At 37.7% G+C, this 71,019-nt stretch overlaps 8 protein-coding genes and 1 long non-coding RNA gene across 15 annotated transcripts; 4 read left to right on the top strand and 5 right to left on the bottom strand.

Moving 5' to 3' along the window:
• The first annotated feature begins 1,937 nt into the window (after positions 1-1,937).
• Positions 1,938-3,745, top strand: LOC110720767. The gene is made up of 4 exons (XR_002511355.1): positions 1,938-2,107; positions 2,327-2,511; positions 2,628-2,741; positions 3,511-3,745. It is a non-coding gene; the product is annotated as an uncharacterized LOC110720767 (long non-coding RNA).
• Positions 3,746-29,717: 25,972 nt separating this feature from the next.
• LOC110721002 (protein LHCP TRANSLOCATION DEFECT-like) lies at positions 29,718-31,893 on the bottom strand. The gene is made up of 2 exons (XM_021900128.1): positions 31,551-31,893; positions 29,718-30,268 (listed from the first exon to the last, which is right to left on the bottom strand). The coding sequence occupies exons 1-2, from the start codon at positions 31,812-31,814 to the stop codon at positions 30,014-30,016; spliced, it is 519 nt and encodes a 172-aa protein (XP_021755820.1). The 5' UTR covers positions 31,815-31,893; the 3' UTR covers positions 29,718-30,013.
• Positions 31,894-35,609: 3,716 nt separating this feature from the next.
• Positions 35,610-36,116, top strand: LOC110720787. The gene has a single exon (XM_021899825.1). The coding sequence runs from the start codon at positions 35,610-35,612 to the stop codon at positions 36,114-36,116; it is 507 nt and encodes a 168-aa protein (XP_021755517.1).
• Positions 36,117-36,338: 222 nt separating this feature from the next.
• LOC110720786 lies at positions 36,339-38,055 on the top strand. Its single transcript, XM_021899824.1, has 2 exons — positions 36,339-37,239; positions 37,418-38,055. Exons 1-2 carry the CDS (start codon positions 36,339-36,341, stop codon positions 38,053-38,055), a joined length of 1,539 nt encoding a protein of 512 aa, XP_021755516.1.
• Positions 38,056-38,196: 141 nt separating this feature from the next.
• On the bottom strand, positions 38,197-38,875 carry LOC110721001. The gene is made up of 2 exons (XM_021900127.1): positions 38,515-38,875; positions 38,197-38,432 (listed from the first exon to the last, which is right to left on the bottom strand). The coding sequence occupies exons 1-2, from the start codon at positions 38,710-38,712 to the stop codon at positions 38,304-38,306; spliced, it is 327 nt and encodes a 108-aa protein (XP_021755819.1). The 5' UTR covers positions 38,713-38,875; the 3' UTR covers positions 38,197-38,303.
• A 284-nt stretch (positions 38,876-39,159) lies between these two features.
• On the bottom strand, positions 39,160-41,348 carry LOC110720785 (protein MAIN-LIKE 1-like). Its single transcript, XM_021899823.1, has 2 exons — positions 41,295-41,348; positions 39,160-40,242 (listed from the first exon to the last, which is right to left on the bottom strand). The coding sequence occupies exons 1-2, from the start codon at positions 41,346-41,348 to the stop codon at positions 39,160-39,162; spliced, it is 1,137 nt and encodes a 378-aa protein (XP_021755515.1).
• Positions 41,349-43,279: 1,931 nt separating this feature from the next.
• LOC110720784 lies at positions 43,280-44,898 on the top strand. The gene is made up of 2 exons (XM_021899821.1): positions 43,280-43,863; positions 44,043-44,898. The coding sequence occupies exons 1-2, from the start codon at positions 43,280-43,282 to the stop codon at positions 44,896-44,898; spliced, it is 1,440 nt and encodes a 479-aa protein (XP_021755513.1).
• Positions 44,899-49,662: 4,764 nt separating this feature from the next.
• On the bottom strand, positions 49,663-59,583 carry LOC110721000. 6 transcript variants are annotated; one of them, XR_002511381.1, is made up of 13 exons: positions 59,201-59,583; positions 54,178-54,800; positions 53,859-54,092; positions 53,506-53,754; positions 53,075-53,425; positions 52,703-52,972; positions 51,969-52,267; positions 51,676-51,876; positions 51,440-51,550; positions 51,273-51,342; positions 51,079-51,177; positions 50,843-50,990; positions 49,663-50,042 (listed from the first exon to the last, which is right to left on the bottom strand). XR_002511381.1 is itself a non-coding variant. In XM_021900125.1 (13 exons), the coding sequence occupies exons 2-12, from the start codon at positions 54,796-54,798 to the stop codon at positions 50,898-50,900; spliced, it is 2,598 nt and encodes an 865-aa protein (XP_021755817.1). In that variant the 5' UTR covers positions 54,799-54,800; positions 59,201-59,583; the 3' UTR covers positions 49,663-50,042; positions 50,863-50,897. The 6 variants fall into 6 exon arrangements, 4 of the variants coding, with proteins under 4 accessions (XP_021755817.1, XP_021755818.1, XP_021755816.1 ...); XM_021900125.1 differs by having other exon boundaries at positions 50,863-50,990; XR_002511382.1 differs by lacking the exon at positions 49,663-50,042 and adding an exon at positions 50,129-50,609.
• A 6,393-nt stretch (positions 59,584-65,976) lies between these two features.
• Positions 65,977-68,633, bottom strand: LOC110720999. Of its 2 annotated transcripts, none has more exons than XM_021900120.1 (2): positions 68,202-68,633; positions 65,977-67,248 (listed from the first exon to the last, which is right to left on the bottom strand). In XM_021900120.1, the coding sequence occupies exon 2, from the start codon at positions 67,148-67,150 to the stop codon at positions 66,566-66,568; it is 585 nt and encodes a 194-aa protein (XP_021755812.1). In that variant the 5' UTR covers positions 67,151-67,248; positions 68,202-68,633; the 3' UTR covers positions 65,977-66,565. The 2 variants fall into 2 exon arrangements, with proteins under 2 accessions (XP_021755812.1, XP_021755813.1); XM_021900121.1 differs by having other exon boundaries at positions 68,209-68,633.
• Positions 68,634-71,019: the final 2,386 nt, after the last annotated feature.

Raw genomic sequence — 71,019 nt, 5'->3', positions numbered from 1 at the left:
TATTTACAGTTACTAACAACTATTAACGGTAAAGTTGTACAATGAGGAACACCTAAAAAAAATTTAAAGTGGAACGACTAGGAAAAAAAAAACGTTAGATATGGTACAGTATTATTAATTGAAAAAGTAGTCCAACTCATTGGGCCTTAATTCTAATAGCTTAGCTTGATTAGAATATATAGATTGTTAATAGGTCTTGGGATTTCTAAAGGCTTGTTCGTTATTATCATTTTTTATTTTTATTTTTCTATTTTTTTTAAGAAACAAAAGGTGAAAAAACAAGAAAGTAGAAAAAGTAGATTTCACTGCACTTTTGTTGTCAGTTTTTTTAATAAGTAGATTAGTACCGATGCGATGTACGGTAATAATAATATTTTTTTCCCATAATTAATTTGTGATATAATATAAAAATGGGGTAACTCATGTGCAATAAATAAATGCATGCTTATAAAAAAGATGAAACAATAAGGCAAAAAATATTAAAACTACAGTTGAGAAGAAGATATATAATTATTTTTTATTAGTTGTGTTGAAAAAATAATATACATTTTATTACATTATGCATGTTATTCCCAATAAAACTAATGTTGTATGGCTTTTTATTAATAAATTAATTTAGTTCCAAAAAAAAAAACTATACAATGTATACATTAAATGTTAATATTGTATTTTTGGCTAAGTACATACTTCCAAAAAATAAGCTAAGTAGAATTATTTTTTTTAAAAAAAAAAACAACTTAAAATTGACATCATATATTGTATTGGCGGGAAATTTTTTAATGATAGCTTGACATATGTCTAAAATGATCGATGTAAACATTACATGTTTTAGTGATAGTTAATAGATTTTTTGAAGGAAAAAAAAAAGTTATAAGTTCAGAAATATTTAACAAAAAATTAACTCAATTATTATTATTTCATAAGATTTCAAATCAACACCCTGAATAGATATTATTTTTTTTCCCCATTGAACCCTATTATTGTATTTTTGGCTCCGTCATTTTATACTCTCCACCATATGTCAACCTTCTAAATTATAGCTTATTCTCCCTTTATTTTTTTTATTTTTTAATTTTTTTTAATAGATTATTCTTCCTTAATAAAAAGGTGTCAAAACCTTGTGTAACTATTTTAAGTAAAATTAAAAGAAATACAATTATCATAAAGATAATATATAACATTAGGAATAATATATTATTATAGTTGTATAATAATACAAATATTCCAAAAATAAAAAAAATTTACTAAAAAGGAGGGGGGGTTTTGGAGTGCTAAAACAACACCAGAAAGTGACACGTGTCATTCCTGGTGTTTGTTTTAGTATTATGTTATGTTATTGATTGTAATTTCAATAACTCAGACAAATTTTTTTATAAACTATATTTCATATATATAGTCTTGCCTTCAAAAGCCAAAAATAAAAAAACTGAAAATTACAAGGACATCAAAGGGGCCCTAAGTTGTTTTATTGTATTAGATTATAGAGTTAATGATGTGATTTCTAATACCATAATGCCAACTTTGTTTCCCATGTTTTACAGTTTTACTCGGTAACTTGGTAAGTTTAAATGCCACAAATTGATGTGAATCTAGATTCGTTCTTATGACTATCTTCATAGCCTTATGTAAATACCCTTTTGGTTTTACCTTACTTGTAAAGTATGAGTTTTACAAGTGGGCTTTTATTATTGTTTTTATTATAAATGGACTTACTTTTAGTTGTACTGGGCCTATAAATAGGTTCCAGTGTCAATAAATGAAGGCTGGTCTCCAGACCAGCCATATATTCATGCCCCCTCACCTAAACGACAACGTTTTATAGCATGAAACGTAAATAAGAGCTCACGTGACGTGACGTCACCAAGTATTGTGTTGTCAAATCAAGTATAAATACCTGATTTAAAAGAAAATAAACCCATTTTTCATTTTTTGAAACCACCATACCCATTTTTCTCTCTACTGTCTCTTTCTCTCTCTAGTTCATCTGAAACCTCCATAAACATTCTGAGAAAGCTTGGAGATCAAAAATTTCATGCGTAATCATGGATATTAGAGAAGAAATTGCTGATGCTACCGTAGGTTCTGGAAATCATCGTAAAAAAATAAGGTTATTTTCAATTTTTCTCTAATTTGAGCAACGAATGTCACTCTAAACTTGTAAATCTGTTCAATCAGTACATAGATTTTGTTTATTTATAATTTTCTCTCTCTAGCCGTCAATTTCAGTATTATAATTACATTTTTGGTTGTTTATTTTGATTTTTGTTCATTTTGAATTTTGTATAATTTTGGTTGATTTATTTGGATTTTTGTACATTTTGTCTAGGGGAACAAGAATTACATCATCAATGCCGGAATTAAGAAACAACAACAACAAGAGTTTAGCATCTGAGCTAACTAGCCTGATTTTCTAGTTGATTCAAAAAATAAAAACCCTAACTATTTTTTTTTTTTTGAATCTTTCAGAATGAGAAAAGCTAGTTCAGAGCAGGATATTGAAAGCAAAGATTCGTAAGTGCAATTTTAATTTTGTTGTTGATTTTAGAGTTTAATATTAGTAGTTATAGTGTTATTGACTAAATGTTCATTTTGTAAAAATTTAATGTTCATTTTGTGAAAACGAACAGAGATGATGAAGATGTTCCAATTGCCATCAAATTGGCTAGAAAAAAAAGACAAACGCGAAATCCTACTCTTATAATAGACCCAACACTTTTAAATGATATCAAAAGATCAGCCAAGTAAGACATAGTTTGCTCAATTTTGTTTATAATGATGTTCAATATCATAATCATTTGTTCATTTTAATTTCATAGTTTGGAACGCATAATTACTCTCAACTGATTTTAGTATTAAAAATGTTCATTTTAATATTAGAAAATGTTCATTATAGTATTAAAAAATGTTCATTTAAAGATGATGAAATGTTCATTTTAAGATGATAAAATGTTTAATGCTGAATTTAGTCATTTGTCAAAAATTTAATAGAGCGTGATGCTGAATTTACTTCTTTGTTCATTTTAATAGTTGAGGATGTTCATTTTGTTTGAAAGCATGCCCATTTACTGTTTAAAGGCATCACAATTATAAAAATGTTCAAAATCTGAAGAGTGAATGTTCATTACTGATAGTTAACTAAAGACTTAGGGGGATCATTTATTCATTTTCATAGTTGAGGATGTTTATTATTTTTTAAAAGCGTTTATCAAAACTAGAGGGGTGAATACTACAAGAGACTAATCAAATGAAGATCAAAATCAAATCTAAGAAAGCAAAATCAGAAAATGTTTTTGAGAAATGGTTTGTACCTTATGAAGCATATGGAACGTATACAACTAACCCTAAAAAACAATGGATTTGTGACTTGAAAAATGATGTAAGTGCTCTTTATGTTCATTTCTTTTAACCCAAGTGTTCATCTTTTCAAATCAAATGTTCATTTCTATAAATGTGATCCTATTTTTAAATTATTGTGTTAAATATTTTTCTTATATGTATTTTTTCAACTAGGTTGATCAATTGAGGAAGTTACGGGTCGTATATTGTGCACAACTGATGCTTTTTGAGGGAGCCAAGTACCACCAAATGAACAAAATGGCAGCAAAAAGAAGACAAAGAGAAAGTGATTAACTTCTAAATGTTCAAATGCAAAACAATATGTGTCTTTATGTAATATACAATATGATATTTCTTCAAAAGAGTATTTCAAATTATATTGAATGATGAATGTATATAAACATATGTTTCTGATATTTGATAATACATTTGTGTTTTTAATTCATTTCACATGTTTAAAATGTTCATTTTTATACTCTTATCAACTTTAAAGGCAATTACATTCAAACACATAAATAAAATTGTTCATTTTCTTTTATAAAATGTTCAATAGAATGTTTTGATATAAATTACAAATTTTTAATTGAAAAGTTGATTTCTAAAATGACAACTCATATAAATCAGAAAAGTTTATTCATTTATGTAGAATCTTAAAAAAAAAATTAAAAAAAAAATTAAAAAAAAAAATTAATGATAACATTATCAAATAATATCAAAAAATCACATAATATTAATTATCAATAACATTGTGCATAACATTAACATAAAATGTTCATTCATTTATAATAAAATCAAATATGTTCTTGACAAGTAAAATTGTATGCTTCAATGTATAGTATAGAATGATTCAATGTATAGATCTTGATGAATCTTGTATAGTATGCTTCAATGTTAGGAAAAAATCCCTGTAAAAAAAAAATGTTCAATAAGAAATAAAAATAAAAAAAAGAACAATGATAGCAAAATTATATACTTACTAAACTATTATTCATTGATCAAACATTGAAAGAATTTTGGTGAAATAAACATCTCTAACATCTCCAGCTTTAAAATGATTCAAACAAATAAAATGTATGTCAACGTATATAAATACTATATATGTGCATAACAAAAAGCAATAATGTTCAATTATATTCACCTTACTATTTTTATCATGAGATGGATCTTTTGACTGAGTGGGAATTGTATCACCAACCTTATAAATTATTAAATGACAATGGTCGAATAATGAAATGTTCAAAATAGAAAGATGAAATGTTCATAATGAAAACAATAATGTTCAACTATATTTACCTTACCATTCTATCATGAGATGGATCTTTTAACTAAGTAGGAATTGTATCACCAACCTTATAAAAAAATTAAATGTTAATAGTCGAAAAATGAAATGTTCATAATAAAAAGATGAAATGATCATAATGTAAAAATGTAATGTTCATATTTACCTTATCCTTCTGAATTTTGTTACCTTCAATTGACTGAGTAGTATCCTTGTTTAAAGCAACCAATCTTGATCCTTCAATGCTAGAATTTGAATAAATCAAACGAGCAGCATTATAATAAAGTCTTGTAAAATTCAAAAAAAATTGTTCAAATGATAATAACAAATCATAAACTAATTGTTCATACAATATAAGACATTGTTCAAATTTAGAAATCTATATATTCATTAATACCTCAGCAGATGTTTGAACATTAAACCTAACCATACACCATCCTTCCCAATAGAAAACTGAACAAATGTTGTACGACCTGTACGATCCACCAATTTTTCATACTTTCTAGTGTTCCGTTTCTTGTTGTCTTTAAACCCTTCATTTGAACACAATAACTTTATCATAGTCCATTTCCCTAGCGCGCCTACTATTTCTTGTCTTTGCCTTCCTAATACTAAAACCTTTTTAAAAAGCATACTCCTTGTATAAATCGTAAGCCCCTGCATCACCCTTAACAGTCTTCACCATTAATTCAGATTTGTCTGCCTCATAAACTATTACTAGATCTTTATTCACTGAAAATAGTAAATGTACATATTATAGTCATATAATGTTCATTTTAGAATCAGGTCATACTGTATCTAATTAAAAATGTTCATATCAAAATAATAAAATGTTCATTTATATTCAAAAAATATGAAAACGACAGAAAAAATAAGTGATTAATTCATTATTGAAATATTGTTCATAATCAACATAATAAATGTTCAATTAAAAACACTATAATATTATTATAAAACAAACAACGTATAACATGTACAATCACTGAAAATAGTATAACATGTACAAACACTATAATATTGATTTTGTTCAATCAAAACCAAAAACACATATAATAAATAGAAAATATAAATTCAAAGCTTAAATTATTCAATCCAAAGAAATCAAGCATTAAGCAATTATTAATTACGGAGTATATGAAATAATCAATTAGCAAAATAAACTCCATTGAATCAAAACAGCACAAAATTATTCAAAAAAAAAAAAAAACTCCATTGAATAAAAAAAGCACTAAATTATTCAATCAAAGCAATAAATAAACTTACATTCCTCTAATAATGAAGGAAGAATCCCAGATGAACAATTCGTAGCAAGCTCCATTGTTATTTACAAACAAAAGAATAAAAATCTTGAATACCTTGAATGTGTAGAGCAATTCAGCACCAAAAATAAAAAAAAAAATATATCAAAGATGAACAATGAGAAAGAAAATATTGTAAAATTGAGAAGAGAGAGAAAGTTTGAATTAAATGGAAACAAAATCTTTATATACTCAACAAAGGAAAGAAATATGGCTGGAAAATAAAATTGGAGATGTGAGCTAGAAAAAAAATGATGTCGTTTAGAGGAAGGAAAAGAAAATATGGCTAGGCTCGGCTCCCTACCACAAAACGCTGTCGTTTTGGCGAGGGTGCAACAAATGGTACTGGTTTCGAGACCAGGTAAAAATTTGCGTTCTAGTGTGTAAGGATTAATTGATGGGCTATTTAGTTCATTGATTGGTTCTTAGGTCTTTTATTTTACTAGGCTATATAGTTCCCTTTCTCTTAAGATAATGTTAACAGGTATAAATATATGCTTAGGGTTGTATTTTAGAAGAGGAGTCGATTTTAATAATATTATTATGAGTTATGAGTATGCTTGATCTATTTTGTGTTCTTGAGAGGATACTTAATTATTCCCATTGATTGCTTGCGAGCTTCAATATTATCTATTGTTATATTTTCTCGAGTCTACCTAGATCCATATAACAAAAGGATTTTAATGACACATTTACGGGGCATTTGGAATGTGGAAATGGGAGTTTGGGGATTAAAATGTAGGAATAGTATTGGGAATTAATTGATGGGAATACATGAAAATATGCGCAAAATACAAGTTGATCTTGTTGATCAATTTATTTTGTCAATCAACAGGGTAAAAGTGTCTTTTTCATCATTAAACTTGGGGCAAAAGTGTCTTTTCCATCATTAAACCTGGGTCAAAGTGGTAATAGCATATGTTTGGTAAGGGTAAAAGTGTCTTTTCCATCATTAAACCTGGGGCAAAATGGTAATAGCATGTGGCTACTGTTCACGTTATTTACAATTTTGCCATTTTGATTTGTTTTGTAAATTGATCAAGAAGATCAACTGGGGCGGCCTCGAAAATATGTCAATACCTTTGTTTGGATGGTGGGTGGGAATATATAAGAAATAAATAACAATTTTACAAAAATACCCTTACTAACATTTGTTTTCCATTCTTTTTATTAATGACAAAAATGTCATTTTGTACCTATTTTTATTCCATCCATTTATTACCTACCTTTCCTTGGTAATAAAATGGTGGGAATTCACCCCTAAATATTCCCATTCTTAAATCTCTTTTTATTCCCATTCCCATCAAACAAACAAAGTTTTTTCTTCAATTGAGATTAAAACTTCCAATCCCACCCTTAATTCCCACATACCAAACACCCCCTTAGGCATAAAAAGAGGAAGCCTTAAGCAATATCCGGTAGACACATACATATCATGACAATTTTGTAGATAATGTCGAATTGTCGACTTTAATAGGATCCATTTTTACTTTACGCTTATACGAAGGCCCCGTTCACTTCACCTTATTTTTGCCGAACTGAAATTATTTTTACTGAACTGAAATTATTTTTGCTGAACTTAAATTATTTTTACTGAACTGAAATTAATTTTACCGAACTGAACTTATTTTACTGATCTGAAATTATTTTTACTTATTTTCTACTATATTTCTTCTTTAAAGTTACTGATTTTTACTGAACTAAAATTATTTTTACTGAACTGAACTTATTTTTATTGAAATAAAATTATTTTTACTGAATATTATTATTTTAAGGTGAAGTGAACGGGGCCGAAGTACAATTAATCTTACACGTACTCGAACATAAATGTAGTTTTCCAAAGTAAGTAAATAATCCCATTCGATGATTTAATGATATTATAAAAACATTCTATTGTTACATTTATTTCTCCAAGTATATAGATATATTTACATGGTACATATCAATATGCGATTTATTAATAGTAGTGAGCTATATGATGAGACTATACATCTATAATGGACTAATGGTACATAAAAAATAATACTCCCTCCGTAATCGCACCATTTGAACTTTTTAACGATTCACACATCATCGTTGATCAACTTTTGTAGTGTTTCATAAGTAAGAAAAAACATGATTATGCAGGATTTTATTAGATCTGTTTTGATTTATATTTTTTAAATATCAAATTTTAAATTTTTTTAATAAACACATATTAAAAATAGGAAAAATTGACCAAAATAATTCGAACTTTACCTCATTTGCCCAAAAGAATCCAAACTTTAGATTATTTTTTAATAATCCGAACTTTGATGAGAATTTTCTTCTAATGGTCCCAAGTGACCTATAAGGCTATAACCGGTTGAATAGGTAATTTTTTTCAAGAAAAAAAATTTAACTTACACGTGTCACTACGTGATTGATCAAAAACACTAATTAACACTTAAAAAAAATATTAGTTACTAATCAACACTTAACTAGCTAATAAGTAAATATAACTAATTTTTTAAAACTAATTATATATAAAAAAAAATAAAAAAAATAAAAAAGAACCACCAACCACCCCTCCTGCCCCCACATGTCTAGCCCTCCGCCCTTGCCCCCACTCCTGGCCGCGCCCAGACCAACCTTGCCCCGGCAACCGCCCATAACCCCCATTGCGTCGCCCCAAAACCACCATAACCCCACCACGAAACCCCTCTCCCTCCACCACATAAAGCCTTCAACTGCTTCTCCCCCACCTTCAAAACCCTAGCGCTAGGGTTTCAAAGGTGAGGGAGGGGCGACTAGAGGCTTTAGGCGGTGGGGGGAGGGGTTTTTAGGGATTTTTCGGGTTAGGATGGGGGGTTTTGTGGTGGGGGTGTTGGTGGTTTAGGGGGCAGTGCAAGGTGTAGGGAAAGGGGAAGCGCCGACAAGGGAAGGGATTGGGTCTGGGCGCAACGACGAGGCGGGAGAGTTGGCCGGGGGTGGGGGCAGGGAGGTGGTTGGGCTGGTGGGGGAGGGGGTGCTAGGTTTTTTGGTTAATTATAATTATTTTTATTTTTTTGGCCAATTACACGCTGACACGTGTCAGCCAACCTGTTATAACAAGTTAAATGACCGGTTGAGACCATTAGAAGAAAATTCACCTTAAAGTTCGGATTATTAAAAAATAATTTAAAGTTGGGACTATTTTGGGAGAATGAGGCAAAGTTCGAATTATTCATATCAAGTTTTCCTTAGAAAAATTAATTTTCTAACTTTTGCATTAGTCAACAAGAAACTCCACATGGTGCAATTAAAATAACAAAGGAAGTACGAAGTATATATTTTTCTCACTCCTATTTGTTGGTTGACCATCTTTTCGCATCCACGTGGACCATTTTTTCTCTTCATGATTCTCTCCTTTACACTTATGACGTTCTTTCTAACAGTCCTTTTTCCATTGCGCTTTTCCTCCTCTTTTTTCTCATGCATCAAACTGGTGCCCCACCCTTTTATTTTATGCAATAAAATATTTAGGTGAAATGTTCAATATATCTAAACAAAGATAGTACGAAGCAATACCTTAAAAATGAGAGAGAATGAGGTAGAGAGAGAAAGAGAGAAAACCCTTCCTGAACCACCGTCACCCCCTGTTCCACCTTCCATCTCAACCTCCTTCAAAGTTGTTCTTCATAATTTCGATACCCTTCCACCCTATTTCTCAGCTACTTTTTGTTCCTCTAGCCAGCCACCCTCCTTTAACCTAGAATCTGAAGCTTTTGTTCCTCTCCCAGCTTCGGCTTTAGCCCCCTTGGCCTCTCCATGGTCATCCTCTGTTATTATCAAGTCCATAGGGAAATCCTTCGCAACGGATTTTTCTCATTCAGAAATTAGTGGTATTGTGGAATCTTCCTACTCTGTTATCAATTTCCAGCCTTGGTAAGGGTTTCTTTGTGGTTAAAATTCCACCAAACTTACTACCATCTGTCTTAAATTGAGGTCCTTGGTTTATCAATTCAATCTACCTCTCTATGCAACCATGGAAACTAGGGTTTAGGCCATCAGAAGCCTCTATATCTCTGGTTCCGGTGTGGGTTTTCCTACCAGAATTGCCAATGGAATTCTTTGTTCCATCCTTCTTGAAATCAGTTGGCAATTCCCTAGGCATCTTCCTTAAATTGGATCCAGGACTTGGGAAGAAGCATTTTAAAGTGGCACGAATGCTAGTATTAATTGATGTGGCGGCTACACCAAATTCGGTTGTCTCGATTGGTCACCTACAACAACCATTAATTTGGGAAAACATTCCTCTGTCTTGCCATAAATGTCATTCTTCTAGTCATGAAGCCTCTAAATGCAAGGATTTTCTCAAACCGGAGCCCCATCCTTCTCGGGTTGACCCGCAAAAGTCCATGCCTTATGATGAGGGTTGGACTAATGTCAACCGTAAAAAGCAGAAAAGTCAACTGGCCAAACCCAATTCAAATCCTTTGTTGAAAAATCCTTTTCACTTTCCCACCTAGCCAATTTTGAAACCAACAAAAATCTTGCTTCCTCTTACCCAGACAAAGATGACGTGTCACCTCCCCCTTCACACGATCTTGCTTTAATCCCTAGCCCTTCATTTCCATAGATCTCATCTCAGCCGCCCGTTCTCTCCCCTTTATCCAAACCTAATTTCACTTTCATTCCTTCTCAGATTTCATTGCCTCTCCTTCTCACCGCCACCACCTCTAATGGATCCCGATTCTCCCCCCTCAGCATGTTCATCGAACGTCCAACATCTCCTTCATCTTCAACAAGCCATAGCTCGGACCCTAACGAGTGCTTCCACTCCGGATCAGCCAATTTAGCCCTTTCAACATCCCCCTTTCAACCCACCATCCACGATAACCACCATTATGAAGGGCCCTTGCCCATCAGCTCTGTACTTCCGGAAGAAGCCGATTATGACTTGGGTGAAAGTGGATCCGAACGAGTAGACTTACTTTGTGCAGACTCCGAGGTGCGGGATCAAGGTGGAACCTTGGATCTTGCGAAAAGCTTACCTTCACCCGAGCTGATAAATCCACCATTCGACAACTTGTGCATGCTAAAGGAAGGAGACGAAGAGGTGTCTCCTCCTCACCTCCCTTCCATAGAAGATCTGCGAGGTTTCTCACCTCAGGTAGGCGCCTATGTGGATTAATGGATGAACACTCTGCCTCCATCATCTCAAGAACTACTTCCGCGTGGGGGGGGGGGACCTCTTGTACTTGACGAATCCAGTGCCCATCTTGCCTCAATTGAGAGAAATCTATATGTTGACCTCAACCCCAACAAAACTCCACTTCGAAATTCAAGCTCCAACTCTAGCCATTCTCAATGTACCGATTTGAGTCAAGCAATTGGAGATTCGAGGGATTGTGGACAAGGATCCAAACACCAGCGTCCACTTCTCGGAGATCTCAATCAGGCCCAAGGACATGAACTCCTATGTTTGGGAGATGGGCAAATTCTTAGCTCCGGATGAATTGACACCGTGGGCTGCTAAAAAGGAGCTTCACAGCTATCCCCCCTTTCTGCTGACCTAATGATTTTGGCTTGGAATGCTCGTGGTATAGCTCGAAAGAGCTTCCGCAAAAATGTAATGCACCTCATCCATACTCATAAACCTGACCTCCTTCTTTTGGCTGAGCTGCGCACCTCCACTTTCCACACAATTGGGGTCTTGAATGACCTACCTTTTGATAGCCACCATGTTCCTGAGACCATAGGCTTCTCTAGGGGCATAGCTCTTCTTTGGAACTCCAGCTCTGTGGAATTCACCTCCCTTCGTACTGATCCGCATTCTATTCGCGGAATAGCTAAGGTAAAACACCTTGATTCTATTTTCTTTTTTACTAGTGTGTATGCTAGCACTGAAAGTAAAATAAATCCATGTGGACTGATTTTCTTGATATTTTTGATACTATTGATTTGCCATGGGTAGTTATTGGGGACTTTAATGATATCTCATCCCCTTCTGAGAAAGTTAGGGGTAATCTTGCTTTTGTTGCTAGATGTAATAGATTTCTTCATGCTGTTAATGACTGTGGTCTAGTTGATGTGGCTTCACATGGGTATAGATTCACTTGGACTAACAAAAGAAAAGTTAGACCAATCATGAAAAGACTTGATAGAGGTCTAGTAAATTCTCTGTGGCTTCAACTGTGGCCTCAAACTAATGTACAAAACTTATACAGACACTTCTTTGATCACTGCCCTATTCTTCTATCTATCTTTTCTCCCCCTCCTCCAATCCCAGCAGGGCCTAAGCCCTTTAAATTTGAGCCTCTTTGGTATTGTGAACCAGCCTTTCTTGGTCTCATCTATCAAAATTGGCACCCCAATTCTTAACCCTTCTAGTCTAAATTGCTTGCATTATCCCACTCAATAACCTCTTGGGCAAAAGAGTTTTCAGGTAATCTCTTCCATAAAAAGACAAAGTTAATGGCTAGAATCAAGGGCATCCAACTCAGCCTTGAAGTATACCCCCATAACCAATACTTGTGGAATTTGGAAGATTCCCTTTCTGAAGAGTTAAACTCCATCCTTGATCAAGAGGAACTCTATTGGATGAGTAGAGCAAGAGAAAGCTGGCTTCAGGGAGGTGACAGAAACACCAAGTTCCTCTAGCTCTCTATAATCCTTAGAAGAGCTAGAAATAGAATATCCTCTCTTAATGATAGTGTGGGGAATACCATTTCTGATCTTGTCCAACTTCGGAACCATGTTCAAGCTCATTTTAAAGGGATTTTCTCCTCTTCTAAGCAAGCCATGAGGCTTCATTACCCTTCTGGAAGTATATCTCTAGCTTTTCCTCCCTCTATGAATGAGCTAAAGTTTGCTGTCTTCAAAATAGGTGCCTTGAAAGCACCTGGGTAGGATGGTTTCCATGCTTTGTTCCATCAGAAGCACTGGGAAACTATAAAGAATGACCTTTTTCTTCATATTTCTCAAATCTTCAATCAAGGGTGTGTGCCTGAGGAGATAAATAAAATTCTCATCACCCTCATTCCAAAATCTGAATCTCCCAAGACCATCAAGCAATTTAGGAAAATCAGTCTTTGCTCTACTTCTTACAAGGTTGTCACTAAAATAGGCTAAGGCCTATGCTTCATTCTATGATTTCCCCCAATCAGAATAACTTCCTCTCTGGCAAGGGCACTGAGGTAAATTACATTGTGGCCTCATAAATCCTCCATTCTATGAGAATAAGGAAAGGTAAGAAGGGCTTCTTTGCTATCAAAATAAACCTAGAAAAGGCCAATGACACTTTGGAATGAGATTTTATCCATCAACCTCTCTGTCATCATGGCCTGGATGTTATGTCTATCAAACTCATCATGAGCTATATCTCCTCCAACTCCTCTTCTGTGTTATTCAATGAGTAGCCGTCCCCCTTCTTTCCCTCCTCCAGGGGAATAAGGCAAGGGGATCCTATATTCCCCTACATTTTTATCATGTGCATGGAGTTGCTGTCAGAGATGATCTCTGAAGCTTGTTCTGATGCTTCCTAGTCCCCCTTCAAGCTTCCAAGATCCTCTCTTTCAATCTCCCACATCTTATTTGCTGATGATATCCTCTTATTTAGAGAAGCCTCCCTTCAAACAGCTTCTGTAGTTATGAATGTCCTGGACACCTTCCATCATCTAGCTGGATTGAAGATGAACCCCAGCAAAAGCAAGCTCTATTTCTCAAAGAACACCTCTCCTAAGCTAAGAGATCAAATCTTTCTCTTCTCTTCAATATCTCCCCCAGTTCTGATTTGGGTACCTATCTAGGCTTCCCTCTATGTGACAAAAAGCCCTGCTAAATCTGCCCTTTTTCCAGTTGTACAGAATTTTCAAAACAGGCTTGCTCAATGGAAAACTAAGTACCTATCCAAAGCTGGTAGACTTGTGTTGATCAAGTCAACCCTGAATTCCATCCCTCTCTACACCATGTAGTGTATCTCTATGCACAAGTCCATCCTTCATTCTCTTGATGCCATCACTAGAGATTTCTTCTGGGGAGCTAGCCTTGACCACAAGAAGCTTCCAATGGTGGCTTGGAAAAAAATCTATGGTCCTATCAAATTTGGGGGTCTTGGAGTGAGGTCTAATATGATCTCCAATGAAATAGCTATGGCCAAGCTATGTTGGAAGATGCACTCTTATGACAACCTTGCCTCTAAGGTTATATATCATAAGTATATTGCTAACAGGCCCACCTTTAAGCCCTTCAAAACTGGTTCTCATATTTGGCAAGACATGTAAAAGGTTGGAACCTTTTTTCTTCTTCTACTGCTTGGGTTGCTGGTCAAAACTCTCAGCTCTTCTTTTGGTATGATAAATGGTGTTCTCTTGACTCTCTTAGATAGCTCATCTATGTCCCTTTAACCCCCTCTGATGAATCTCTCACTGTTGGCCAAGTGACCAACCATGAGGGGTGAGACTTCTCTGCCATCTTTGCACATCTTCCCCCTGATATAAAGGAGAAGATTCAATCTATCAGAATCCTCCCTGATACTGAGGATAAACTTATTTGTTCTCATGCCAATGGGGAATCTTTTAATGCTTCCAGCATTTATTCTCAGGTCTGGCTGGAGTCTAATGGAGTTGACACTAGCTCAGCCTCTGATTTTTGGGAGGCAATTTGGACTGCTCCTATTCCTCCAAAACTTAAAAATTTCTTGTGGCAAGCAAGCCTTAATGCCCTCCCAACCAGGAAAGCTTTGGCTAGGAGAGGCATATCAACCCTTACTTCCTGCCCTTTTTGCCAGGTTGTGGATAAATCCCCAACCCAAGTCTTATGGGAATGCCCAAGAGTTGTTGAAGTTTGGCAGATACTAAGCCCCCTTGATACCAATTTTATACACTTCAAGGAGTGGATTAGAGTGCATTTGACTCATAATCATTCACATGATGGCATTCCTTGGTCCTTAGTCTTTGATGTGTCATGTTGGCTCATATGGAAGAGAAGGAATAGTTAGGTCTTTTCCCAAGTTAATACCCCCCTTCCCAACCTTGCCTAATCTATTAAGTGGTTATGTGTTGAATATTTCTATGCTCAACCTTGTACCCCTCCAGCTGATCCCTTTAACAAGTTGATTCATCCTCCTCACCCTTCAAAATTTGTCATCCTAGTTGATGCCTCCTTTAATCAGCACACCCATGGGGTGAGCATTGGGGGTATCTACTACACTTCTTCTAAGGAGTGGTCAAGGGGCTTCTTATTGAAGTCCAAGTCTGAAGATGCCAACTTTTCTGAGTTCCTAGCTATACTAGTTATTACTGCTTGGGCTAGTTATCATACTTGGAGTGATGTGAATATATGCTCTGACTTTAAAACTGTTGTTAGAAGTATTGTGGGTGCTCTTAAAATTAGAGACAAATATTTTAACATTGCAAGTGTTTGCAGGGAGTTTATAACAAGGATAGAGGAGCTGAATGTTCAGTGTCTCCCAAGAGGCCAGATGATTCAAGCACATCTATTGGCGTCCCAAGCTCGTCAGGCGCTTGGTGGGCATGAAGTGCTGTGGAAGCTAGCTGCTAACCTCTTCCCTGATAGCTCTAGTATTCAAACCCCGAATGTGGGTGTTATTAGTATGTTTTGTATGGATCCTATGTCTGTAAACTTTAACTGTGATGCACTCCTAGCTCCCCTAACTGCTTTTGCTACTAGTATTGTTGCTACTTTAAGCCTTGATGGGCCTTAATTAATATATTTACATATTTTAACCAAAAAAAAAAAGAGAAGAAATGTTCAATATTTCTTGGTACTTGTTGCAAAATTCATACCGGGTATGTATCTAGACAACTTCCACAAAAGAGTAGGAAAAAACTAAGAGCTAGTAATTAAGGATAGTTTGGTGGAATTAGATGCATGGACATGTGTAACCAATATGGGCATTTATGTAATTTTACATGCAGTCTACTTTGCAAATGTTGAAATGTGGCATATATAAAATGAGATAAAAGTACTTATTTAATTTTAAAAAGTAGTAAAAACACATACTGCAATATATTCAGTATTGGGAATAGCAATCATGTAAATTCATTATTATTTTTCTCCCTTCGTTTCATAATAATCGCAACACTTTGACCGGCACACATACCAATGCACAACTTTAACCATTAATATTTGTAATTATATATATAATATTAAGAAATATAAAAATTTAATATAATGAAAATATACTTAAAGACTAATCTAATAATATTTTACATAGCAAAATATTTTTTTTATATATTGGTAAAAAAATAAAGTCAAAGTAAGCATATGAATAGTGCAAAAGTTAAAGTGTTGCGATTATTACAAAACAGAGGGAATATTAGTTTTATTTCTCAATTTTAAAAAACCTCATTTGCAATTTCTTCCATTGTTTCAAAATTTCCGTTTTACATTGATTACTATGATTGATTAGGGGATTTTTCCAACCAATCACCATCTGACAAGTGGACCAACCAGGTTCCGTCATGTGTCCTTCACATGGGCCAATAGGAGCCTGCCACGTGTCAAGCAGTGAACCGGCCACCAAGGCCCAATTCTTGTGGAAGGCCCAGTCAGCCCTAGGTTTAACCTAAACCTAGAAATTGGCACGCTTCCCAAGGTTATAAATACCTTCATTAATCCTCATTAAAGGGGATCACGCACATTAAACACTCTCACCTAGAGAGACTCATTTACCTTTTTTCCGCATTAATTACTCCCTAAACAAGTACTAACTTGACCGTTGGAGGCGGAACTCCAATCACTCGGAGTATCCGTTTGTTTTGCAGGTACAGGCGTCCGGTTCCAGTCTCGGAATTGTAACTCTCCCGCGGGACATCAAAAACCCCGAAACATTTTGGCGCCGTTTGTGGGGAGAGTACTTTTGAGATATCAGCGTCCGTACCGACTCCAGAAGAGAGGCGTCCCCTGGACAACCCTCAAGTTCACTCAGATCATGATACCGAAGATGAGGTTGAAGTTGAAGCGCACACAGCCTCAGACGGGACCCTCACACCGAAAGGAGAGAACGGGTAGATCACCAAACTAGACTCAGTAATCCAGTCGGCACACCGCCTGATCAGCAACAGGCGGCAGAAGGGTCTGCTCCCATTACAAGAAACGAACTCATGACCTTCATGAGAGGGTTCAAGGGGGAGATCCAAGAGTTGATCAATAAGAAGACGCCTGCTCTCTCTAAGGAGCAGTCGGCTAAAAAACCTTCCCATTCAAGAATAAGGAAGCCTATTCAAGGACGAGAGGCGACCCCTCATCCTAACTCTAGGAAGTGGGAGCCGCCTGTGCTTGATATCACAAAGTACCGTTTTCCCACGCTAGGGAAGAGGAAGCCCGTTCTTCATATACAGGCGGACGGGTCAAAGAAAACATACTCAGACGCTCGGCTACTGCTGGAGCAGAAGAAGAACGACCGACTGTCAGAGTCGGCCTCCACTTCAGATTTCCAAGATAGTTTGCACAATACCTCTATGAGGTATACACAGTCAAATCACGAGAGTCAGAGAGACGGTACATCCCGTCGGTCTGGATTTCATAACGACCAGGTGGTACCAAACTTACCATTTGTACCGCAACAATATTTTCTGCAGCCGCCTCTGTTTGGAGGACAGGCGGCAAAAAATGTCCAGCCTTTGGACTGAACTACGGTTGCTAAGACTTGGAGAACAACCGTCTGCTTTCTCCAAGGAAATTACTGAAGCCGCTTAGCCGGCCAAAGTTAAAAATGTATTAGTAGGCGCCTATGACGACACTACTAACCCTGAAGACCATTTGATGGCGTTCACCAACCTAATGTATCTCCAAGGGTTGGATGATCCCACCTGGTGCAAGTGTTTCCCAGCGACTCTCAAAGGAATCGCACAACAATGGTTCGGCAACCTGCCGACTGGTTGTGTGAACAACTTCAGGACGCTTGCTTACTTATTCACCTCCAATTTTGCCATGAACATACCTGCAAAGAAGACGACTCTTGATTTAGGGACGATTCAGCAGGGCGAGAAGGAGGGGCTTCGTTCTTATATCAGGCGGTTCAACCTGATGAGGATACAGATTCAAGGGCTACCGGATGAGGTGGCCTATACTGACTTTTTCAGAGGTCTCAAGGACGGGTCGACCTTCAAGTTTGACCTGGTTCGAAAGAGGGTTGCGACTCTTCAAGAAGCCTTGATCGAAGCAGAAGCCTATATACAGGCGATTGATCTCTGTAGTACTGGTAAACAGTCGGACGGAAGGAGGTCCGACAAAAAAGAAGGCTAACCAAAGCAGTCGGCCAATAAAGATGATAAGAAGAGAAAAGAGGTATGGGCGGCCGATTCCTCAAAACAGCCGGCCCAGAAGAAGAAAAAAGAGTTCAAACCATACTCCTCAAAGTATGCGTTCAACAAGGATAGCCAAGCTATCCTCAAAGAAATCAAGGGACGGATCTCAATTGAGAAGCCGCCCCCCATGAAGGGTTCCGCGAGCAATCGGAACCAAGATAAATTCTGCAATTATCATGAAGATGTTGGTCATGAAACCAACGAATGCATCAGTCTCATGCGATACCTAGACCGCCTGGCTGAACAAGGCGACCTTGACTCCTATGTCAAGAAGTCTAAGGGGAATACTTCCTCAAAGAATAAGCAGTCGGCCAAAAAGAACCAACATGCCGACAGTTCTGATACAGATGATGCAGTCATCTACACAATTGTAGGCGGCTTCTCAGGAGGTGGCCCCACTATCAGGGGCAACAAAGACAACATCAGGCGGCTAGACATCAATTCCGTTCACCAAGAACAGCCCTACAAAAATTCATTCCCTGAAATTGTCATCACAGAAGAAGATTTAGGAGGTGTTAGGGGGCCGCATGACGACCCCATTGTTATTGAATGCAAAGTGGCCAACCAAAGAGTTGGCCGAATCCTCATAGATACCGGTAGTTCCTCCGACCTTATTAATATCAAGTGTCTGTCAAAGCTCAAATACAAGACTGATTGCATACATTCGGTATCCCACCCTCTAGTAGGGTTTGGAGGAGGAGTCGTCCACCCTATAGGGCGAGTGAATTTACCCATCCGCCTGGGTGAAAAGGGGGAGGGTCGCCACATGGTGGTCCGGTTCCTGGTAGTTGAGGAACTCTCGGCCTACAACATGATTCTGGGACAACCTACCCTAAATAATTCAAAAGCAGTCATTATCCCATCTCTCATGTTGCTCAAATTTGAGAAGGATGATGGAACAGTCGGCTCCCTAAGGGGAGATCAGAAGATGGCCCGAGAGTGCTACCTCTCGGATATCAAACCCACTGTCGTGGCCACTGGGTCAAGTGGTGAAAAAGCAGATCTTGACGTTGTCAAGGAGGATGCGCCTGCTCCAGAAGCAGGCGGCAAGAAAAGAAAGGCTGCCCAGTTGGGGGCCGCAAGAAAAGAAAAAAGATAGCAATCATTGACAGAGGAGCGGTCAGATGAATTCCGCCCTCAGCCGGCTGGTGAGCATACGGACCTGGTCCTGGACGACTCCCGCCCTGACCGGACAATCAAGGTTGGGACGACTGCTCTTAGAGTTCTGGGTGAAGATTTTCACCAACTTTTAAAAGAATACAAAGACATCTTTGCATTCGAAGTCCATGAAATGCCAGGCATCAGTCCTGACCTGGCGGTACATAAACTGGCCGTGGATCCGAAAATGAAGCCGGTAAGGCAGAAGAAGTGGAACCATGGCGAAGAGAGGAGTCAGGCGGCAGCCGCCGAAGTTAAGAAGCTTCTTGATGCAGGGTTCATTCGGCAATGTTACTTCCCAGACTGGGTTGCAAATGTTGTGCTTGTTAAAAAGACAAATGGTACCTGGCAAATGTGTGTGGACTATACGGACCTAAACAAGGCGTGCCCCAAGGACAGTTACCCTCTGCCCAAAATTGATAATCTGGTCGACTCAACAGCCGGCCATGCTTTGATGAGCTTTAAGGACGCCTACTCTGGCTTTCATTAAATTCCTTTGTGGAAGAAAGATCAGGAGAAGACGGCCTTCGTCACGGATCAAGGGTTATACTGCTACACGGTCATGCCGTTTGGTCTGAAGAATGCCCCGGCCACCTTCCAAAGAATGATAAATACTGTATTCTTTGACCAGATTGGGAGGAACGTCGAGGCATACATTGATGATATGATTGTTAAGTCTAAGCTTCAGATAAATCATCTGTCGGACCTCCGAGAAACTTTCGCCACACTCAAGCGGCACCATGTCATGCTCAATCCCAAGAAATGTGTATTTGGGGTTGAGTCTGGGAAATTTCTCGGATTCCTCATCAATCAGAGAGGAATAGAGGCGAACCCTGAGAAAGTGCAAGCGGTCATCGACATGCAGTCGTCTCGCACCGTCCGAGAGTTCAGAAGCTAACAGGTTGTCTGGCGGCTTTGGGAAGATTTCTAAGCCGATCAAGCGAAAAGTGCCTTTACTTTTTCCAGGCTATAAAGAAGAAGGCAAGGTTTGAATGGGGGCTGGATGCTGAGGCGGCCTTCCAAAAATTGAAAGTTCACTTACATTCCTTGCCGAGGCTGGTCAGTCCTTTGCCCAAAGAAGTGCTTTACATGTACCTGGCCGTCTCTGATCATGCTCTAAGCGCTGTCCTTCTTGCTGAAAGAGACGGCTGCCAGCTCCCGGTCTACTTTGTCAGTCATGTACTGAAAAATGCCGAGTTGAGATATCCTTTAGTGGAAAAGTTCGGTCTTGTCTTCTTCACGGCCGTCAAAAAATTGAAGCCCTATTTCTTGGCACATGCAGTTATTGTGTATACAGATCAACCAATCAAGCGGCCACTGACAACCATGGAGTCGTCAGGCCGGATGATCAAATGGGCAATTGAAATTCAAAGCCTCGAAGTCACATTCGAGCCCAGAAAAGCAGTGAAGGGGCAAGCCTTTGCTGATTTTATTGTAGAGATGACTCGGCCCCTTGATTCTCAAGTTCCAGACCAAGTCTGGAAGGTATATGTGGACGGGAGCTCCACCTTAAATGGTTGCGGAGCAGGCGTCATATGTCAGTCGCCAGAAGGCGACAGGTACGAGTATGCTCTACGCTTCAATTTTCAGGCCTCGAACAACGAGGCAGAATACGAAGCTTTACTAGCCGGAATCCGCATGTGCAAGGCGGCTGGGGCAAGAAAGATGGACGCCTGTTCTGATTCACAATTGATAGTAAGTCAGTACAATGGTGAATACGAAGCGACCCATCCAACAATGATCAAGTATTTACAGGCGGTACGATAAGCAGTCGGATCCCTTGAAGATTTTCATCTGACTCAAGTACCAAGATCTGAAAACAACCAGGCGGATGCTCTTTCAAAGTTAGCATCCTCGGCCTCCTGTGATACTCCTCGAACTGTTTTTTGGGAGGTTATGGAAAGAAGAAGCATTGAGGAAGATCCTATTGGAATTTTAGATAGAAGTTCAATCTGGATGGATCCAATCAGGGCATATCTGACAGACGACATCTTGCCGGATGACCATCACCAGGCGGCCACACTGAAAAAACGAGCGTCCAGTTTTGAAATGATAAGGGGAGAACTTCACAAGAGAGGGTACCTCCAACCCTTCTTGAAGTGTGTTACTCCAAAAAAAGGGCGAGAGATACTAGAAGACCTTCACTCTGGTTACTGCGCTTCCCATGTAGGCGGCAGGTCGCTTGCTCAACGGGCAAGGCGGCAGGGCTACTTTTGGCCTACTTTAGAAGCAGATGCAATGGAGATGGTGAAAAAATGTGACAAGTGTCAAAAGTTTGGCAAGCTAATTCACGGTCCGGCTACTGATCTCACTACTATCCATAGCCCACTACCGTTTGCTAAGTGGGGCATGGATATTCTGGGTCCCTATACGCTTGCTACAGGCGGTAGGAGGTACATACTTGTGGCAGTCGATTACTTTACTAAATAGGTAGAGGCAGAGGCTGTCAAGGGAATCAAGACGAAGGATGTGATTTCATTCATCTGGAAAAATATCATCACTCGGTTTAGGGTTCCATGTCTATGATTTTTGACAATGGTCCCCAATTTGAGACGCCTGTTCTCAAAAACTGGTTGGGAGACCAAGGTATTTCACATTACTTCGCATCAGTCGGCCGTCCACAAGCAAACGGCCAAGTAGAAGCTTTCAATAAGATCATCTCAGACGGTCTCAAGAAGAAGATTGAACGAGCAGGCGGCCTATGGGCAGATGAACTACCACATGTTCTCTGGGCCATTAGGACGACTGAAAAAGGGTCAACAGGAGAGACTCCATTTCTCCTAACCTATGCTGCGGAAGCTATTCTCCAATTGAACACTACGAGCCGACTCTTCGAGTAATGTTATACGACGAAGAGGCGAACTGGGAGTCCATGCGCCTGGCCCTGGACTCACTCCCAGAAAGGAGAGGCAATGCAGTCTTGCGCCATGAAATTTACCGCCTGAGAATGACCAGATCATATAACAAAAAAGTACACAGGCGTCCACTCAAGGTGGGGGATTTCGTACTAAGAAAGATGGAAGCAGTCGGTAGGGCTAATGAGTCCGGCAAACTAACACCCAACTGGGAAGGACCCTACCGAATCGGTGAAGAAGTCCGGGACGGCACCTACCGTCTGGAAACACCAGACGGCCTACCCTTGCCTCAAACCTGGAATGTAGATAATCTCAAAAAATATTATTTTTGAATGATGTAAATAGCCGAGAGCTACCTAATTAAAGTTTGCTATTTTACTTCATCTATTTTGTACTAAGAGGGGCATGCCTACTGGTAAAAAGTCGGCTACTCTCCATGCTTTTTATTTACACGTTTAATTAAGAGGGGCATGCCGCTTGTTCTACACAACCGACTACTCTCCCATAACATAGTTCACCAAGAACTATCTAAGGCCCATGGCCGAAATAATCAGACCAGGCGCCAGGCCAACTGATTCAACTTTTAAATTGATTCGCCCTGTCCCAACATCATAGCAGGCGTCCAGCGGCATCCATCCGGATGAAATTCGTCGCAGAGAGCAGCTCCCTTTTGGGTGGAACATTGTTTTAAAAATTAATCACACAGCACCTATACGACTGTCTAACTAAGACAACCACGTAGCCGTTTCTAAGACAAGGATAACTCTCACTGGTCCAACAAGTGTTTGCAGTTAGCATCCGTGTCAGATAACCGACTGAACTACTTGGGATAAGTACAGCCGGTACCTTCTGAGTTAATAGCCAACAAGCATTGGCGAATAAAGGGGAACAATCGGCTTCCGCCCCTTGATACCTCTACTACTCAAACAATAGTGGCGGCGACTAAGTAACGGTCATGTTTACTTATAGTCACTCCTAAAAACTTGGTTTGAAACTAAAAAAGGTATTCATATATCGCCTGTTCTTACTAAGTTATCACATCAGGGACTAGCCGGCCTATGCCGCTTAGTGCCTCTACTACTTGAACAATAACCATGGCAAGTGAGTAATCACTTTCCTACTTGGCAAATTTCAAAAAATATGACGGAACTGCCTGCCTAAAGGGGAACCAGTCATCAAGATACGTTAGAGACCGGTTGGATAAATGGCCGACTGATCGCCTAACCTGGAAATAGACAATCAGTCGTCCAGGGGCATAGGCAGTCCCTACATTATACCTGTCTGCAGCTATCGGCCATATAAACAAGTCGGTATGGCATGCAAGTGGATATCATAGTTTCGACACTTAGCAAAAATAAGAGCACAATTCAAAATTTGACAGCTAAGGCGACCTAAAAAGATGGTCGCAGAAATTCTATTAACAGCCGGCCATAAAGACCGCCACAAATATTCAAGACCCCGGCCCCTTGGCCGGGTAAAGATACAAAAATAAGCCGGCCATAAAGACCGGCAAAATATTCAGACCCCGACCCCTTGGTCGGGTAAAACAGAAACAGACTGCACGCAGGCCGAAGAAAAAAGAGGACATAAGCTTAAGATGGGGGCAGATCTTCAACAATAGCAGCAGCCTGATCAGCATTCTTCTTGCTTGACTCGGCCTCAGCTGCACCCTTTTTGGACGCATCTACCCCAATCGGCACCAAGGCCACTATCAAATCCTCCGCCTCCTCCTCTAGTGCCTCATCCTCAGCAGCCTCTAGGACCTCTTGGTTATACCTTTCAGAGCATTGGCGAAATTGTTTTTCCCAAGAAGTAAAGTCGGCATTTGGAAAGAGGCGGCTCCAGGTCATGCGCTGGATTTGGGCTGAGTCCTCCATCATCTCTCAAACCAAATCCTTCTTCTCTTGCTCAGCCTTTGCCGAGAGCTCTTCAGTGAGACTCTTCTCTTGGGTTGCCAGGCGTTCCTTGACATGCGCCAAGGATTTCTCCAAGGTGTCGTATGAGGACATCTTTTGACGAAGAGGCCTCAGCTCGGCTTTGAGGTTCTGGATGGTCGCCTCAAACTCATTATTTCTCTTCTAGGCCGCCTCCAACTGAGCCCTGATAGCAGATGTGGCCTGCGCCTGATAATAAAGAATATCAGTTGTCAAAATTTCATTTTGGGCAATTTGAAACATTGCCTTATCATAGTCAGAGGCGGCCATGGCTTTAGCAGCCTTTACCTCTTTGTTCTTCGCACTGATGGGTTTGCGAAGGTCGTTTACTCGAAGCAGGGACTGAATAAAATAAAACAGGCGTCAGATTTCAAATGAAAAGCAGGCGTCGTGGAATTAAAATAACAAAAATGCGTTAAGTGTACCTCAGCAAGGAGCCCTGCAATTCCATCCAGGTCAAGGGTACCGACACCCCTGACCGCGTCTCTCTCTGTTGGAGGGACGGCTTTGATCATGGACTTGGCCACCTCGACCAGGTCCGGTTCTTGAGGGCCGGCTGCATCAAGAGTGAACAAGAACGTTAGATAAAGCAAAAGAAAAGTAGGTCCAAACCTAGAAGGGCAGTTTCATACTTCTAGGCGGCCTGCTGGGAGTTTGAGAAGGAGTGGCTGGCTGTTTCTCAGCAGCCGCATGTTTCCTGGCAGAACCAGGCGAACTCGCAACAGTCTTCTTCCGGGCTTTGGAGTACGGCTGTTGGGAGGAGGAAGTTCTTGGTGTGCCTGTCTACAAAAAAAAAAAAAAAAAACAAAATAAAATAAAAAATAAAACACAAATGGTTAGTATATGTATAAACCCAACCTTTTAACATAAAAAGGGGGAAAGGCGAAAGCTGGGAACTTACTAAGGGTGTCTCCTTGTTGGGAGAGTCAGCCGAAGAGTGTTGCTGCATGATGGATGCACGCAACATAGCATCCCCTGTCTTGGAGGCGGTAATCTTGCTCATGGCTTCCGCTGCATAAATAAATGCAAAAGTTAGGAAAGTTCATAAAAATAATTTCCACAAAAGCACGTATTCGACAGGCCGGCTACCTCTTGAGCACCGACTGCTGAGGTCACAAGCGGCCAGGAAGTACTCGTCATAGAGCCATTTGTAGCTCGGGACGCATTGCAGGGGTACTTGCTCTCGTACCCCTGTAGTAGAGTCGACCCTGGTCTCTACTTTAAAGAGTCCTCGGTCTAGGATCTCTTTTTTAGCTTTTGGAGGAACAGGCGGCATGCTGCGACCGCCTGCGAGAAGAGGCGGGTCTCTGTTCCACCTATTAAAGCGTTGGTTTAGCTCCTTGTCGGAACTCTCAATGATGAGGAAGGTGCTTCTCTAATCCTTCCATTTGTTTTCTTTACCTCTTGTCATGAGGTAGCCCCTATGGCTCGTCAATTGGTACCAGCCGGTACCGCCTGCCTTAGGGGTCCGGCTGAGATAGTTCATGTGGGCGAAAGCCTCAAAATTTGGCTCCACCCCATACATTTCACACCCGGCTATGTAGCCGAGAACATTGAACCAGGAATTTAGGGCTAACTGTCATAACCCCAACTCATATCCGTCCAGGATTCGCTGAACAGCCGGATGTAACGGGAAGCGCAGCCCAGCTCTGATGGCCGCCTCATAGCAGCCAAAGCAGGCGCTATCATAACTAGTCCCAGCCGGCCAGACGACTGTGTCTTCCGGATCTGGCACAAAAACTAGAAATCCAGGACCCATTGTGTGGTCCGCTATGAGGCCGCCTACTTTCTCTTGCATGGCCTTGATTCGGCCTTTTGGAACGGTGCAGTAGTAAGGGGTGTTCTGCTCTATATAAGTGGCAGATGGCTCCGCCCAATTGTCCCCCTTCTCTACTGAATGGGCAAGCCTCGCCTCTTGTAGGCGGTTGTGCCTCTCCTCTGTGTCGAGTGAAAGGTGACTAGAAGAACTGGAGTCAGACTCGTCCTCTGAAGAGTCCGAAGAGGACGACTCCTCCCCTCTCCCAGAGGGGGCCCGCTTCCTCTCCTTCAACAGGAGCGGGAAAAAAATGTAGACATATCTACGGTAAAATGGGAAGGGACCACCTTGATCCCTCCCTCAGAGCTGTCGGCAGCCAAGCAGCCTTGGTTCACTTCAACATCTGGCGCTTGGTCAGATGTTTCACTAATCGGCACCTGGTAGGAGGAGCCGTCCGAATTTGTGATCCTAACAGTTCTTTTTGTTCTGGCCATTATGTTCTGCATAGACACAGAGACAGTCGGACTTTGTATAAAGGGCAAAGATTGGTTCGAAAAGGGGCAGGCGGCACTCCTAATCCTAGACTCAGCCGTTCTCGGTGACCGGCTGATCACTAACCTAGGTCGTGTCGTGTGCTTCCGTGGTGCCATTTCAAAAAGAAAAAATAAAGAAAAGAAAAAGAATGAGAGAACAGACGGTTACCTGAACGAGAGAGAAGTTGACGAGGATCTGGAAAGTAATCTGAGTATCAGCTGACTTGTCAGAGCAGGCGGTAGGCTGGAAATGTCCGAAATGTCAGAGCAGGTTCAGGGGTCCGAGTGTTCTCTTATAAAAGTTCTCAAGTGTGAAAATATCTGAAGTCAACACGCCCTTATATAGGCAAAATGAGAAGATGAAGAGTCACTTCCCAAATTCAAAATTTGAGCGGCAAAACTCTCGGCCTTTCACCAAATGACACCTGTAGTAGGTCGTCGCCTGTTACGAGCCGACACCTGTCACAGGTGACATGTGACCAGTCACGTGCCACCTGTGAGGGGCAAATAATTAGGGGATTTTTCCAACCAATCACCATCTGACAAGTGGACCAACCAGGTTCCGTCATGTGTCCTTCACATGGGCCAATAGGAGCATGCCACGTGTCAAGCAGTGAACCGGCCACCAAGGCCCAATTCTTGTGGAAGGCCCAGTCAGCCCTAAGTTTAACCTAAACCTAGAAATTGGAACGCTTCCCAAGGTTATAAATACCTTCATTAATCCTCATTAAAGGGGATCACGCACATTAAACACTCTCACCTAGAGAGACTCATTTACCTTTTTTCCGCATTAATTACTCCCTAAACAAGTACAAACTTGACCGTTGGAGGCGGAACTCCAATTACTCGGAGTATCCGTTTGTTTTGCAGGTACAGGCGTCCGGTTCCAGTCTCGGAATTGTAACTCTCCCGCAGGACATCAAAAAACCCCGAAACAATGATGATAAAATTTTCGTGGATTGTTGCATTAACTCTTTTATAACTTCTACTTATTGAGTAATTTCGCTATTCTTTAATCATTCAAATCATTATTATTTTTATATTATTAGCTTTGCATCATATACATACTCTTCTACCTAAAGATATACTCTCCTTGTCCCAGAATAATTGACACGTTGGACTTTTTTTCACTATTTATATATCTACTTTGACTTATTAGTAACATATGAAAAAAGCATTTTAGAATAATGAAATATATGTTTTTAAAGAGGTATTAATACAAAGTTTCATAAAATCAACTTTTTATTATTAGTTTTAATAATATTTAAATATAATTAAGGTCAAACTAGTGCATCGACATGTGTGTCAAGTTTGACTGTCAGTTATTCAGGAACAGTGGGAATATTTTCTTAATTACAATTTCTGAAAATGTGTCTTATAGATGAATCAAAAGAAAATTTTCCTCACGTCTACAATAGATCGATAGACCCCTTCATCGAAAAAGGCTGTAAATCACAGCGATATGAAAGAGGGTATGAAGAATGTACGATTTGTAACAACGATCATAGCTCTGCTGAAAGGATATTTTTATTTGATTCAATTGTCATGTATTTATTATATTAAATCTCTTTGTAGATGTCATATGACTTTTTATTTATGAATCAATCTTTATACCAAAAAAAAAAAACTAACAAGTTTATAGAAGACTTTGCAATAAAATATAGTGTATACTTATATAATTTTTTTTATTAGAAAACTTACATAATTTTGTATGATAAAAATCAATTTGTGCTTTGCACGGTATAAATACTAGTCTAAAATGGTACACAAAAAAACTACTTCTGTTGTTTTCTTAAGAGCATCATTTGATCTTTTTAACTATTCACACATCTCTCTTTAATAATCTTTTGAATTTTATAAGTAAGATAAAATATAAAAATGTAAAATTCTACTCCTATTAGATTTGTCTTGACTTGTATATTCAAATATTAAATTTTAATAATTACAAAACACAGATTAAAGATATTTGTTTTCTAAGCTTTACATTGATAAACATGAAACTCCCAATGATGCTATTAAAAAAACAAAGGTAGTACATAGTACATATTATTCTCACTCTTTTTTTTGTTGGTTGACCATCTTTTCGCACCCATGTGAACCATTTTTTTTTCTTCCGGATTCTCTCTTTACACCTATGATTTTCTCTCTAACAGTCCTTTTTCCATTGCGCTTTTCTTCCTCTTTTTTCTCAAGCAAACAGACTAATGCCCCACCCTTTAATTTTATGCAATAAAATATCTAGCTGACATGTCCAATGTATGTACTTTGGTACTTTTTGCCAAATTCATCTTCGGTACGTACCTAGACAACTTTCACAAATGAGTACGAAGATGAGTAATCAAGGAAGTTTGGTGGGGTCAGATGCATGGATATGCGTAATCAATATGGGTATGTATGTAATTTTACATGTAGTTTTACAAATGTTGAAATATGGCATTTAAAATGAGATAGAAGTACTTTTTTAACGGGAAAAAGGGTAAAATATATCCGGTATTAGGAAAAAGTAATACATCATACTTCTTCCATCTTAAATTACTTGTCTCATTTTTCCAAAAAAAAAATAAAAATAAATAAATAAATAATAAAAATACTTGTCTCTTTTATTTATTTATTTATTAAATGTATCAAATGATTTGGCAAACTTTTACTCCTATCTAATTGAGTCTCGCACTAACTTTTTTCCTATCTAAATTTTCAATTCCTGCTTATATATTTGTCACATTATTATTTACTCATGGACCAAAAATATTAAGATAGGACTCATAGGAGTACTAGTTTATATCCAATGACTCAAGTAACATAGGTGTAAGCCTGTAACTCTTTCCGGTGTCAATGTAAAATTCTGAAATTGATCAAAATATTTTGTATATGGAGATGAATAAGTTAATTGGTTATATTGGCATGAAAACAGGATCTGCTTATCTTCATGCTCTCATTTACTGGTTGTAGTGATAATAGACTTTATACAGCAAGATGAAGGCACATCTATCAAAGGAAGAATCGATTATTAAATGAGTTTGGTGAGATTTAACTAAGCCTTTTGCTTACAAGTCGGAAAGCTAACCAACTGTTCTATCCTCCTATCTCAATTACTGTAGTGATTAAGCTGTGTAACACAGGAAGACTGAAAAGCGATAATACAAGCAGGTTCAGTCCAATGCTGTAAAACAAATCTACAATGTGACTGATGTCTTAGGCAATAGGCAACATGTGATGATTAGTTTTATGGTTGCCGCCATCCTCTGTAATTTAGGTTAAGCACATAGATTAAGAAGTTGTATATTACATGGGTACCGAAACAGCCATTTATATTGCAATGGTAAATTAAATTGACAACAGTTCAATGACTTTCTAAGCAGTCTGATAATAAGGAACACAGGGAGCAAGTAAATAAACATCTAAATATCGATATAGCCATGTTATACAGCAATTCGACCTGATTTACATTAAGTAGCAAAAATTCTTCCTAGACTCTCTCACACAAAAAGGAAGGTGGTATCATCGTGTTGATACCACAATCTCAATTATCTAAACAGAAGATGATAAGAAAAGGCAGGACTCAAACACTGCTACTAGGCCTACTAATATGTTAAGCCTTTTGTGCTTTGAAATTGAGTATGAATTCTCTGATCTCATCACTAGCTCTATCAAGGGCAGTTCTTCCATCAGCGTCCTTTACGTCATACTTTGCTCCAGCTTTCAGTAGTTCTTCAATTTTCGGTTGGTCACCCTCCGAGGCAGCCATCAACAGTAGGATATCTACAGGATGGATGTTCTGGTTCAAGAGTGCTTCCATCTTATCATATGTACCCTCCACAGCAAGCATTCCCATGTAGTTAAAGTACTGCAAGAGCAATGGACAATGCAATACAACAAACATTATTTAAGATAAGCTTGTATACATAAAACAAAAGCATTGCAGATCATCCTGCAAATAGAAAATCACAAATACATAGCACAAACATCAATTTGCACTGGTGCATCTGAAATTTAGTCTACAGAAACCAACTATAGGCGCGATTTGTCTACACAGTAACAATTCCAAATTGATATCACATGATGAGCACATTATTTCCAGAGCCAAGTCCTTGTGACTAACAGACTATGAAATTATGAATAACCACAGCTTTTGCTGTCTTTCTTCCCTAAAGATCTTGGTGAAAAGCCACCATATTTCCTAAGCTATTGTACCGACTAATGATATATTCTATTTTCCTGTTTCTCTTATGTTGTTCTGATGAGTCTTCTTAACCTGTCAGGACTGTCAAGTCTTGACCTTCCCCCCAGTTTCGACAGACTACAGCTATATGATAAGTATACTCTTGTAGTCTTGTTTACCGGTTTCGCTGCAGTAACTAGTTGGCTAGCAATTTATCCTTAATTTAGCACCTCTATGTAATAATATACCACTCCCTTTACAACAAGCTAAACCCCCATGTGACTGGATTGGGTTTAAGGAACAATGAACTCCAAAAGACAGAATTAACGATCAATGAAAAAGCTACTACTCGTATCTGTTTTAACTCAGTACATTGCTAATAAAATTCGAAATGTGAGACATAATTTGGTAACAATTGTGATAGTGTGCTGTGCAATAAACTAGGCACCCAAGCTAAGCTAACTTAAGTATTAGTCCCATTATCATCCCACAATGTGTTCCTTGTTTATTAAGGATCAAACAATGTAGCCTATGCCATCATCATGAGTACATGAAGTAACCCTTAGGATCAATTAAACATTTTTTGTTTCCGGACTTGTGATTATTAAAGATACCTATACCATATGCAACCAACTACTAGGATCAAACAACTAAACTTTGTCCGGATTTAATTATCACGTCACTAGTTCAAATTACGCTGTAACAACTATTTCCTGATTGAAGTACTCAAGTACCAATGATACATTGACATATGCACAAAACTACTAATCTGAAATCATGTCCTACTCAAATAGAAATTTAGCACATACCATAATACACTTCAGAAAATTCAAATTTACCAACTTTATTCTTCAACCATAAATTTAAATAGAAGCAGAACAAGTAAATCAAAAATTAACAGAGAATTATGATAAGTTTAATTAAAAAAAAAAAAAAAAAAAAAAAAAAAAAAAAAAAAAAACCTTACTTGTTCAACATCATCTCTATCAAAATCATCACGAGATTGGCTACCATAAATGCCAGCACCTTCAGCATTAAACTTGAACCAACACTTAGCTCTGCCACCATTAGTGGGTCCCAGCTTCGTAGTGGGCTTAAATTTGGGCCCACTTACGTTTGTGGGCATACCCAGAAACCCATTTCGCAAGTTCAACACACGAGAGGTTGATGAATGAGAAGTTGAAGGTTTTGAATTGATTGCAAATTGGATAGAACATGAGATTGAAGCCATGGTTAAGTGTGGAGAAACAGAGGAGAGAGAAATTGTGAGTGTATGAAAAATGTTATTATCCTTTCTCTCTCTAAAATCTGGCCACAATTTATATATGTGTGGATAATTTGAGACGGGATCAAACAATCTCTATCGTCGATATTTTTATTCACCGTGTTTGATGAAAAGTTAAAAGTGAAAATTTAAAATTTAAAAGTGATAGGCCTGATACTCTTTCTATCCCTTATTTTTTTTTTGCTCTATTTGACTTTTTACGGTCTTTAAAATGCATCTTAAACGTATATATCTCCAATTCTATATGCGTAAAAATTATTAAAATTTGATATAAATAAACTATACAATGAGACGTTTCTAATAAGATCCCACATTGATATATTATCACTTATAGATTAACAAGAATTCATGGTCAAAGTTTTAAATGTTTGACCTATATTTTTATAATGGAGCAAAAATAAGGGACGGATGGAGTAGTATTAAGACTTTTAACTGATTTGACTAATGTATTTTATTAACAACTAATTGTATAAAAGTGTTTGGTAAATAGTGGATTGCTTAAAGTTATTTGATGAGTTTGCAAAATGATCAATAAGCTATTTGTAGGGGTAGGTAACTAGGTATTAGGTAATCCGTAATTGTAATTGAGATAAGATTTTAAATTAAATTAGGGTATAAGTGTTATTTCACCATAAAATGTAGAATAAGTTATCGAAAAAACTTTTTATATAAAAGCTTATTTAGTTAAATAAGCTCTTTAAAAATAAGATTTCCACCAAACACTTTAAATTAACGTATTTTATAGTCAATAAGCTAATGTTGATTAAATAAGCTAATTTTGTTCAAATAAGCTATTTATCAGTACCAGACACAACCGTATAATTTAGAAAAGTTGACGCTACTAATTAATTTAGAATGGTCTCAACTTTCAATCACAGAGTATATTATATCAACACATTTTAAACCTTCAAGTACAAATTTTACAAAACCACAACCTTTTTAATGGATTTAAACTTTAAAGTGTTACGTGATGTGATTTCATTAATCATTTGATATGAAGTATGAGTATATTTTTATATTTTGTCGAAAATAATAATAAACTCGTATGTAAGTGCTTATGTGGTTGAAAGATAATTACTCTTGAAAATGAAAATTTTTAGACAATAGCTAAAATAAATTGTGTTTGGCTAGAAATTTCCTAGGAAATGTAATTTCAAGAGGAATGTAAATTCCCACGTGACATGGGGAATAACTCACCAAGCCCCCTTAAACGAGTGAATTTCTTCAATGCATATGAAGTTATATTCTATTGACTAATTTCCATGATGTCAACCAAATACTTTGCACAAGTTTTTTGCAATTAATAAGAGAAAAAACTTCTCATGGTATATGATTTCATGTGGGAATTTCTTTCACATATTTTTTTTTTCTTTTGTTTTTAGACAGAGGTTACAAATATTAAGAAACTAGCTAAACTTCCTGCACATGTTGAACCAAACAAGTAAACTTACCCCAAGCTTGAGCAGTTAAGCTGAACTGAATTCACATACTCAGAGTTTGAGCATCATGGATTCATAGAGTTAGAAATCTTAGATGTAGCTTAACTCTAGCTAAAGCCTAACTCAATTAAACACAAGTATGTTCTTATCATACGGTTTCCAAAAATTTAGTATTGATAATTTTTAACGGAGTATTTTATATATATATACCGATGAGAAGTACTCTTATGGTGAGAAGTGTGAGAAACTCGTATACATTGAAATCAAATTGCATGTACATTAAGTAGCCACTATGGATACAATAAAACATCAGTCTAGATACATTAACAAAATCATTGCAGATACATCTGAAAATTACTACAAATACATCTATAAATCATTACAAATACATCATGCAACCAATAAGTACATCAATTGCAGAGCTCATATACAATAAGCTAATATTGGAATTAAAAAACAAAAAAAACAAAAAAAAAAAAAAAAATGATCATGTTTAATAAAGTGGAACGCTAAACGTCGCCCTCGAATCTCTAACTAACGCCCGCAAAATAACCTAAAATGACGTACGTAGCCTTGTTATAAAAATATTATAAAATAGTTATTTTTACATAAACTTAACACTTTTACCCTACATAAAATTTTTTACCGTTCTCCCTAGTGCTCACACCGGCCACCAACGATCACGTTGAACCACCAACCACTGTAATTTTCAAAATCAAACAAATAATTTAAATTTTGCAAAACTTAATTCGTTGGGTCCCATGGAAGACAACGAAAGGCCGGAAACACCACCCACGTTGGTCGCCGGAGGCTCATCGGACTGTACGGAATCGGTACGATTATTTAATTTTTTTTTTCGAAATTCCGAATAATATAATTTTCTGTTTATGAAATTTCCAGGCAAACGCCCAAAAAATTCGAATAACCTAGGTTGAAACGCCTAGTTTTTTCGAACACCCTAGGATATTCAGAAAAAACTAGGCGTTTTCTTTTTTTTTTGAATTTCCGAATATTTAATTTTCTGTTTAGGAAATTTCCAGGCAAACGCCCAGAAATTTTGAAAAAACTAGGCTGAAACGCCTAGTTTCTTCGGAATATCCTAGGGTGTTCGAAAAAACTAGGCGTTTCATCCTAGGTTTTTAGAAAATTTTGGGCGTTTGCCTGAAAATTTCGAATTTTTTATTAATTTTGAAGTATTATTATAATTAGTTGTTATTATAATTAGTTGTGTTATGTTAGAAGTATTATTATTAGTTGTTATTATTATTAGTTTTTATTATTATTAGTTGTCAACTTTTATTAATTTTGTTTTTTATTATTATTATTATTATTATTATTATTATTATTATTATTATTATTATTATTATTATTATTATTATTATTATTATTATTATTATTATTGATTAGGGGATTTTGCTCCCACCAATCGGAATGCGCCACGTGGGCTAATCAGGTTCTGCCAAGTGTCTCCCAGTTGGAACTGTCAGGGCTTGCCACGTGGCACGCGCTTATTCGTCCACCTTGGACCTGTTATGTCATGACATATGGCATACTCCATGCCTAATGGAGAAACCGGCCACCCAGGCCCAACTTCCGAGGGAAGCCCAATCGGCCCTAGGTTAACCTAAACCTAGGATGGGCTCGTTTCCCAAGGTTATAAATACCTCCCTTAATCCTCATTAAGGGGGATTACGAACACATTACGGAAAAAACACATTAATTACACACAGTAATAACCGGCTGATCTCGCTAACAAAGCAGATTACCTACATTAAACACTCTCACCTAGAGAGACCCAATCACTTTAATTTCCGCATTAATTACTCCTTAATCAAGTACTAACTTGACCGTTGGAGGCGGAGCTCCCAGGAGTCTCCGTTATTTTGCAGGTACAGGCGTCCGGTTCCAGTCTCGAAATTGTAACTCTCCCGCAGGACATCAGAAAACCCCGAAACAATTATTATTATTATTATTATTATTATTATTATTATTATTATTATTATTATTATTATTATTATTATTATTATTATTATTATTATTATTATTATTATTATTATTATTATTATTATTATTATTATAGGATTCTGAGTCCGAGGATGGTGATGGTGATGGTGTGGATTATAGCATACATTTTTTGACAGACACTGTGTTTCCGAGTTTTGAGGATGTCGTTTTGTGGGCACAAAATGTTTGTCGCCCGCTCGGATTTATGTTAGTGAAGGCTTCTTACAAGACCGATCGGAGTGGTCGGCCGTATCGATATGTGAGTTGTGATCGTGGAAAAAAGAGCATGATAAGAGACATGATGAACACGATATGCAAAGACACGAAAAGCAAGGCAAACAGTTGCCCCTTCAGACTCAAGGTTGAGTATGTCAGAGTAGTAAGTGGTTGGAAGCTCAGTTGCTTGAACGGCACTCACGATCATTCTTTGGTTGTGTATCCTGAGGGACATCGACAAATCAGCGGTCTTAGTCTTGCTGCTAAGCAGGTAGTTCGTGACATGACTCAGGCACAGGTGCCACCTCGGCATATCATGAGAACTCTTGTAGAAAAGTTTCCCGGAGACCATCCAAACATCAGGCATGTCTACAACTGCAGAAGTAATATCAGAATGGAGCGATTCGAGGGAAGAGAGGTGGTTCACCAGGTGCTTCATTTGGCCAGACAGAGCAAATACCTTACTTGGGTTATGACTGATACCAACAACGTGTTGCAACGTGCTTTCATGGCACACCCGATCATGACAAATTTGCTACGCACATACCCGTACGTGATAGGTATGGATTCCACTTACAAGACGAACTAATACGGCATGCCATTCTTTGAGATTGTTGGGGTTACACCGACAAATCAGAACTATCTTGTTGCATACGCATTCATGAGGTCGGAGTCCGAAGAAAGTTAACGGTGGGTGCTTCAATGCTTGAGGTTGTTGATTGGTCATCATAGAGAGCCGTCGGTACTACTGACAGATAGGGAGCTTGGTCTTTGCGCAGCCTTGAAGAGCGTGTTTCCAAACACAAGACACATGTTGTGTGTGTGGCATATTAACAAAGATGTTGAGGCGAAGGTTACTTCCATGTTTGAAAAAAAGAAGGAGATTGGTGCCAAGTTCAAAAATGGGAGGTGGAGGCATGTGATTAATGCTACATCTGAAGAGGCATATGAAAGAGAGCTTGTAGAGCTGAAAACCAAGTGGAGTCGATGGCCGAAAGTGATTAACTATGTTGTGGACACTTGGCTCATACACAAGGAGAAGTTTGTGATGTTTTGGACGAATCAGGTACTGCACTTCGGCAATGTTAACAACTGCAGGGTTGAGAGCCAGCATTCGGCATTGAAATGTTGGATTGACAGTTCTACAGGTTCTTTAGACACAGTTTGGGCTCAAGTTCACTGCTCGATTGAGAACCAGATCATAGCCATTCGTAATGGGTTAGAGGCATGTAGAGCAACTCATGGTCAGAAGTACAAGCAGAAGCCTTTGCATCAGCTGAACGGAAAGGTATCCCACTATTGTTTGTCTATTCTTCTTGGTGAGACGAACAGGATGCGAGGGTTGAGTACAAATGTCCATCGACGTTGTGGGTGTGCTCTACGTACTACCCACGGGTTACCTTGTGCGTGCCAAATATATGACTCGATTACTGCAGGGATGGGGTTGTATACGAAGGACATTCATCCATATTGGAGGACCCTTGGCATTGGAGCGGGTGTCGACATTCTTGATATAGTTGATGAAAATGATGAGGATCGAGCTCATTTCCGTACCCTTGTTGATCAGGTTATTGCCAGCGACCCTGTGATGCTTAGGCACGTGTCTCGAGTGATTGAGGGTGAGATGGATCCTAACTACGATGACCTTCAGGAGCCTCGAGTCAACCCTCGAGTAAGGGGAAGACCTCCCGAGAGAAGGAACAGGCGAGATCGTTCGTTTTTTTAGCATGTTCAACGTAATGGGCGAGATAATCGATCCAGAAGTAGACCACCCCCATCTGATACAGGTGATTATCGATATAATTAAATAATGTTTTCATACATCGTATATTTTAATTTATTTTGTGTAATAACTTAATTATATGTCATATTATGTTTTTCATTTTGTAGGTACCGGGTTCGACATGCGACAATGTAGATACAGCTACGCGATTCCCAACATGATGTGGCCTTACGTCGTAGGTGTTAAGGACGTAATTGGATATGGGAATTGCGGATTTCGTTGCGTAGTAGATTTTTGTTACGGAGATCAGGAAGAATGGCGGTTGGTTCGACATCATATCGCAAATGAGGTTGGTTCTCATCCTTGGTTGTATAGCATGATTTACTACGACATATGGGGTCAACAGGTTGGTTCAGGACTGCAGAGGGAGGTAGACCGGATCAGATGGGATGGTGATGCCTGTGGACAGGAGCATTGGATGGTAGCACAGCAGGATTTGTTTGCTATTGCCACAATATGGAATGTGGTAGTGATTTGTTATAGAGTAGGAAATAGACCATCGTGCTACTATCCATCTACCACTGTTTTACCGTTGAACAATCATGGACGCTTAGACAGGCCTAGTGCAGAGTTCGTGATTGGAACTGTTGGTGGATCGCATTTCCTTCGTTTACATATGGATCAAGACCACCCACTTCCTCCAATTTCACCAATGTGGTTTAACGCTCGACAGGCAAGTGTACACGGATGGGAGGCAAGGTACGAGAGAAGGCTTCAATTGTGGCAGACATTAGTTAGCTCTTGAGTACTGTTATGGATTTTTATTAAACTTTATATAACTTTATTAATAAACATGATTATTTTTTTTTTAATTTTGTTTAAGAAATTCTTTTAAAAATTTACTAAGTACTACGTAATTAGAAAATAAAATAATAATATATAAATGTCAACTTGATAATTCTCAACAAATGTGATAAAATATAAATGTCCACTAACAACATCCAAAACATAGTCTAATAAAACAATAAAGTCAAAGCTAGAATACATATACAGCTAATCTCTAAGTCCATTTATTGTATTCCAATCATTAATCACCTGCTCCAACATTACTTTGGTGTCCCTTGATAGCGTAGGGTACTCACTAAGTGATTGATGTGCTGTAACCATGAATCGCCCTACCCACTGCACAAACCATTATAATTGTGTATTAATAGAAATAATAGGAAAAAAATTAAATTAAAAAAAATACTAACAAAAAACTTACGTAATCAACGTTGGTCCTCTCAGGAAGACCGACATCATCCTCAACTTTAGGAGTGACGATAGGATGGCTAACTCTCCCAAACCAAGGTAGGTAGTCAGGGGCACAAGTATGTCCGCCACGTGGAACTCTAGTATATCCACCAAGAAGAAGACTGAACGCAGCACCGGGGACAAATCTATCCCACATGAGAGTGGTCATCTGAGCTGAAAAAAACTGACCCTATAAGACTTCACACTAAGTGGTCTCTGATCATCATCAGGCCTAATCATATCACCGGGAATCTCCTGTATAAACCCTAACTGTCGAACAACTCGATCGGGCATATATGGTTCTATGATGCCTCGATAGCGAATACATCCAGTAAACATAATCCTAGGCACCTGTTGTGCAGGAAAAGCACCGTATGGCAACCAACATACCTGCAAATTAGTTATACCTGTAAATCAACTGTAAATAAAATCAATATAAGACAAATAGTAATTACGTATCTACTTATACCTCATAGTCACACAGCTGGTCAAGTCGAGTACGAAAGGACACGAGACGCTGTTGATGCTTTCGCGTCATACCAACATCCCATAACCCTGCACGAGCATGAGGGACGTCCCGTGTCAACACACCCTGGTGAGGTCGAAAACATGGAAATTACTCGTATATCCAAGCCTGTAGAAGAGTCAGACAACCCGCGATAGAATCACATCCATTTCGGGTGGCATGCCCGAGCTGACGATACAAGTACGCTAGTGAGGCTGAACCCCAGGAGTATCTCGTCAATTTCTCCAGTTTATCCTCGATACACAACTCACTGAGAAAAGAAGGGTGAGTACGGGTACCGCTCTTGTCAGTAAAGAGCGTGTTACCCAAAAGGACCCACATGTAACCAATGGCCTGAACCGCCTCCAGCTGCTCCTTACTACGACACCTAGCAATAATCTGGTCAGTATGGACGCCACCGTTCTTGTAGATGGCATTCTGAGTCTTGACCTGTAGCTCCTCCGGAGTCAACTGTAACAACCCACCGACCAATGTCCTATACTGGTCACTAGGGAGATCACCGACAACCATATCCCCATCAACCCGAATACCAAGTATATAGTGTACATCGTGCAACATGATGGTCATCTCACCAAAAGGTAGGTGGAATGTGTTCGTGTCTGGCTGCCATCTCTCAACAAAGGCAGAAATCAGCGGAAAATCAAGGTGGTCGTGCATAATGTTAGGCAGGTGCGACAGCCCAGTCTGCCGTATCCGCGTAGTGGTGGCAGCCGTAAATCGCTCTAGCCAATCAGTCAAATCTCTACACACACCAGCTCTAGTATGACACCGCAAAAACCGTCGATCTTCCCCATCCCAAATATACCGAGCAACATGGGCCCCGAAACTAGGAATAACGCTCCCATTCTCGGGCCCACCGTCCATCGGCCCCTGAACAAGCCAAGTCGCTGCAGATCGAGGTGGTCGGGAACTCGTAAATCTCCCATCAGGACCTCTCGTCACGACTGGCGGCTGCTCCTCAGCATCAGCCTCACCCTCAGGTCCATCATCCTCAGGTCCATCATCCTCGTACCTCGAACTCGAACCCGAACCCGGAGTCCCATAATCATCCACTACCCTGTCGTGCTCTGGTACTGAACTACCTTCCCGTATACTAATCCCCCTATCTCTCCTAATTGACGCGTTAATACCGCGTGATCTAGCATGTCGTGGACCAGAACCCTCAACTACATTCTAAATTTAAAATAAATTATAATATTAATAATAAAAACAAAATAGGTGATGCAAACTAAAGAAAACCAATAACTAGTACTACTGAATTTGCATCTTTTAGTTACAAACATAATTTTTTAACTTTTTGTCTTTGATGTACAATATTGTTTTTTTTTTCTTTGATACCATGATAATGTAAATCACTCTTGCTGCCCCTAAGCTTAACAAGTAAAAGGCTGCAATGCTATTTGTCCATAAATCAAAAATACCTTCACTACTCATTTACAAGACACCATTAAATTTGAATGTTTACTGTACGTCCATTTGCCAAATTGTGTTTATATATATCTACACTTCAAAGTGTGTGTGTCTATATACATCTACACTTCAAATTCTAGTTTGTCGATGTTGACAGTAGTGCTTGGTTATTAGGGAATTTTAAATTAAATGCACCAAATAAATACAATGGAATATAAAGGGGATAATTTCTAGTTCCTCTATTGAAATCAGATCCTATGCCCGGCAGCATAATTCATATCATGCTTCTATAAAATCCATTACCACCTCATATGGCCAAAAATAATCACTGATGATACATTTTGGAAATAACATAGTAACAACAGCAATTATAAACAACAACAACAACAATTATAAACAACAACAACAATTATAAACAACAACAACATCAATTATAAACAACAACAACAACAATTATAGACAACAACATCAATTATAAACAACAACAACAACAATAATAAACAACAACAACAACAACAATTATAGACAACAACATCAATTATAAACAACAACAACAACAATTATAAACAACAACAGCAATAATAAACAACAGCAACAGCATACGAATGTTTTTTTCGAATTATAAACAACAGCAACAGCATACGAATATAAGGCGAAAACGCCCAATTTTTTCAACAGATCTAGGGTGAAACGCCTAGATTTTCGTATAACTGTATGGGTGAACGAAAATTCTAGGCGTTTTAGCCCAGAATTTGCGAAAATTTTGGGCGTTTCCGCCAATTCCAGAAAAAAAATAAAAAAAAAAATATACTCACCTTGTCTCCGGCGACTCCTTCGACGACGGCCTTTCCCTTGTCCTTCCTCGTCATTTTCGCGTCTTCCCTTGTACGTGGTGGAGGGTGGGACTGGTGGTGGGTGGGACGTGGTGGTGGTAATAGTGGTTGGTGGTGGTGGTGGTGGTGTAGAGAGAGAATTGTATTTAAGAGGGAGAAGAGGGAGTGAGGGTTTTGGGAGTGAGGGAGTGAGAATTGTTTTATTTTATTTAAGGGTAAATTTGTAAAATAAATTTTATTTGCGGGCGTTAGTCGGAAATTCGAGGGCGATATTTAACAACCCCTTAATAAACAATTGAACGCATTAAAAAGGCAACGAGTCCCTCTCTAGGGTTGGTAGTCCTTGGCGCTAGGGTTTGTGGTTTGTGCTCGTTCGTTTATGATTCTTGTGAGTTCCTTGTCGATATTTCTGCAATATTTCTTGTTTTGTGACTGATTTGCTGTGATGGAGTCGGATTTGCTGAAGGACTGGGAGAAATTCCGGTTGACAGAAGATGAAATCTCGATTGTGGGTAAAGATGAGGGTTGCGAAATTGAAAACACATCTGAGGAGCAACTTCGCCTTACATTAGTTGGGAAGTTATGGACGGTGAGACCGTTCAATGTTGAAGCCATCTAATGTGTGGAGATTGGAGGATAATATTGCAATTCGCACTATTGACACGAACCTGTTTGTGTTCCAGTTTTTCTCGGAGGCTAATAAAGAACGCATCTTGGGGGGATGCCCTTGGTTCTTCGATGGCAAATTGCTGTTATTGAAGTCGCCATCGGATATTGTATTCACAAAGTCGCCAATGTGGATTAGACTATATGATGTTCCCTTTAATAAAAGAAATCCTTCGGTGATGTATGAGACTGGGGAGGCTATGGGGGGTTTCATTGAGATGGATGAATCCGACCCATTGGGCTGGAGTGAATTCAAGTGTATTAAGGTTGCTATTGACATCCAAAAACAACTGAGGCGTGGAATTTTCCTTGCTGATGGAAATTCGAAGTCGAGAATGAAGTGGGTGGACATTATATACGAGAGATTGGCTGGTTTTTGCTTCTTTTGCGGTAAGCTCGACCATACTGACAAAGAGTTTATGGCAAAAGAAGCTTCTGAAGTGACTAATGATATAGTGGTTTACCACTATAGTGCGTGGCTGCGTGCCTCCCCAATGAAAAATATTCAAAAACCTTATGCTCAAAGGGAGAGGGAGAGGTTTGGAGTGATAAATTGTGTGCTCTGAAAGGGGGGCAGGGGAGTACTAATGTTAAGCAAGCACCTATCAGACTTGGTCCGATTGGAGCAGCCAGGAAGCTCCAATTTTCTTCGCCGATGTCCAATGAGACACACCCAAAGGAGCGTGTGGCAAAATTGATGCTTGAGACTGATCCCTCTAACAAAAAGCAAGTACTTAGAATACAGGAAATTGGCTCGGGTGAGAAGGTGGACGTGACAAATGATGACATGGGAGCGGTGGAGATGAACATTGGTGAAGGGTTGAAGGGAAGTTCAGGTGGTGGGTGGGAAGTGGATAAGGGGGGTGCGTGTGTTGTTGGAGCTAAGGGGGATCTGGTGAAGCCTATAGTGGAAAATATTATAGTACAGGGTATGGGTAGTGGGGAATGTAGTGTGAGAATTAAAGGGGATATACTGGCAGCGAGGGTGGAATATAGTGAGTCAGTGGGGGTTACTAATGGTGAGGGTGCAAAAAGAAAAGGGATAAGGGACGTAGGTTATGGAAAAGACAAGATCGAATATGTGATGACAGTGAGGTTTTGTCTAGTATGAAAGGGTGGGTTGGTGATGACAAAGGGAATAAGGGGCGAAAAAGAGGTAACACTTCGGATATGGGAAATTATGATGAGGTGCTGGACGTAGGAAATGGTGAGAAGAAAAGGAGAGTTGATGCTTTGTTACTTACTGGAGATAGTCAAAATCGAGTAGAGGGTTTTGGTGGCGACCAAACCCTTGAACAGAAATGAAAATATTAAGCTGGAATGCCCAAGGTCTTGGCAACCCTCGGGCTGAGCGTGCTCTCCGGAATTTATGCTGGAGAGAAAGGCCAAAGGTGGTGTTTTTAACGAAAACAATGCTCGATGCTACAGTGTTGGAGAGAATTAAAAGAAGATGTGGGTTCGAACATGATGTATGCTTAAGTAGTGATGGTCGATCAAGTGGAATGGGGTTTTGGTGGAGAGAGGTGGATGTGTCTACTGTTTCTTTCTCGAAACACTATTATGCGGCTGACATCTTAAATGAGGCAGGGATGGCGTGTTGGAGAGCTATTGGTGTATATGGGTGGTCGGAGGCGGAGAATAAACATAAAACATGGGACATGATGCGAACTCTCAAAAATTCGTGTTCTATACCGTGTATCATGTTTAGGGATTTTAATGAGATTATGAGCATTGAGGAAAAGGAGGGAGGAGTGGTAAGAAGGGAGAGTGTGATGGATGCTTTCCGAGATGTGATTGATGAGTGTGGACTGCATGACTTGGGGTTCAAAGGCAATAAATTCACTTGGCAAAGGGATCGAACGCCGGAAACCACGGTGAGGGAGAGGTTAGACCGCTTTCTTGCTGATAATGAATGGTGCACTATGTTCCCGAAATTTGGTGTAAGACATCTCCATAGAGAAGAATCGGACCATGCCCTAATAATGCTTGATACAATAAATTATTATGAGAGGGGAAGGAAAGGAAAACTATTTCGATTTGAATCATGGTGGTTGTCGAATGAAGAGTGTGCTGCGATAGTTGCAAAGGCATGGAGTATGGCTGCGGGGCGGAGGCTCATACTCGTATTGCTGGTTATGCCGCTGGTTTAAAGAAATGGGCAGCCAAGACGTTTAGGGATATTCGAAAGAAAATCAAGAAGTTGGAGGATGCACTTCAGAGTGCGCAATGTGCTCCGGTGGATGCCGCAATGCTAAGCAAGTGTAATGAATTATCGAGTGAGCTGGGAGAGATGCGTCGAATGGAAGAGTTGTATTGGTATGTGAGGTCCCGAGCAAATGAGATGAGGGACGGAGATGAAAATACGGCATATTTTCACTGTAAGGCGAGTGCGAGAAAAAAGAAAAGCACAATTCATGGTTTACTTGATAGTAGCGGCAATTGGTGTACGGATGAACAGGAAATTAGAGCAATGGTGGGAGAATATTTTGCGAACCTGTTTTCTACGAGTAGCCCGGTTGAGATGGAGGTGGCTCTAGATGGCTTGGAGCAGCGTGTGACTGGAAGTATGAATAATGTGATGAATGCGGAGTCGAGTGATGTGGAAATTAAAGACACTTTGTTTCAAATGCACCCCAATAAGGCGCCCGATGTTGACGGTATGCATGCTTTATGTTTTCAGAAATTTTGGCATATCGTTGGTCCCGATATTATTACTCTTGTGAAAAATTGGTGGAATGGGAATGTTAATATAGATGAAATAAATAGAACGTGCATTGTCTTGATTCCGAAATGTAATGACCCAAAAGATATGACGAAGTTTAGGCCGATTAGTTGTTGTAATGTGGTTTATAAAACAATATCTAAGGTCTTGGCCAATAAGATAAAGCCATTTCTAGACGATATTATCTTTGTTAATTAGAGTGCTTTTGTGCCGGGTCGATTGATAACTGATAATGCTCTTTGCGTTCGAAATTTTGCATTCTATGAAAAGAAAGGAGGAAGGAAGGGTTGGGTCGGTGGCACTAAAGTTGGACATGAGTAAGGCGTATGATAAAGTTGAGTGGTGTTTTTTGGAGAAGGTGATGGAAAAATTGGATTTCTGTGATGTGTGGATTAGCAGAGTTATGAATTATATTCGGAGTGTGTCATTCTCTTTTAAGGTGAATGGTGAAATTTCGGGCTCTATAACTTCAACTAGGGGGCTTCGACAAGGTGACCCGATATCCCAGTACTTATTTTTGTTGTGTGCTGATGCTTTCTCTGCTCTTTTATCTAAAGCAGCCCTTGAGAAGAAGATTAGTGGGGCGCGGGTCTGTGTTGGGGCGCCAAGAGTATCCCACCTATTTTTTGCTGATGACAGTATTCTTTTTGCTAAGGCTACTCTGCGGGAGTGTTCGAAAATAGCTGATATAATCAGTAAATATGAACGAGCATCTGGTCAGAAAGTGAATTTGAGTAAGACAGAAGTCGTCTTAGTAAGTGTGTTTCGAGTGCTAGACAGCAAGAAATTATTGACACTCTTGGTGTTAGGGAGGTAGATAGACATGAGAAATACTTAGGCCTTCCGACAATTATTAGTAAATTAAAAAAAAATCTGTTTTTTGCGTGCCTTAAGGAAAAGATATGGAAGAAGGTGAACGGGTGGAAGGAGAGATTGATGTCAAAACCGGGTAAGGAAGTACTTATTAAAGTTGTGGCACAGGCAATTCCGACATATATGATGAGTATTTTCAAAATTCCGGAGGGGCTCATTGATGGAATTCATATTCTTCTTAATCGGTTTTGGTGGGGTTCGAGGGAGAATGCAAAGAAGATGCAATGGCAAAGTTGGGATAAATTGTGTCTTCCTAAGGCTAAGGGTGGAATGGGGTTTAGGGATCTCAAATGCTTCAATCAAGCTCTTTTGGCCAAGCAATGTTGGCGTTTGCACACAAATACGAGCTCATTGATCCATCGTGTTCTTAAAGCAAGGTATTTTAAAAATTCTGATGTGTTGAAAGCTAATAGAGGGTATGACCCGAGCTTTTCATGGAGGAGTATATGGGGAGCGAAATCCTTGCTTAGAGATGGTTTAGCTTGGAGGGTAGGCAATGGCGTGGGTATAGCCGTATGGTCTGATGGATGGTTGTTCAAAGATGGCATGGTTATTACCCCTTCTCGTCCCCTGATGGCTGATGAAAATATGAAAGTTGGTGAACTGTTGACTGAGGACAGAAAAGAGAGGAATGTGACTAAGGTGGAGGAGTTTTTCCAGCCTGAAATTCGTGACATTATTCTGGCAATTCCACTGTCTAACTCTCCGGATGCTGATAAACAATTCTAGTACTTGGCAAAAAATGGTCTCTATTCAGTAAAATCAGGTTATTGGTTAGCAAAATTGGGAGCAAGCGAGGGTGGTGACAGAGCCGAGGAGGATGAGGTCTGGAGGTTTGTTTGGAGGGCTAGAGGTCCACCAAAATTGAAGTTGTTTTTGTGGAGTGCTGTTAAAGGAAATATGGCAATCAAAGAGAGATTGATGCAACGTCCCTGATGCTACATGCCCGATATGTGGGGAGACCGAATCAATAACTCATGCTTAGATTGATTATGTTGTAGCTGCTGAAATTTGGAGGCATAGCGAATTTCTTGAACATTTAACTAATGCTTCCTCGCTCAAGCTTTGCTGATTTATGGAGGTGGCTATGTAGGAAAGTAAATGCGGAGGTGGCTTGCTCAATGGCTGTCTAATGTGGGCTGCGTAGAGGGGTAAAAACCTGATAGTGTTCCAGAATGGGCCTGATGGTGTCTCTCTTGCTGCGGGTTTTTTGAGGCTAGTTGAGGATTACAATCAATATGCTGCAAAGGTGTTGGTGCAGGCTATTGTACGTGCAATCCCAGGGGCTGCTACTAGCTGGTCTAGGCCTGCTATGGGTGTTATAAAAATAAACAGTGATGCACATGTGAAGGCAGGTTCGAAGTGTGGACCAGGGGTTGTACTTCGTAACGCAAATGGGTGTGTTGTAGCTGCTGCAGTGAAGAGAACTCCCTATACATCTCCTGAGATTGCTGAAGCTATGGCTACAGGTGGCTTGGCGACTTAGTTATAGGAATGTGGTGGTTAAGAGTGACTCGTTGAATGTGATCCAAGCTGTGCAAATGGATACGCAAGGGTTGGCTCCCATATTTCTTGTTTTTAATGATATTAGAATAGGTAGCTTGCTATTTGATGCTTGTAGTTTTAAACATGTGAAGCGTTCTTGTACTACGGTTGCTCACCTAGTAGCTAGGTGGGACACCGAGAACTGTTCGGAACTTGTACGATTGGGCTCGTTCCCCCAAAGTCTCACAACTTTGACAGAGTTATACCTCCTTTAATTAAAATAAAAGCATCGCTACCCTTCAAAATAAAAAAAAAACAATTAAACGCATTAATAGCCCACTTTGTAAGCTCATTTGGTGAACAACACATAATTAAGGTGACCATACTTTACTACTATTCATTTTGGAATCAAGATTCAATTAGCCATTTTAAAAATACGGTGCATGGTCAAAATATTACCAATCAACTTCTATACACCACTAGAAAATTATTTAATTCATTAAAGTATAATCAGAGCTTTGATACCACCATGGCTATGGAAATTGAAGTGCATGTAAAGCAAACAAAGCACCTCAGTGATAAATCAATGTGAACAATAAAGAAATCACAAACAAGGTATTGCACGAGGAGAGAAAATCTGCGAGAAGCGAATCAAGCGATTATATTGAGACTGTGAATTAGTGAAATAGAAATCACGGAATACTAGGATGATTGATAGAAACATTTGCAGGAATACAACTATACAAGTCATGAAATCAAGGGAAACTCTTCTTTGCAGCTCACCTAAGAGTGAGCGCATTTCGGATTTTCCCAGATCTCCAAAGCCTGTGATCATAAGGTCCTGCAACTTTAGTTCCTGAAAACAGTCCAAACCAGCGGTACGACCAATGATTTCAGGACTCATTGGACTTCTATAAACATCCTGTCAAACAGTATCTGGAATTTCGGATCACAATATTGGTTAGATCAATAATCAGAATACTATAAACAACGCAGTTGTTTTGACAGCTATAATCTTCATCCCCTATTATTCTTTCCAAAAAAACTTCTGCTACCTCCAACCTATTTCCTCAAGGGTGCCAATCAGTTGAATGAACGGATATCTGGCAAGATCCCTTCTTCCCATCACTACATCTAATTGATCAACGGCTTCAATTCATTAGAATGGTGAAGGTAACAACCAGTGTCAGCAGCTTAGCCATTAATTTTCATTCAACTGCAACATTCCTTTACAGTATCAAATAATCCATGTCTTCACAGCAGCTGAGTTTCTCTAATAGAGTATCATAGTCATAAGTTACTCAGGTTTGTGAAAGCTGTCTTTCATCTTTAGAAACAGTTTCAAAACATCCACTTTTCCAGCAATGCATAGAACAATGACAGCCATACAAGTAACAATGGCAGCTCCACGTGCCACATCATCCATTCTTGTAAGAATTCTAAGCACCTCATCATTTTTCTCAGTCATTCTAAGAAATTCAATACAGGTAGTGAACGTGCATATATCAGGACTTAATCCCAGACTTTCCATGTATTTCACTAATCTCATAATACTATATTCCTTAATAGTTTCAGTATCCTGTTGCTTCTAAATAATCCCTACTGCAACCACATGCACAGAATACGACTTTAAACTAAAATATAATCATTCTTATGTACATAACCAAAGGCTCACTACAATCACCAATCTAAACAAACCCAGCCGTTATCAGACGTTCAATACTCTGACTGGGGTATAAAATCCTTACCCAACACTAATTTTCACCCAAACACTCCTATCATCTTGAACTACATATCCACAAAGAAAGTTTCTTTATAAAAAAAAAAAAAAAAAAAAAAGGGAAAGAGAATTATGTGTAGTTACAAATGGGTTTGAGATCGGAATTTTCAATGGCATGAAGGCAGCTTGGAAAGGAAGCACATACATTTGTAATGACAAATGACTCATTTAGAAGTCTTCTAGTTCCTATATCAAGTCTCATGAGAAATCATTGCTCTCTTATCACCACACATGACCTAGTCCCGTTTCACTCAGAAGCACTGATAATTAGTCAAATAGTAAAATTCCTGTTAATCATATGTCTTAGCATCAAGTCAAACAAAAACCGTTTACTCTCACTCTCCTATTTGCCTTCAACATCTAAGGCATGTAGTTACAAGCTTCATTGGTGTGGACTCTATAGGGAATCTCTGCAAAGGGTCTGTATTTAACTGTAATCGTGTAACGCTTTCTAATAAATTACAAACAATAACCATGTATCCCACCCTCCTGATTAAGCCCCACAGACCTACCATACACTAAAGGATAGCATACCGCATACCTTCATTGATGTTGTAGCTTCAACATAACAATGAATTTGTTCTATGCAACAAAGTTTCCAAAACAAAAACATATCAACTGATATAATAAAAGTACCCAAGAACCAACAAATTATAGTGCGAAAAATGTGCATATGCAGTTGTGGGCATTTCTGCATATTTAACAGCTCTTACTTGAGATATTTGAAGCCTTGTGTAATGAACCAACCTAGGCCTCCCATTGTGTACACCTACTGCAGGAGGGGACAGCAGCAGAGGGGAAACAACAACAAACCACAACAGTAGTAGCTAGCAACGACACTAAAGCAGCAGGGCACTTTTGCCTGGCACTGGCTCTATTTTGGCAGCTTATGGATGAAGACAAAAGTAGTTAGTGTTAGCAATTAAGGCTTAGTCACATGTGTAGTATTGTAGCAAGTTAAATAGCAAGAAGTAAAGAGAGAAACATTCATTCAGAAAGTTGTAATAGCTTAGTTGGAGAGTGATGGCCTAAAGCCATTAGTTAGCCTAGTTTGTAACCTTGAAAGCCCTTTGGCTATATCAATCAAGTGTCTTCTTCCTATCTTCTCTCTATTTTCTTATCTGAATTTCCCACTCAAGGTCGCAGTCCGTTGCACCTTGATAGCTGGTTTAACAAGATGAAGCATATTACATTGTACTCCAGCCTGCGCCAAAGAGATCGAAGCCAGCAACTTAAATATGATCGTACAAAGCAAAACATAAGATAGAAGTATAGAACTAAACAAATTGCTGATAAAATATGTTTTAAATACCCATAATTCCATACATATGATAATATGAGTATTGTTTCTCTAAAACTACAGCATAGCACGATTGAGGTCAGAGGTAGCCGTGTACAGTGTACCACCAGTAGAAATAACATCAATTGCACCTAGCATTAATTTGAAAACTGCAGGCTCGGCCAGCTGTACACAAGTGGCAGCAACAAGTCCATGATCTTTTGGCCTAAGAGAATGTAATGCCTAAATTCTATAGCAAAAGGTCTGGTTTTTGCTAGTTGATGAGCTTACTTGGCGCAGGCCATAGGGTTATGCTACAGAAAATCAATCCTAGCTGATTATATTTTTTAAAAATGACACAGCTCCACCAAGACCACCCTCTTCCTCAACCGCCGGGAAGGCGGGAACTGCCTCCCTGAAAAACCATCATAACCCCAAAAGTCTCCTAGCACCACCATTAACTCTACATTTAAGGGGGAAATTCAGCAAAACCTGTCATCACAAATTTGATCCACCAAAAATGAAAAATCTGTAAAAACCTGTCATCACAAGAAATAAACTCCACCACGACCTATTTTAATAATACTACCAACACCAAATTAACACAATATCATCCCATATGCCACACAAACCATCACCAACATCACATATACACAGTATATATAGTATTACAATTTATAATAACACAGTAGAGCATTCATATGAAGTTAATTAATGCATATAACCTTGAGATTAAGATATTTACAAAAAGTCGTCAAGGATGCCAACTATGTAGGTTTTTCACAAATACTTGTCTCCAAAAAAGATCGCCCATTGCTCTCGAACCTCATTGATTTCCTCATCAGTGTAGGGCTCATCTCGTCTCTGATACTCCTTTGATTCCATGAATTAGACCACATAAGTTAGAATAAAGCTTAATTTAACGCAACTTAAAGGCAAATAATTCTTAAATAAACCATACCTTATCCATATTTTGACAATCACCGTATAATGTGACTATCTCATGCATAAATTTCATGACATAACAGCCACTCTCAGTATCACCAGTTTGTTGAGCACACTATATTAGAAACATATTCAGAAATTGTCAAGATACACACATGATACATCTAGTTATTAGGGATTAATAATGGCATATTAACTAACATCATATACCTTAATAGAAGACCATTTCAGCTTAGGTTTGCGCCCCTTTCTACCCTGACCCTTGTAGACTTTGTAAGCCCTGCACATGCATACACAAAAAAGGGAAGATTATTTATGCATTTTACATCACACAAAAAACTTTCTAAGTCAAAATTTATCACAAATTTTCTTCTTACATATCTAAACAGCCTTTTATGGCCAAAGATCTCCCCTTTTTAGCCTTGGAGGAATTGAACTTGAAGACTTTGCCACATGTAAGGTTGATCACAATGAGCATCCAGTGCTCCCTGCATGAATTCCAAGACATGTTGACTGTAAAGTTACAATAATAAATGAAAAATTCATACTCTACTACAAATACCCAAACATAATTATAGCCTTTATAGGTCATAAGTTTGGAGTTTATACATACTCTTCATAATATGGAGCCAATATGAGTTGGTATCCAGCATCACCTCTATCCCTACTGGATAAGAAAACGTCCCTTATGTAGTCTACAGTGACCTGATGTTGGTGATTCTGGTGACGGACATTAGATGCAGCAATTGTTTGGGGACAAAGAAACCCAATATGTGACAAATCAAAAGAAGAGATGTATTTGTCAATTAGAAACCTGTGTATCAAAATTGTGTCAAATGTATGATAGAAGCACAGCTTTCATTAAATCATTCAGATTTAAAGGATTAAGAGGGTAATTAATCTTACATCATGAAGACCTGAACAATGGAAATGCTCAGCCTTGCCCCTCTGAGTAACAGAGTGATGTCCTCCACTGTGATAAAAGTTTCAGTGTCCTTTTCTAAGTGGAACACTTTTGCATCCAACGGAACCGTTGTGACATCATACCGCTCAGGTTGACTTGCCATGACAAGTTGCAAATGCAACAGCTTACTTTTCTCACCAATGGAAGCAACCATGTCTTCCCCAACTTGTTGCAATTGAAGATCGCTGCTATCAAGTTTTTCATTGCTGCTTCCTTCACACCTTTTTTCTGGTGTGGCCTCCTAACATCATTTTTCAATCGTCAATAGAGTCATATTAAAAATTCAAGTAGGGCCCATATAGGTGCAATTTGGACGAAATAGGTTAAAACAACGAACGTTGCCAATTTAGGTAATATTAGGTCACAAAACCCTAACTAAAAAATGGGTTATATTTTGGGATAATTAGGTTCTAGTTTCATTTTGAATGAGTCAAGGCCTATAGCCTGCTTAGAACAAATTAGGACAACTTTAGGTGAAATTTAAGCAAAATTATGCACTCTTTGGTTTGATCTATATTGGGTCAATTAGGATCAAGTTGTCCAATCTGAGTCAATGTACATCTATTTATAAGAAGTGGGACCTGTTTTGGAGAATAATACCAAAAGACCTCAAACTAAGCTAAGTAGGATAACTTAGAATAAGTTTGAGTCCAATATCACTTATATCAGTTCTCACCTCGTCTTCAAACAACACCAAGGCTGCGGGCCATTGCACGAAATTGTCTCGAGCTTCACCAATCTTAGTGACACCTTCTTCCGTAGGTACCGGGAGGTCAACATCGACAAAATCACTGTAAGGATCATTGATACATACCTTCATGTGGCCAGGCTTGATCGATTGATTGTACATTGGCCCATCACCATAGGGATATGCCGTACCACCTGCTACAACAACTTTGTTCCCAGAGTAGGCATCCCACACAGCAAGACGACATGTTTTCAAAGCCTATACATCAAGAGTTCAATAGCTTAATGCAAGATACTATATTGAGCTATTTGAGTATAAATGGAATTTTTTTTTTCTATTGTCGTCCGGCTAAGTATGTACCTTCAACATAGGTGGTGGTAGATTGGAACTGGTGACTTGGGGCAATTGCGGCCTCATGGAGGCCAGTGCCTGCTTGACCTGCATTTCGACTTGATCTTTCAGCTTCTGTTCAAATTCCTCTACCAAGGTAGCTTTGATTGCCTCCTTCATTTCCTCCAATGATTGCTGACTTTGGTTCAATTCAGAGACCTTTTGATCTGGCTTGCCAAAGGCCTTGCAATAGCCAACATTAAGTCCCCCTACTCCATAGACACGGCCAGAATGATCTTTTTTCCCAAGAGCCATGCACAGGGCATCCACATTCCTCTGTGGAATAAAAGTCCCTTGGGCCTGCTTTTGCGTATAATCCTCCTATTGGCAATTAGGACACATTAATATACATAAGATATTGTCAATTTACAGCAACAAATTTCTCATTCAACAATACCTACATATTTTTTGGCAACTTTCCGTGTTTCATCGTTTGTGATAACCCAAGTTCCTCCTTCACCAGGCACTTGTCTTGCCAAAATCCATTCCAAGCCTCGCTTAGCTATTCTACAAGATGGTGCTCCATCGGTGTCAGTAGGGTACCTTCCGTCCTTGATCCACTGTGCTTTGCTCCTCTTGTAACTCTTTGACCCTAAGTGATGATAGTACTTGTTCTGTATTGCGTTCTTCCTTGCCTTGTCACTAATAGCCTATTAGATTAGAAATAAATAAGCATTATTCATATTTTGATTACATATAGTATGTCAATATTAAGTAACATCTTCTTTATTAAATCCCTTGATATTACAATAACCTTTGCCTCATCAGTGGTACGATCTCCTTCAAATTTTTTCCAGTCCGCTTTCGTGATGAATCCCTTGTAAATTTCCCAGGGCATTAAGTGTGCACTCTTTTCCGGAGGCTTCCTTGTCTTAGTGATCCAACGACTCACTAACTTTGCCTTAAAACCTCTGAATCGGTTGGCCACTCCAGAATGAAACAACTTTTCCTTTTCCTTTTTCGGACCATCTTCAATGTGGAACAAAGCCTGTATAATCAGAAAACTAACCGATGTTAATAACCGACATTAATGTCGACTACATTACATAAACTAGGTTATATCCCATTCTCACCTTTGTCTTATCCCAAAATTTTTGCTTGTCGGCTTCAGGTACTAATCGATACCGCTTGACATTAATGTTAATTTTTTTAGCACAGCAGCCAAGATGTCTCCCATACACGTGCTCCCAATCACCTGTTGGCTGACCAAGATCATCATACTCAAGAAACATAGGCTCTTTGACTTGAACCTCTTTCGATGGACCCCTACTTCGTTTGTTGTCTCGTTCATTTAAATGATCCCCTACCCCATCCATCATCTCATCCATGTGATCTTCCTCGTCATCATTGTCTTCATCCCCTACATCACTCTCACAGCTCTCACGTTCACTCTCATCAGATTCATCACTCTCCTCCAGCTGAATATCATGTACACTAGAAGTTTCCCTAGAAGCTAGTCTTTCACCATGCCAAAGCCACACATGGTACGCTTGCCTAAACCCACGACGAATCAAATGTTCTTCTATGATTTTAATATCACTAAATTTCTTTACAGTGAAGCAGTCACGACAAGGGCAGTAAATTTCATCATCTCCACTACTCTTTTGGTGCTCTTTAGCACATCTACAGAACTCCTTAACCCCGTCCAAGAATTCACGTGTGTTGCGTTTACCATACATCCAAGAACGATCCATTTCTGAGAGCAAAATAGAGACACACAAATAAGTTCAGCATTCAGGCATATGTGGAGCCAGGTGACTTGTTTTACCAAATCTACAAATTTCAATTCTGGAATGCAAGCTTCCAAAAGCTTTTTATTTCTCTGACCTAAACCATCTTTGTACATCTAACTGCACTAGTAATTGTATCCATACTTTTCGTCATCATTTCCCCATAACTCTCTCAGAATAAGATCTACTATGGCCCGGGAGATCTACTATGAAAGCAATTCATTTGATAAGACAAATGATGGAGTTTTATAGGGTAAAGAAAAAGGATCTCCATATGGTTTTTATTGATTTAGAAAAGGCATATGACAAGGTGCCAAGAGAGGTTCTTTAGTGGGCAATGTTGAAGAAGGGTATTCCACGAAGGTACGTGGACATGTATAAATATATGTGTTGGGATGTGTCAACAAATGTCAAGGCGTGTGGAGGGTTGACAAAAGATTTTCCTATTATAGTTGAATTGCATCAAGGGTCTGCATTAAGCCCTTTTCTCTTTGCAACGGTTCTAGATGAAGTAATCAACCAATTCAAGATTAGGTTCCATGGTGTATATAGTTTGCGGATGATATCGTTTTGGTGGATGAAACTAAAGATGAGGTTAATACCAAATTGGAGCAATGGAGGCAAAGATTAAAATCTAGAGGGTTTAAGCTTAGTCGGAGTAAGACTGAATATTAGGTATGCCGCTTTGGTACACGGAGGGGGGCAATTGATGATGTAGTGAGCTTAAACGGAAAGGATTTGACCATAAGTGAATATTTTAAATATCTTGGGTCGATCATCCACAAAAATGATGACATTGATCAAGACGTGTCCCACAAGATTAAGTGTGGGTGGCTTAAATGGAGAGCGACCACGATAATGTTATGTGATCGAAGCATTCCTTTACAGTTCAAGGGGAAATTCTATAGGACTAGCATAAGACCAGTGTTGCTCTATGTACAGAATGTTGGGCTTCTAAGAAATAGCACATTAAAAGGAGGGAAGTTACGGAAATGCGCATGTTAAGATAGATGTACGGGAACACTCTAAGAAATAGAATCAGAAATGAGGTTATTTGCATGAAAGTGGGTGTCGCAGGCATTGCAGACAAACTAAGGGAAAATCATCAATGTTGGTTCGGGCATGTAAGACGAAGAACCAAGGGTGCACCGGTACGAAGAGTAGAAGAGTGGGACCATGGAGAGATTAAACGAGGGAGAGGGAGACCGAAAATGACTTGGCTGGAAGGAGTTAGGAAGATATGAAGCATTTGGTTTTGCATGAAAATGAGGTATTTGATCGCAAGGAATGGAGGAGGAAGATTATTGTGGATGACTAGACGGAATAATCACTTTCGGTTCATGTAGTCGACCCCACTTATGGGATTAAGGCTTTGATCGATTGCTTGATTTCTAAGAATAAGATATAGGTAATTGCTTGTTTACAAATAGAATTAACAGCATGTGATATTCCTTGGCATACATTCACATCCTAGAAGGAATAAGTTCAATAATGATACCAAAACAGAATCTATTAAGTCTTAAAAAGGTACTTTAGGTTATGATGATGATGCATTTGATAAAGGTTATGTACTTCAAAACATGTACCAATATCCCAATCATCAACCAGCTATATATTCATGTTTTTAACTCTTCACTAGTCATATTTGTCATTCAATAATCATAAGGACATTGCATACAAAGAATTGTTAATTGCAAAGGTTAAAAAAAAAATTTGCAAATGCATTAATACACTAAAGGAAGTTAGGAACTAATTAAAAAGGGATATGGAGGAAGAAAGAATGGTAAGAGAGAAAATCTCAATGTCAAAAACACAAAAACCTAAAAACCAATGCTCTCCAAAGTGATATCGGTGTAATATAAGATTCCCATGAAACTACAATAAATTAACTTATAGTATAATGCCATAACGTAAGTAAATAGATAAAGTTTGCCACATTGGCATTATACTTCTAATGCGATATTACATATTAGAGGGTACTAAATTATGGAGTACATATTATAATTGCATTCAAAACATCAAATTAGAGATTAAGAAATCAAACATCTTTATAGCAAGCACATAAGTCATGTAATTAAATAAAACATAAAAATCGCATGATTAAACACATACATTGAGATGATATTAAACATGATTGAATCTATGCTACTTGAACTCGAGTACCCATATCTGAAACAAGTACGTGTCCAAGCATACGACTCGGCTATTTTGTGCAAAAAAATCCATGATTTTGAACCGAAAGTGAAGTGTCCAAGTGTCATACCCATGTCCGAGTGTCAACACGAGTACGTGAGGTGAAATGAAGAGTCTGAGTAACATTGATTGAAATCATATGACAAAAGCTAACCATTAATTATTCCTAAATACCACAAACAAACAAACACTGAACTGAGAATGTCAATACACTTTGTGTGCACCATTAAAAATATACTCTAATTATTTCAAAGGTTACAAAGTTATAGTAGTTATTATACAAAATTTCAATAACAATATCTGCTAGGACTAAAACAATATACAGCCCAAAATGTCCACACAAAAAATTTATTCAAAATCTAACTTACTAATTAATGCTCTAAAGAATGAAATTTAGAAGAAGAAAAACAAAACCTACCCACAAAATAGGGTGTAATTTGCAGGATCAAAAAGGTTGTGGGAAGTGGTGGGTAGTAGTGCAGTATGGTGGTTTTAGGTGGAACACATAGCTGGAATAGAAGCAAAATAAAGAGGAGAGAACGGTGGTGATAGGAAGCGCCATTAAAATCTAGTTTCCAGTCGCAAGTATCTGGCAATTTCAGTGCAATCACAGGAGCCTGGAGGTGAAGACTTTTAGGTTTTGGGATTGAGGGAACTTATTGCGAAATTTTTCCATTGATCTAGCCTGCCAAGTAGAGGGTTTTTTTCAAAGCACCAGAATTTCTTGCTGCGGGGAGCCTATCAGCCAATGCAAATTACATCAGGTTAAGACTACGGGGGCGTTTGGTTCATAAATATCATCACAAACACTAAATATACAACAGAAATGGCCACAGAAGTTCCTGTTGAAATCAGCACCAAAGGAACTGTTGGTTCCCTCACAATGCAGCAGATAAATACTACTGTCAATCACATCAAGTAAGCTGCAGCATTGAAAGTGATCGATTGCTACTCCAAATTAGTGGTTTAATTCTCAAAAGAAGAAGAAACAAGGAGGAGGTAACAAGTTCTTATCAAACATGTGTTTAATGGTTGATGCTTCGAATAGCAAAAGGTTAAACTCCGCTGTTGGATTTAACTATAAAAACCTGTGGACTGACTGATCACTGATGGACAGTCCATGAATTTCTACTACATGAAGCTATGAAAATAATTCATGAACTTGGAAGAATCAAAGGCCATCAAGACTAAGCAGTCTATCGTTTGTTCATCTATCACAAAAACAACTAGTGCATGGAAAATGTAATGTATTTTCTTCTACCTATATTACCTTTATGTCCTTTTTTTGTTGTCGGACGGTTCCTTATGGCAATTCATGTTAGCCGACCCCAAATCGTTTTGTGACTAAAGCTTTGTTGTTGTATATTATACTTCCTCCATTTCGTTTTATGCATCAGTTCCTAAATAAGGAAGTTTCAAGTTTCAAATTAGATGCATAATTTTCCTTTTAGTTGATAAATTCTCCCTATCTCTCTCATATCACATGGGTCCTCTTTTTTCTCTTTCTATTTATCTCATCTTCCAAAACTACCTAGACGTCCATGTTTTTAAAAATGATGTATCTAAAACGAAACGAAGGAAGTAAATTTGATCAAAAGCACCACTAATTGAAATCCTCTTCAAACCCTAATTCAGTATTTCACCACAGCCATTAACACACATATCAATACATAGCAAAACATTACACAAAGCGATTTTTAGTTAAAAGTACCCATGTCGAACCCTGACACTTAGACATGGGTATGGACACCTTCAACATCTCAATTTTGATTAAAAGCATTGACATTTTTCCACAAAATAGCCGAGACTAACACTGGGACACATACCCATTGAAAATGATTTCTCAAGTCCGAGTTCATAGTATGCTCGAAAAATCACCAACTTATACCCTTTTAAGTTTCAATTACTACTACAATCCCTAGAAATGGACATAATTGCAAAATGTCCCCAATACATTACTCATAGAAAAGCAACAACCCAACAACAAACAATTCATTAAGAATTTCAATTTAATAGGACCCTAGGTCATCAAAGTAGTAGGGAATCTAAATCTTTCAGTATCAAATTAAGCATATAAAATCAAAAAAATAAGAAATTCAAACCCAAATTTCACAATTAATATCAATTAACAAATCATAAAATTAGCAAGAAAATAAAAATAGGAAGCAATTACCCAGAAAAAATAGTCAGCTACCAAAAAATCACGAGAAGATTTGGCGCCATAAATTGCAGTACTTTGAGAGCATTAAACCTGAGCCCCAACACCAATAATGGGTCCCACCTCGGCGGTGCTAATTGAGTTTAAAGTTGGGCTCACTTGGGTTATTGGATTTGCCCAGAAAATTAATCAACGAATTCAACTGACAAAAAATGGATCAGAGTTTGATCTGAAGCTCTTGGATTTGTTGATTGTAATTGACATGTAATTGAAGAAACTGAGGAGAGAGAAAGAGTGAAGTCTCCCGCCCTAAACTTTGGGCTATTCGATCTTGTGTATTGTGTACATTAGGCTCGAGTCGCTCGACCTTAACTACACTTCAACTCTTACCGGTTTTTTTTTTTCAGATCTGTAAGACTTAAGATAGTACTCGGTATGTTGTATGTAAATTTCTTACCAAGTGAGTCAACTAGTCAAGTCTTGATGTACTATTGAGCGGATGTATAAAGGAGATCTACGATTGTCGAGTAAATCTTTTATTGTGGAACATCTCCCGCTTATATCATTGGAAAATACAGTCTTGTTGGAGAGACAATCTAACGATCCATTGTAGCTGTGATGGTGTTTTCCTTCTGATTCATCTGATTGTATTCGAAAAATTGATAACTTTTGCGATCTCGCATAATTTCCCACCAACAAAATCTATTATCATGGATTTAATCCTAAGAATATTCTCCTCCAAAAAGAGGATATAAACCTTGCCTTTCGAAGGAAGTCGAAAAACACTGGTCTTTCGAAAGAGATCGGAAATTCGAGGGAGAAAAGTTCCTCACAAAAGGAGGAAGCATTATTTTAAACCTAGAAAAAACTTAAACAAGGATTGGGGCAATCCACCGATTAAAATCGATGAAAGCCCCTTCGAAATCAACATTGGAGGCTAGGGTTTAGGGGAGAGGAAGGAAGAAAGAGGAGAAAGGTAAGTGAGCTTCTTATCGTAAGTATAGGCCCATACCTGGTATAGTCCATACAAATTCCTTTTTTGTTTTTGTTTTTACTGTTATCATTGATAAATATACTGTTATCGTTGATTTTATATCGTTATTTTTTATTTTATACTGTTATTATTCCAGCGAGAATTTTGATGGAGAAATAGAGAAAAAAGAAAGAGCGTATTTTTATTATATTGTTATTTTCGATTTTATACTGTTTTCGCCCCTTGATAGTTGGTATGATCCACACTTGGTAGCGATCCATCATGCCTCTACTTCTAAAATAGACAATATATATGTTGTACAAGGGTAAATACTCTGTATAACCCTAGAGAAGGATGATGGTTTAAAAAAAAAAAAAAAAAAACCCTAGATAAACAAAAGATAATATTGATCCATCTTTCACAAATGAACTATAAAAATGAGACAATATTTAAAGGACGAATGAAGTATCAATAACATAATACTAAAAGTGAATCTGACATGACACTTGTCATGTTCTGATTAAAAAAATTCCCGCCACTTTCACTTTCCTTTTTTTTTATTTTTCAAATCTTCATGCATATTAAACAACATATACTACGTATATAAGGTAGTATTATAATAATAAACAACATATCTCGTGTCATGCACGCTTTTACTAAATTTTATAATTAATGAATTACATTGCAACAATTATGTACCAAAAAAAATATTACGAAGTATATTTTTTAAAAGAAACAAAATATCTAGAATTTTAATTTATACCCATGCCAAAGAGGTCAATATTATTGATGCAAAAGACTTAATAAATAAAATAAAATGAAAGAAATTTATGGACTATGAGGTTTTATATTAACCCTTATAAAAAATGAAAATTTTAGATTACCACCCATACGACGCACATACATGGATATGTCCTTCGTCCCTAATTTGTTAATATACTTTGTTCGACACAAATCACACAATGTATTATGCAAATTTATTCAATTTTATTTTACTTTGTGATAATTAATAAACGATATGATTGATACGTTTACTATGTATATATTTTCTTATATTAGTTTATTTAATAATAATAATAATAGCCTAAAAAGCATAATTAATGTGTTAGAACTTAGAAGGGGTGGAAGAGGGTGGAATGATGACATTTTGATCCCTCTTAATTATAAATAATACTTTGATAATAATAAAAATATGGGTTTACCCCCGAATAATGTGAGTATCTACTAATTGAGATATTATAGCTTAGCTATTGGCATATGCTCATAATGAATCACTCAATTGTTTTAATTAAGTAAGATTATGGGTCCCTTCAACAAAAAAAAAAGAAAATAAATCTGCCGGAGATTTATGGGTATATGTTAGATTATCATTCTTTGATTTTATGGGTACATTTTAGATCATCATGCATCAATCATAAGATTTAATGATTTATATCCATAGTTAATCACGCATAATATGTAGTAGAATCTTATGATTGATAATACTATGTAATAGAATCAATTACAATAAGAAATAAGCAACACATTATACACTAACCAAAATATTGCGTCAATCCTTTCTCAAAAAAAAAAAAAAAAATAAATAAATAAATAAATAATTGCATCAATCAAGATTTATATCCTAGTTAATCATACATATTATGTAATCGAATCTTATGATTGATAATATCATGTAATGGGATCATACATATATGATATAAGAATATAAGAATATAATAAAATATAATAATTAAATAAGGAAATAATGAAAGTGGCGGGAAAATAATTAATGATATTGTGACAAGTGTCATTTTAGGTGTGCTTTTAGTATAGGTTAATTGATATATCCTATAATATCTAACTTTCAATTTGGCAACTATATTCTAAGTATATTCTATATGCATTTAATGAAAATATTTTAACAAATCTTTCATATATTTCATAATAGGTATTTTCTATAATAAACAACATATACTACGTATATAAGGTAATATTATTAGAATAATGTAGTACTCCCATACACCGTATCATTCTACATCGTATTTTTTCATTTGAAGTTTTTTTGCTCCAACCATGATTAACAGTTTAACTTTTATTATATATTTGTTGATTTATTATAAAAATAACACTACAATTCAATAACTATAAGTATAAAATAAAAAATAAAAAAATCTTCGCTTGATTGTTAATTGTCACAAAAAATAAGTCACTTAAATTTGTATAAAACACTTGTGCAGGTCAAAGTATGCTATAAAATATTATGCCGGTCAAAACATGCCAACAAAATGGGGACATATGGAGTATATAAGTACATTACACGGGTTATAAATAACATAAAATTGTATTCTTATATAATAAAATCCTATAATCATGAAATTTGTGTTTTTTAAAATGTTTAACGATCAATACGAGTAACTTTTGATATCAATATAACATAAAATTCAAGTTAGTTATTTTAAAAAAAAAAATCAAGTATTTGTTTCAATTAAAAATATTGATTTTTTTAAAAAAAATATATTGTTAAATCAACATAGTAATTCATAATTAGGTTAATTAAGTAAAAACTGTGCGTTACACGGAACTTAAACTAGTATGTGACTAATGTAAGGGAATCACGAGAGATCCAAAATTTAAAACTCTTTAAGTTTATAATAAATGGATCGATGTATCTCCAAGCTTCATACGGAGTATTCATCTATACACCATATTTCTTTATTGAATTTGGACTCTTTTATAAATCAAAACAAAAATCGAATTTTGATTTTTGTATTGTTGAACTTTATTTAAACGAAGATTTTTATTATACAAGATTTCAATCCAATTTGGCATTAGGCATTTAAGATACTCCGCATATACAATACTTTCTTTGTAGATTTTAGGAATTGAATTCGGGTCAAATTTACATGTGAATATTTAAGTTTTATCGGATTTTAGGTTTATCATCAAACTAATAATTTTTCTAAACAATATAGTTAAAATACTAACGAAATGCCAAGTTAAACTGTCCAATATCCTGGCCAAAATATTAAAGTTGTGGCATGTGTGTTAATTTTTTATAGGAAAATGCTATACAAAGCTCTTAGTGCTACATATAAGGAGATAAAAATGGAAAAAAAAAATAAAAAAAAATGAATATGTAACATTAATTACACTGATTTGCGCATGATTTTTTCATGCATTCCTAAATTAATATCAAATTAGGAAAGATCTTAAATACTTATTCATAGCCCTAAGGGTTACATATAGCATTACCTTTTTTTGTATTCGAGTTGAGGATTAGCATTACCTTAATATCAAAATGAAACAAAATCTCAACAGCTTACAAAGCAAAAGCTTAAAGAACTAACCTGCTCAGGTGAATTTTCCCTTTTTTTTTTGTTGTTAGTTGTTCTTGTTCAGGTGCCTTGCTCTTAGTTTATATCTAGTTCTGATTACGGAGTTATTTCCAGCCTTCATTTCTTTTCATCTTTCGGATGATTTTGATGATAAAATTAAAGTATCATCCACTTTCTTTCCTCTATGGATAAACCCAGTGATGTTGTAGTTCGTTCCTCGGAGTTCAAGGAGCAAGGGAACTTCTTGTTCAAAGCTGGCAAGTTTAAACATGTCTTTTCCAAGTATGAGTTGGCTAGTAAATTGTTATGTTTTAATATGTCGTGTTCCATGGAAGCTTTTTCTTCATTTCGATCATTGGCTTTTGCTTTGCATCTTAATCTTGCGGTTTGCACTTTGAAGCATCTTGATTATTCAGTTGTTGTTAAGCTTTGTTCCTTCATGTTGGAGTTTGATTCCTATCATATTAAGGCTCTTTATAAGAGGGCTTCTGTGTATCAAGAATTGGGCAAGCTTCGTTCCGCTAGAAAGTATTTGGTTAAGGCTTCTAAAAGTGATCCTACTAATCCAGAGGTGTTAACAAAATTGCATTGTGTTGAAGGTTTGTTACAAGATGTGTCGTTAGTCGATCAAAAAATAAAGGGGTAAGATGGTCCAGTCAGTTATCCAGGTTGAGTCAACATCCTAAGTTCCCAATGACTGGGTCACTGGTTGTCAGGTAAAAGAGGATTGTTGTTTTGCGGAAGAGGCTGCTCCAATTGCTGTTTTTCAGTGTAGTGATTTAAGTTCAGCTGTTTCGGAGCCAGTAATATCACCTGGTTCATATATTGGTGACAAAGAATGTAATTTCCCACCACCAGTTTCAGAGAGTGTTGATATGGAATGTGATTCCCAATCAGATTCAGTTGGTAATGATAGGGATTGTAAGTCTTTCCCTCCTTCTCCTCAGGAAGCCGAAATCCCTCATATACACGAGTTTGTTTCTCGATATGGCTCGAGTTCAGTCCTTCGGCTTTCTTCTTCAAATTTACAGCAGGTTATGCATGGCAAGGCCATTCAGTTCTACCATTATACCTCTAAGTCGTTAATGTCAGTTCGGGTTCATCCCAGTAAAACTTCTGTCCGGACAGAGGTCCCCCAAGATTTAACTTCTAGGGAAGCAGAGACCTCTATTTCCACTTCAGTTAAGTTCCTTGGTGGATTGGAGCAACATGCGGTGTGCACTTTAGAATTCCTGTCAGCTTCCATTTCGCAGTCCACGAATGCTCCGGTTTTGCAGTCTTATCCGGAGAAGGTGATCACCTCTACTACAACAAAGGTCTCTCACGATGTGAAGTCAAGTGTAGCGATGTCCCCTACAATTACTTCACAAAAGGTATCCAGTGATGAGAAACGGCAAAAGGTGCCCATTCCAGAGTCTCAGCCAGTTCCCATTTTGTAGCAGTCCTTAGGTGCTCCTGTGACACACAACATTTCGAAGTGCATGACTGCCCTTTCTGACTTTGACAGTCATATGGGAGAGATGAATTCGCAGGAGTTTGTGGGAAAAGTTTGTGTTCCAGGTTTTCAGTTCTCCTCTTTGCATTTCAGAGCCAAGTCTTCGGGCCAACCACTTCGTCGTCAAAGTCTAATTATCATCCTCGGTTTAGGAAAATGAGTCCTTTGGTGGATCAACCTAGATCATCTGCAGGATGTCGAGTGGTTTGTGTGGGTGCAAAGCGTTGTCGTGAGCCTAGTGTGGACTTCAAGTACTCCAACTTGGCTGGAATAAAATTTGCTCACAAGTGTCTTTTTGGGTTTGCGTAGTGTAGTTTGTTGGTTGTCTTTATGTTCAGTATTTCTTTATTAGTATTCATTGTCAAAAAAAAAAAAAAAAAAAAAAAAATCCTGTCAATAAATAAATAAATAAATAAAAGACAAAAATTAAAAATTTGTCAGTGTGAAATCTGTGAACGTGTACTTTGTTCTTGTTTGCTCAACTAAATTTTGAGGATGTGCTTATGAATTCCAATATCAGAAATAAATGCTGTATTAACTGGAGTAATAATCATGTGACTCATGAATCTCTGTATTCCCGGGCTACTATGGACCAACATACTACATGAGCTTTATATTATTGCATTTGTCCAATAATAAGATTAATGCAATCAAGAATAGTGCTTTCCATTATTAATTACGGAGTAATAGTCTTCTAAACTTATCGATCTTGTTCAATTATACTAACTCTGAGTATACGCCTATACGTTGTATAAATTATAAGATTTTGACAACGATGTATAAAATTGTTAAACTAACTTTGACACTAGTCTTTGTAAGTAAACTATCTCATAGACTTATAGTGAGAGCGCCAAAATCATTTTCTTACGTTTTCGTACCTTATCGTATAAGAGGATCACGCAAACAAAACAAACAGAGTAACCTTTATGTTTGTAGTCACAGAGAGCACCCAACTCACTGTACTACATAACAAATATAAATAGGGTCCCAAGTTATAAAAACACCAAGGGAAGTTAATGCAAATTGATATAATGACTTGATATTTACATATACCTGCAAGCACAAGATTATGATGACCACAACACCCATGTTAGTTCAAAGGCTCCAGCTATTAAAGAGTCCCATAACAATAACCTCTAGATAAAGAACAACCATGAGGCAAGATGTTCATGCAACAACAAATCGTCGAGTATAAGACCGGATAACAGAACCCCTAGACCATAAACAACCAACCTGCCTAAGAAGTCTAAACTTCACACCCCCAAAATATCATCACAAACACTAAATATACGGCAGAAATGGCCACAGGAGTTCCTGTTGAAATCGGCACCAAAGGAACTGTTGGCTCCCTCATAATGCAGGAGATAAAATACTACTGTCAATCAGATCAGGTAAGCTGCAGCAGAGATACTGCTCGAGATTCCAACTCCAAATTAGCGGTTATTTCTCAAAAGAAGAAGAAACAAGGAGGAAGCAAGTTCTTCTTATCAAACATGTGTTCAATGGTTGATGTTTCGAATAGCAAAAGGTTAAACTCAGCTGTTGGGATTAACTACAAAAACCTGAGGACTAACTGATGGAGAGTCCATAGGTTTCTACTACATGAAGCTCTGAGAGAGTTTCGAAAAATTAAGCTTCTTCAGTCTATTGCTTATGGAACCCCCTGGGTTCCCACAGTGTATGTCCACTATATCAACAATAGTAGATCCTTTCTTTGTGGGTTTATCCCGTATAGGAGTTTTATCCAGATGGATGTTTTCTGAGCCAAGCATAGGGATATGATAGCTACGTTTGCGGCTCCGTGTTTTGCCTGATGGATCTAGGCTTCTTTTACTGGTTCCCTGGCTAACAGTGCTATTCTTTCCCACATCTTCGAATGGTGTCTTTTGTTTTGGTCGTCTAGGAGTAGTTGTGCTAAGATTTTGAACTTTTGTTTTCCTGAAAGCTTCAGGGCTTTTATGCTTAATACTGGAGGGAGTGCTGATGCTGCTACTGCTGCTACTGCTGCTTGCTTCACTCATCAACTTGCGTGGCTTCAGAGGGCCATTACCACGAACAGCAGGAACTGAGGTACGCGGTGATGAAGATTCAATTTCCCTCGTCATCAAAGAACCAATTGTTCCGATGGTGCCTACCTTGACAGAACCTCCACCACCTCTGATTGCTTCAAGTGTAGGAGCCATGATTACCTCCTGCAGAACTAAAAGAAGTGCTACCAATCCTCGCCTTTTAATCTAGTTTTGGAATGACATCAAACTAGACAATCAACATCTGCAACAACCTGTGAATCCATATTAAATGTCAAATGTGCATGTACTTTGTACATATGTAGCATAGGTCCAGTATCTTATTATTATAATGTAAATGTTAAACCTTCCAAAGTTTCAAATACATATCAATATTGTATCCTTGCATATGGCAGCCAGTATGAATTCATGTGAAACAAAAACAAAATCACAATTACTCACTGGAGCAATGCTCCTAAATCATCAACATGTCGCGACTCGTGGAACTCCACTCCACTTTCTTTGGAGCAACATGGATGAAGTAATTCTAAGATTAAATGCATCTCATCATTCTCAAGATACAGATACACTAAAGCCCAATTATCTAGCCAAATCGCAAATTTCATGACAAAACATTATCAATTCAACATTGAATAGTAAGAATCAGCACCTAGATACATCATATAACAAGCTGATACAGCTTATACTCCCAAATTACAGCAGCATGCTACTAATAAATTCAAGGCAAAATTGTCAATTTCTTGACAGGTCAAAAGAAAGAGAAAAAAAAATCAAAAAACCCAACTTCAAATAGCCTCTATTTCAACCAATCAGCTCCTAACATTAAGGTAAAACATTTGATTAACAAAAATGATAGTAATGATTAGTAACAAGAAAACAAGGGAAATAAAAAAAAAAGATATGGTTTTTTTTCCTTTTTCTAGTCAAAATTAATCAAAATTAATGATGACAATTACACTTTTTTAGATAATAATGCTAATATCAAACAAATACCCATCAACATACTTGATTAAAAACCCAAAAATTACACATTCATTACAATAAAATCAGCCAAAATTTGCACTAAATATATAGCTCTAAGAACCCTTAAAACAGCAAACCCAGAAACAAGGAATTTATCAGAAAATGAGATCTAAATAACCCAATACAAAGCTAAACTTAGAAAAATCATATTATAGAAAGATAAAATAAAGTATAAGGGACTTACCCATTACCCAATGATTTATTTGCCCAGAAACTTCAATTTTTTGCTCAGAAGATCTTGAACTTGTCCTTATATGGAAGAAGGGTACCCACGAAATACAATAATAATAAAATAAAAATAAAAATAAACACCCAAAATCACAAGACCTTTTTTTAAAAAAAATGGCTGCTTTTTGGGTTTAATTTAATTAATTATTACTCCGTATAATGGTACTTACTTTAGGAAAGGGTGATTAATTGATTATGTTATAAAGAATAATGTAAGAAAGCATAGATTAAAATTGAAAATTAAATTAAGTAGGAGTTTAATTTAAGGTGGTCGGAATAGCCAAAGTAAAGGCCAGCAAAAGGCAGAATTTATGGGGGTTATGAAGGTGGGGAAGAAGATCTGACATTATTAGAAGAAGAAAAAAGTTGTGTCAATGTAATTTTACAAAAAGTTGTGTCAATGTCGTGGGATACACATGCACTGTTGGCCCTACCTTCCTCCGCGCCAAAGTGGTGAATTGGTGATCATTAATCCTCTAATGATTCTTGCATATTGCTTTTTGTAGTTTCGTGTTTGTTTGTTCGGATTTAGTTGTCACGTTACATGTTGTAAGATAGTAGGATGAATGTTGATTTAAATAAAAATTATTTTTTACAAGAAAATTGATAGGTTGGGGTTCAAAAGAGGATTTTTTATATATATAAAGTAGTATTGTTGGTAAGATAGAGAAATAAATAAAATAAAAAATAAATAAATAAAAAGTAGTTTAAGTGAGGTAGTTAGGAAAGAGAAGTGGGATAATGGGAGAGAGAAATTATAAAATAATAGTGGGTCCTTTTCTAATATAAAAGTGTTGCAATTAATATGAAACGGATATAAGAGCAAACACAATAGTTGCCCACAACTATTAGTTATTTTATTAATTTCTCCATCTTCTACCTCACCTATAACTACTCTTATACCCATTTAATAACCAATGTATCCCAATAGTTAACCACAATTTTTTGGTTATACATTTTCTCTCTCCTACTTTTACCTAACCTCACCACACAATCTCTCTCTAAAATCTTATCATATATAACTAATGCACTTGGTAATAATCAATCAAAACTAATAATTATTTATTAGCATACATTAATTAGATAAAATGACTTATGTTTAAAAATAATGCATTTTGAGATTTGATTAGTAGGTAATTATTCGTTAGTTAATAAATAAACAATAATTGCAACTAGACTAAATTCCATAATAATAAAAATATTACATATTCTATAAAATGACAACGGTCTTTGAAAGATAACAACAAACCGTGATTAAGTACAAACACAATAGTTTAATGTTACGATTACACATCTCTACACAATTTGATTTACAAGAGAGTAATATTCACTTTCATAAAAATTGTTTCAAAATACCTCAATATTGGGCTCATTTTATAGAGGAAAATAAAATAGAGTCGTTGGTATTTATTTTTTATTTTTATTTTTTAGAATTGTATTTTAAAAATTATGGTCGTTACAAAAATTACAACGGTTATAAATTCAGAGTAAATCTCAGCCGTTGATCACATAAATAAGTGTCACATTTTCCTTATGCCACAAGGACAAAAATTAAAACCAAAAAGTGGGTATTTTTTTATCAATAACCCCCCTTCATAGCTGCTTACAACAATAACCTAGTTACAAGAATTTTACCCCAAAATTTTCTCTCTCCTCAATTTTTAATTATTTTCCTACTTTCTCTCTCTCAATAACCATGCATAATGGTAATCCGCTATGTATGCTCTAAAAGGAAAGTGTTGCGATTAATACGAGACGGAAGGAGTAGATAAGTATGTACTCCCTCCGTTTTATTTTTATTAAGTGCCCCACTTCCCATAAACAACCGTTTTTTTAAGTGCCCCATTAGCCCATTACCAAAAGTGGAAACCTCACTTACGTTATGTATTATTTCTCTCTCTTTCTTTTAACCACACTATTATTTTATGATATTTTCTCTCTGATCCAATTCATAATTTTTCTCTCTTACTTTTCCAAATTTTTTATTCCTAACCATATTCACTTATATACTATTTTATTCTTTTACCTAAAACTTTAAATGCCCAAGGATATGGGGCACTTAAAAAAGACAGAGGAAGTAGCTTCTTCATTTACATTGATCGATAGTTGTATATGAGAGCTAAATACAAGTTTCTCAACATGAGAAACATTCCAACCATCTCAAGAGGGTATAATGGGTGTTTCCCTCAATAAATTAGGGATATAATTGTCAATTCACATTAACCACTCCAAACTATGTTACTAGACCCACCTTTCACTATCCTCAACAATGGAGGTTGAGGAATCTGGAATCCTCAAATTCTGCAACAATTCACTTCAATTACAGGAGATTCCATGGTGGAAGACGAATAAAATTATGTGGAACAATGAAATAGAATCTGTAAGCTTGCGAGAAGCTTCATCGGAGGAAGAAAAGCTCACACGAAAATGAAAAACACCTACCTTTAGGGTCAACCATACCCCTTAATTTTTATTTTTATCTTAGGGTTTTCGTTGAAAATCCATGGTTGTATTGGGGTTAGGGTTTGTTGTGATGTTGGGTGTTGTAGGTGAAGAGTTTGCTATTGTTGTTGAGAAAGGAAGAGGAGGAAGAACAAGGAAGCAGGGTAGAAGAAGGTTAAGGTGGGTTGAAAGAGGAGGAAGAAGGAGACGGAAACTAAACGACGTTAATTGCCTTCTTGTAACAAGTCAGCAACAAAAAGTTTAAAATATGGATATTTATGCTTTTATTTTCAATTTTACCATTAGACAAGCACAAAACATTTCTCATGTTG

Source organism: Chenopodium quinoa, unplaced genomic scaffold (genome assembly GCF_001683475.1).
Source record: "Chenopodium quinoa cultivar QQ74 unplaced genomic scaffold, ASM168347v1, whole genome shotgun sequence".
Taxonomy (NCBI): Eukaryota; Viridiplantae; Streptophyta; class Magnoliopsida; order Caryophyllales; family Amaranthaceae; genus Chenopodium; species Chenopodium quinoa.
Note: the sequence above shows the minus strand (reverse complement) of the source record. Positions and strands in the feature narration are given on the sequence as shown.

Coding starts and splice junctions, on each gene's coding strand:
- LOC110720785 (XM_021899823.1), bottom strand. CDS start 41,348: ATGACGAGGAAGGACAAGGGAAAGGCCGTCGTCGAAGGAGTCGCCGGA. Junction 40,243..41,294: donor AAGGAGTCGCCGGAGACAAG/GTGAGTATATTT, acceptor TTTTAAATTTAG/AATGTAGTTGAGGGTTCTGG.
- LOC110720787 (XM_021899825.1), top strand. CDS start 35,610: ATGATGAACACGATATGCAAAGACACGAAAAGCAAGGCAAACAGTTGC.
- LOC110721000 (XM_021900125.1), bottom strand. CDS start 54,798: ATGGATCGTTCTTGGATGTATGGTAAACGCAACACACGTGAATTCTTG. Junction 53,426..53,505: donor GGAAAGTTGCCAAAAAATAT/GTAGGTATTGTT, acceptor AATTGCCAATAG/GAGGATTATACGCAAAAGCA. Junction 51,343..51,439: donor ATAAAAGGCTGTTTAGATAT/GTAAGAAGAAAA, acceptor ATGCATGTGCAG/GGCTTACAAAGTCTACAAGG.
- LOC110720784 (XM_021899821.1), top strand. CDS start 43,280: ATGAAAATATTAAGCTGGAATGCCCAAGGTCTTGGCAACCCTCGGGCT. Junction 43,864..44,042: donor GAAACCACGGTGAGGGAGAG/GTTAGACCGCTT, acceptor TGTCGAATGAAG/AGTGTGCTGCGATAGTTGCA.
- LOC110720786 (XM_021899824.1), top strand. CDS start 36,339: ATGTTGTGTGTGTGGCATATTAACAAAGATGTTGAGGCGAAGGTTACT. Junction 37,240..37,417: donor GAGAAGGAACAGGCGAGATC/GTTCGTTTTTTT, acceptor TTCATTTTGTAG/GTACCGGGTTCGACATGCGA.
- LOC110721001 (XM_021900127.1), bottom strand. CDS start 38,712: ATGACCACTCTCATGTGGGATAGATTTGTCCCCGGTGCTGCGTTCAGT. Junction 38,433..38,514: donor AGAGGACCAACGTTGATTAC/GTAAGTTTTTTG, acceptor TGGTTTGTGCAG/TGGGTAGGGCGATTCATGGT.
- LOC110721002 (XM_021900128.1), bottom strand. CDS start 31,814: ATGGCTTCAATCTCATGTTCTATCCAATTTGCAATCAATTCAAAACCT. Junction 30,269..31,550: donor ATAGAGATGATGTTGAACAA/GTAAGGTTTTTT, acceptor TTGCTCTTGCAG/TACTTTAACTACATGGGAAT.
- LOC110720999 (XM_021900120.1), bottom strand. CDS start 67,150: ATGGCTCCTACACTTGAAGCAATCAGAGGTGGTGGAGGTTCTGTCAAG.